This window comes from Ruditapes philippinarum, unplaced genomic scaffold, assembly GCF_026571515.1.
Source record: "Ruditapes philippinarum isolate M1 unplaced genomic scaffold, ASM2657151v2 ctg10759_1_1_1_1, whole genome shotgun sequence".
NCBI classification, from domain to species: Eukaryota; Metazoa; Mollusca; class Bivalvia; order Venerida; family Veneridae; genus Ruditapes; species Ruditapes philippinarum.
In genome coordinates, this window is record NW_026861678.1 from 11,715 (window position 1) to 83,803 (window position 72,089).

The window sequence follows — 72,089 nt, forward strand, 5'->3', positions numbered from 1 at the left end:
GTTGTGATTTATCATTAAAGTCAGTTGTCCACAAACGCTCAATTTGTTGCTGTAACAACATGTCACGTGACTCAAAGAAATTTATGTTAATATCGTTGGATTCTTGTGTAGTTGGAACTGGACCGCGTATAGCCCATCCAAGACGAGTGCGTATCGCGTACGGTTCATCGCTATTTCCGAATTTCACTTCTAGCGGTATATGTGCAATAGGTGAATCCGTCCCTATTAACATCATAACGTCATTAGTGTCTATATCTGGAATATTTATACCGGATAAGTACGGTAAGTTTCGGATATCTGCATATTTAGCTGCAGATCGAGTTGATATCGGTAATGACTTTACTGACCAGACTTTTCTTAGGGTAATACTTTCATTTCCATCGATAGGTTGAATATCTAAGTCGGCCTCCTGACCATGTATAATACCTTCACGTGAGTTTGCCGTAGACATCCGGAATGTGACGGGCTTACCGGTTATATTCAGGCTCCGTAACAATCTTTCATCACATAAGGTTTTATCGGCTCCATCATCTAGCAGGGCATATGTCTGACAAGAACTACCGTCCCCACCCCTAACTATTACAGGAATAATACCCAGACAATTTTTTACAGTAGAACCTTCTGTTGCTGCACAGTTACACGACGACTGCACTGCTGTGTGGCCATTATCGGGTTTTACCCAACTATGTAACAAAATGTGGTGTTTTACATTACAATTAGTAACATTACATATTTTTGGTTTTCTACACTTGTTTGTAAAATGTTTACCTTTTAAACAATTGTAACACAATTTAAGTGATCTTACCAGTTTATAACGATCATTGAGACTCATTGACTTGAACTTGTTACACAGTGATAACTCTGCACAGTTACCTGAACAACAATAGCATTTACTACTTTCATGACCGTTTTCTTCAGTATGTGTACTCAGAGTAGTAACCTTTGGTCTATCATTACTGTAATATTTGCCAGAACTGTTTCTGGTTTCTTTCTTGATAAAATCATTGTTTTTACAAAGATCATAGCTATACATGGAGTTAGCGATACGTGATTTTTCGTCTACAAATTTAGACAAATCTGAAAAGCGCGGCACTCTACCTGACTCATTTATATAATGTGCTACTTCTACCCATTTTACCCTTATATGTGTTGGGAGCCGCCTAACAATGCATCTTAAATTTTCTGTATTATCAATATCAGAGGAAAATCCTAACTGAGAAAGTGTGATTTCACATTTCTGCATCTCTAAAGATAATTTAGATAGCCCTTCAACATCGGACGCTTTAATCTGAGCACCATTTACCAAGTTATCAATGTAAGACCTTGCAATTAAATGTGGTCTGCCAAATCTAGACAATAATATTGACCTAGCACGTTTATAACCTTCTTCCGGTTCTAACAAAACACAATCTTCTATACTAGATTTTGCCTTACCTGTACAATACTGAATGAGATAACTTAGCTTTAAATTATTGTCACTTATTCTGCTTTCAATGTTTGTTTCAAAGTTTTTGATAAATTTGCAGTATCCTTCAGGCTTCCCATCAAATGTCAATAGTTCTGGCTTCGGTAAGTTGAATCCTTCATGGAGTGCTGACGCCAATCTTTGAAATGATCTGTCAATGCTCGATGTCTCACTGTCAACTTCCGGTATACACGGTCTGTTCATTTCCGGTCTGGGCTGTGTCAAAGTTATATTTCTCACAGAATCTGTACGGTTGTTCACCTGAATATGATTAGTCATATTATTTTTTACGTCAGGCTGAGCATTTTGATTGTTAGATATGACCCCGGTTTCTTCCTGTGTTGTTTCTAACCACGCCATTTCTTCTATCTCTGCTTCTTCTAATTCCGACTGCTGATCTAACAACTGTTGTTTCATTTCAAGATCCTGGCGAGCTCGTTCAAGTTCTTGTTTCTTTTTAAGTTGTTTTAATTTGTGTTCTGCAATTAAACGCTTTGCTTTAGCACTTTGTAATTTCCGGCGCGACGAGACTGAAGTACGTGAACTTCCATGGCTGACATTTGACTCTGCGTCATTTTCTACAGGAATATTTTCTCCATCATGCGGTCCAATAGCTCCCGCGATCCACTGAGAAAATCTTTCCCTGAATTCTTCAAAGTTCTTTAAACAGCTCTCAAAGTTCGCTTCCAAGTCTGCAACAACTTCCGGTTGCGCGCACAAATCTAAACATTGTAAATGCACTGATTTGAAATGTTCAAAGCGTTCACATAATTTATTGTTCAGTAGTTTTACCTCTTCTATATTATTGTAGGACATCATGCTCTTTTCAAGTTCATTGTATAGTTTCGTCAGTTGAGCGCCATTTGCACTTCTTGATCTCTTCAAACTGACAAACTCCTGATTACAAGTTTCCGCACTATTTGTTGACGGCATTTTCGTCACAGCAAATCGAGAATTGTAAATCGAGAATTGTAGATGTTTTCCGTTAAAAATAGTCAAGAATGCGCAGATTTCAACACTTTTCTTTATTCTCATTCATGGAATAATATATCAATGTGATACAACAATGCGATTCTCTGAAAATAATAAATAAACAAACTAAATACTGATTACAACGCATTTAAATAAAATACAATAAATTCTCTAAAATAATAATGCTAATACAAATCATAAATATACGATATCACCTTTACAATTATAGACTTAAATCTATTAAAATAATATTGTTATTTTATATTTCCGCGAATAATTCCGTTTATAATTTAATTCACGGCATAATATTGTAAAGTTCATCATCATTTAAACAATATTGAATTTACTATTAAATTCATACATAATTAATAACTTGCTTACCGATTATGATCTACTTTCCATTGGAAAACATCAATAAACAAAACACATCAACAATTTAAGCACTTCCGCCCAAGGCAAAACAACATATCAAAGTAACGGTTAATGACGTCACCGTAAAACAATTTAATGACGTCTTTTTACGGGAAACAAAATAAGACGTTACGTTTGGCGGAAATAGTGAAGCTATGTTAAATTGAAAGAGTCAAACAATGTTTTTAATAGTAAATACTATCGAAAAAATCAAACTATGAAAATTATGTGATTATAATAAATAAATTTACAATTAAGAACTATAATTCTTACAGATATTATTTAACTTTAAAATGATACAGTCAAACCTTCAAATGACTTGTCTTATCCTTAAACAGGGTTCCCACGGTCAGGGAAAAGTCAGGGAAAAAGGATTTTTATGCTCCCCGAAAAATTTCGGGGGAGCATTTAGTCGGGGCCTTGTCCGTCTGTCCGTCCGTTGTCTTGTCCGGAGCATAACTTGAAAACCCTTGGAGATAATTTGTTGAAACATAAAAGCTTGTAACATACTTTTGTACTATTACCTATTTTAAAAAAAAAAAAAAAAAAAAAAAAAAAGAATTTCATCTTTGGAAGAAATTTAATTTTGGAAGCTTTTATCTATTAATTAATCTTTTGGCGGCTCACATACACTTCATAAAATGTATGTGTCTTTGGAAAATGTTTTGTATTAGGTGCCTTAGTATAAAAAAGTCAGTAATGTAGTCTTGTAGTGTAATAATAGTTTAGTTCAACTTGTTGGTACTTCTGTCATAACAGTAAAAGCCTAATAAATATCAAAATACAAAAAAATACTATAAAATAATTAACATTTTATCACAGGGATTAAATACTCCTTTAATAAAATCTCTTATATTATTATACCCCCAAAAACGAAGTTTGGGGGGGTATATAGGAGTCACCCGGTGGTCGGTCGGTCGGTCCAGACGTCCGTTGCATTTTCCTTGTCCGGACCATAACTTGAAGACTAATGGTTGGAATTCAATATAACTACATACAATGGTCAAGCACATTGAGAGGAAGTGCAGTGCACAAGAACCATAACTCTATCTTGACTAATTACAGAGTTATTGCCCTTTGTTACTTTTCCTTGTCCGGGGCATAACTTGAAAACTACTAGTTGGAATTCAAAACAACTTCATACAATTGTCAAACACAATAAGGGGAAGTGCAGTGCACAAGAACCATAACTCTATCTAAAGTAATTACAGAGTTATTGCCCTTTGTTACTTTTCCATTGCTTTCTTTTGTCCGGACCATAACTTGAAGACTAATGGTTGGAATTCAATATAACTACATACAATGGTCAAGCACATTGAGAGGAAGTGCAGTGCACAAGAACCATAACTCTTTCTTGACTAATAACAGAGTTACTGCCCTTTGTTACTTTTCCTTGTCCGGGGCATAACTTGAACACCACTGGTTGGAATTCAAAACAACTTCATACAATTGTCAAACACAATAAGGGGAAGTGCAGTGCACAAGAACCATAACTCTATCTAAAGTAATTACAGAGTTATTGCCCTTTGTTACTTTTCCATTGCTTTCTTTTGTCCGGACCATAACTTGAAGACTAATGGTTGGAATTCAATATAACTACATACAATGGTCAAGCACATTGAGAGGAAGTGCAGTGCACAAGAACCATAACTCCATCTTGACTAATTACAGAGTTACTGCCCTTTGTTACTTTTCCATTGCTTTTTTTTGTCCGGAGCACAACTTGAAGACTAATGGTTGGAATTCAATATAACTTAATACAATGGTCAAGCACATTGAGAGGAAGTGCAGTGCACAAGAACCATAACTCCATCTTGACAAATTATAGAGTTATTGCCTTTGTTACTTTTCCTTGTCCAGAGCATAACTTGAAAACTACTGTTTGGAATTCAATACAACTTCATACAGTTGTCAAGGACATTAAAAGGAAGTGCAGTGCATAAGAGCCATAACTCCATTTTGACAAAATACAGAGTTACTGCCCTTTGATACTTTTCCTTGTCTGGAGCATAACTTAAAACGTACTGGTTGAAATTCAAAACAACTTCATACAATGGTCAAGCACAAAAAGAGGAAGTGCAGTGCACAAGAACTATAACTCCATCTTCAGTATTTATAGAGTTATTGCCCTTTGTTCCTTTTCTTTGTCTTTCTGGACTTATTACAGAGTAATTCAATAAAACTTCATCAATGGCCAACCACATTGAAAGGAAATGCAATATACAAGAACCACAACTATCTTTAATTGCCCACAACCATAACTCTATATTTCAATTCTTTTACAAGATATTCTGTTACTAGTAACATCCTCATTTCCGAAGCAGTCTTGTGGGGGTATTAATCACATTTAGTGATAGTTCTAGTTTAAATATTCTAGTCCGTGTATAAAATTGTTCCATTTATTTAAAATTAAACTTTTTTTAAAATAAAAACAAAACATTTTACAATTGCAGTGTACTTGCAGTAACAATTGTATTTTGTTTAGACTTTTCTCGGGTTTTTAAATGCAGTTATCTAAAAAAGATTGAAAATTAAAGTAATTTTCCGCAACTATTTAAACCAGGTATTATAGTGTGGTACAATTAAATCTTTGTTGTTGTAAATTTTACAGTACTGGTTTAGCCAAAAAAGTACATAAAACATTGTGCTCTAGTTTAAATTAAATCAAGTAATTATTAAAAACATTTGGGTATAGCAGTCATATGGAAGTAGTGTGTGCTTATATTGTCTTCATTGTTATTTAAATTTCCCTTGTAAATTGTTTGGTAGGTAAAATCCATTCAATTTTATTACAAGTTAAAATACAGTACTAAACTTAATATTTATATATTGTATACTTTCTCACATTAAAAAACTATAAAAGTTAGTACAGTGTAAAAAAATTACCAGCATTAAATATTGGTTTAGGTAATTGCATTTACAAACATTTAATTGGTGCACATAAAAGCTGCAAATTTAAAAGTTTATTTATGTGTTATTTATTTTGTTTGTAAAAAATTTTCTATGGTGTACAATATGGAACATCATTTTTGCGTGTTTTAATTATTCATTTACTAAAGGCCTAAATTGTCTTTGGTAAATAAAATTCATCTGGTGTGTAAATTCTTTTAAATATACATATTACCATTACAAATTTCAGTTGCCATGTTTGTGTATGGTGTACAATGTATGCCATCTTGTAAACAAAAATTTATTTTTGTGTATTACTTTAAGTTTAACTATTTTCATTTAAAAGTTTTTATTTAAAATAATATTTCAAGTAAAAAGTGCCCTTCATTTTATTTTTTTTGTCAGTGTGGGTTGTTGTTGTTAATTTGTTAACACGTTATGTCAGTAATTATCAATATAAATAATAACAATACCACACCTAAAGGAAAAAATAGTTGTAATAAGTTAAATCTTAAGTATTGTTTGCAACGTGTTTTAAGTTCTGGTTATACTGTTAATACAGTGCAACCTAAAACTAATAAACATTCACTCTCCACTAATGCTAATCCTAATACACATACACCTATTAGGAAGTACCAACATAAACATCGTAATCGTTCTCCTCCTGTGTTATCTCCTCATAGGTTGCATTCTATTCATAAAAGTGCCTCGTCACCCTTTGTTAAAAAACGTCAAAGTCGTGTTTCTTTTCATCCTAATTTCAATTCCACCCCTCTTGGCTCAAGTTTGCCCAAAAAATCTAATTATTATTCTAGGCCTAAGTTTAAAAAATTATCACAGTCCTTTCCCAAATCTGCTTCTCTCCCACAGCATAATTCTTATAGCAGCCCTTACAATTTTCCACCACAAAAACTTCCTAAATTACCTCAGTTTTCAAAAAAATTTAAAAAAAAAATGTAAAATTTGTCGTTTAAAAGTATAAAGTCAACTGTATTCTCAAAAGCGGTATGTATTCTAAACATTCCATTTTGAAGTCAATTCGGCGTAGTCTGCGTGGAAAGGCCAAATCAGTTTTGTTACATCTTGGGGAGACTGGGCAACTGTGAATAAAATCATTCAAAAAATGAATGCAACTTATGGTAATGTTTGTTCAATCCCTGACATGATATAGTGAAACCTATAACCGATACTGTGAAATCCTTAAAATGATATAGTTGAACCTTTAAATGATACAGTGTCCAATTCCTTAATAAGACCCTGTCCACTCCTTAAAATGATAAAGCTGAACTTTGAATTGATATTGTAGAATCTTTTAAGTGATAAAGTCTTACCTTAAAATGATTGTTCAACCTTAAAATGATAATGTCCACTCCTTAACATGATATAATCAAACCTTAAAATGATACTGTCCAATCCTAAAAATGATTTAGTTAAACCTTAAAATGATAAAGTAGAATCTTAAAATGATACTGTCCAATCCTCAGGATGATAATATTTAGTGGAACCTTAAAATGATACTGTCCAATCCTTAAGATGATATAGTCCAGCCTTAAATTGATATTGTCCGATCCTTACAATGATAAAGTCAAACATTAAAATGATCAAGTCCAATCTTTAAATGATACTTTCCAGTCCTTAAAATGATAGTGTCCAAGTATTAAAATGATATAGTCAAATCTTAAAATGATACAATCAAACCTTCAAATGATCCTGTCCAATCCTTAAAATGATATAGTAGTACCATCAAATGATGTAGAACCCTTAAAATGATAGTCCCAAATTTTTGAAAAAATATAGTCAAACCTTAAGGTGACAACAGACACTTTCCGTGGTACTCACATAAATGTCATTTAAACTAAGTTATTTTAGTAATAATTGTTATTTATTTAATCTTTGTGCATTAAATATCATTGATCATCATGAAAAATAACATATTTGAAAAAAAATGCCTTTGTAAATGATTGTTAATTGCTTGATTATTAAAAAAGTTATGCCGATTCAAAGTTAGTCCGACCCTCATCAAACAAAGTGTCATAAATCGGCTGTTCTCTCTCGGACCCCTACGTTTCACGCTAAATAATTGCATAATACACGAATATTGCACCAGAGAAGGTCACAAGTTGCGGTAACATACTCTAACAACATTTTATGACCCAGTGACATCTGACCAATTAAAAAGCTGCTGATTAATATCAGTTTATAACCGAAATTTCTTCAATTCTTAACGTGATTTACTGTCCGTCTGGTATCTGTCGCACATGTCACGTGACTATCGGTAAAATTTGAGGTACTCAGTGTGGGGAAATGGAACGCAGTGCCCTCCGCTAGCGTGGTATTTAATTGTTTCCATTTTGAAGTTTATTATTATTATCATCAGCATTATTATTGTATTATACCAGTGTCACTCTGCCTGTGTATTCGTGTATGAAATTCCGTTAAAATATAAAATAAAATAACAAAAAACTGAGCTTCTGACAGTCTTTTAAAGTCCATGGTAGATGCAGGCTGTCCAGCGTCCCTAAAATTCCTAAAAAATCCTAATTTTTTTCAGTTTGGCTAAAATTCCTAAAAAAATTAAAAATACAAGGGGAATTCCTAAAATTTCCCTATTTGTGCCCCCACGTTAGTGGCGGTCATTTAGATTTACCCTTGTCCGTCCTTCCGTCCGTCCGTCCGTTCACTTTTGTGTCGCACGTAACTCAAAAAGTATTTGACCTAGAGTCATGAAACTTTACAGGAATGTTGATCAGCATGTGTAGTTGTGCACCTGGGTATTTTCGTCTGGATATTTTTAGTATTTTCAGAGTTATTGCCCTTGACTTAGTAAAATTTTGCAATTTTCAACTTGTGTCGCATGTAACTCAAAAAGTATTTGACCTAGAGTCATGAAACTTTACAGGAATGTTGATCAGCATGTGTAGTTGTGCACCTGGGTATTTTCATGTGGATATTTTTAGTATTTTCAGAGTTATTGCCCTTGACTTAGTAAAATTTTGCAATTTTCAACTTGTGTCGCATGTAACTCAAAAAGTATTTGACCTAGTGTCATGAAACTTTACAGGAATGTTTATCAGCATGTGTAGTTGTGCACCTTGGTTTTTTCGTCTGGATATTTTTAGTATTTTCGGAGTTATTGCCCTTGACTTAGTAAAATTTTGCAATTTTCAACTTGTGTCGCACGTAACTCAAAAAGTATTTGACCTAGAGTCATGAAACTTTACAGGAATGTTGATCAGCATGTGTTGTTGTGCACCTGGGTATTTTCGTGTGGATATTTTTAGTATTTTCAGAGTTATTGCCCTTGACTTAGTAAAATTTTGCAATTTTCAACTTGTGTCGCACGTAACTCAAAAAGTATTTGACCTAGACTCATGAAAATTAACAGGAATGTTTATCAGCATGTGTAGTTGTGCACCTTGGTATTTTCGTCTGGATAATTTTAGTATTTTCGGAGTTATTGCCCTTGACTTAGTAAAAATTTGCAATTTTCAACTTGTGTCGCACGTAACTCAAAAAGTATTTGACCTAGAGTCATGAAACTTTACAGGAATGTTGATCAGCATGTGTTTTTGTGCACCTGGGTATTTTCGTGTGGATATTTTTAGTATTTTCAGAGTTATTGCCCTTGACTTAGTAAAACTTTGCAATTTTCAACTTGTGTCGCATGTAACTCGAAAAGTATTTGACCTAGAGTCATGAAACTTTACAGGAATGTTGATCAGCATGTTTAGTTGTGCACCTGGGTATTTTCGTCTGGATATTTTTAGTATTTTCAGAGTTATTGCCCTTGACTTAGTAAAATTTTGCTATTTTCAATTTGTGTCGCACGTAACTCAAAAAGTATTTGACCTAGACTCATGAAACTTAACATGAATGTTGATCAGCATGTGTAGTTGTGCACCTGGGTATTTTCATGTGGATATTTTTAGTATTTTCGGAGTTATTGCCCTTGACTTAGTAAAATTTTGCAATTTTCAACATGTGTCGCACGTAACTCAAAAAGTATTTTACCTAGAGTCATGAAACTTTACAGGAATATTGATCAGCATGTGCAGTTCTGCACCAGGTATTTTCGTCGTGATTTATTTAGTATTTTTAGAGTTATTGCCCTTCACTTAGAAATTTTTTGCAATTTTCAACTTGTGTCTCAAGTTACTCAAAAAAGGATTTTACATAGTCATTAAACCTTATGGGCAGGTTGCTCAGCATATTTAGATTTGCACCTGGGGTTTCGCTTGTGGATTTATCCAGTATTTGTAGAGTTATTTCCCTTGACTTAGTAAAAAGATTGACAGAACAGTGGCGCGGTGGGGGCACCCGTGTCCTATGGACACATTTCTAGTTTTTCACTGAAATTCCTATTTTTTTTATATTTTATTATAACATCTCCCGAAACAACCATTTTTCAATCACAATCTAAATTTGAAGACGGTCAGTGGTGCTGATTTCATGTCTGACTAAATTGCATAAAGTGACATGTTGTATTAACTTCAACTGCCTAGTCAAAATATATTGACGTGCCAAAGCTTGATTCTGAGATATTTTTGTTCTGGGGCAGAATCTCGCTTTAACGTCAAAACCAAAAGGAGACCTTTCTGTGGTGAAACGTGGATTTCGATGTAAATGTGAAAATGCAGACAATTTAAACTAAGAATTTATTCAACAATACAATTTTAAGGAAAGTGCCAGACTATCAACTTAGAATAAAGTAAACCACGTTAGTTTCATTTCACCGTCTCATTTGTGTAACAACGCCGCCATATTGTGATGTTGTTACAGTACTGTAACATGTAAGCTAAAAATCGATATTGTTCGGTACGATGTTGTCATTTTTTTTGCGTGGCTAAAAATATATGTAAAACTATCAAAAAGTGGAAATTTTTCTTAAATGATGTTATTATTAATTATATTTATTGCTACAATAAAATAAATCGCCAGGAAATTATCTTTAAATACTTTTGTAATTCATGATAGCATGGAGTTGAATAGACGTGTGTATGTATATCTGTGATGATAGAAATCTTTAAAATGATGCGGGGTAACTTTTAATTTAGTCCTCTTTTTTGTAAATATATATATTAAAGGTTAAGGATTAACAAAATACTGCATTTCATTAAAATGTATATTTTCATCAATCTGTAGTATTATCTATGTTAGTATAGTTATGTTGATCACAACTTGCTGTGTATTTTAGCAACTCCTTGCCTATAGGAAAGTTTTGTTTTTCAAACGTGCATTACGCTATGAACGAATTCAAATGGTAAAATTCTTGCGTTAATTTTTCATTCCTCAACTGTTTTCAGAAAATAAAACTTGTTACTCCGAGCATCCATTTTTTTGTTTGTCTGTATCTGAAAGAACCTGTGTACATGTACCATTTGTCCGTGTAATAAAAGACTGTTATCATAGCATGCCGTAATGGCTTTAAGCGATGTTCAAGAAAAGTTTTGCACAAAAGTTTTGTCCCGGTATAGAAAATATTTTCAACCTAATATTTATTTTTAAAATGTGTCAACTACAATCATGTATTCCACAACGCCGACACCCGTATGCTGGCCAATATACACTTCAGAAATGTTGACACTATTAATAATTGATGCGCAGTCCTGTTTCTTCCTTACTTAATTTCTTTGTGTCAACTATAAATTTATAAGATTAAGTTTTAAATAAATAAATTTGGTTTTTTAAATTCGAGCCATGATTCCTTTTCGGAATCAGTTAAACAATTTTATTAAGAAGTTATTTTTAGATTGTATTACATGTATTTATTTTTCAATTTATAATTATAAATATACTTGATGATTTATTTTAAAGACGATAATTTTATGCTTAAATTTCTTTCTATAATACATTTATGAAAGTTGTTTAAACGATGTTAAGAATTTAAATGTGCAACGGTCCCGAGTTTCCTCTGTACATTTTCCCGGCTTACCAATACGCTTTGAATTTACGCAAGATATGCCAACTTTTTAAGTTTTGAGTTTTTGCATTTAATTATTAGGAACTTTTTTTCTGTTTTTCTTTCTAAATTGAGTGGAAGGTTAAAATCTTAATTTTCGTTCTTTATCAAAAACTCAAAAAAATATAGAAAAAAGAACTGAGGAGGCGCCGTGATTTATTACCGATTTTATAAGTTCGTTTTCCAAAGCAAGACCTTTTATATTTAGGGTAGTAACAATCTGTATCATATTATTGTTTAAAATGAGTAATAAATTAATAATAGTGTTGAATAACCCTTAAATCTTATAAGATTGGACAAGAATCAAAGAAATCACAGACACTTGGGGTATAAAGCTCAAAACGCCTTAAAAATCCAAATAAAATGTATATGGAGCCACGTTTGAATTTGTCGAAAGATTTTGTAAATGGAGTAAAACGGCGATAATCTCGATGTTTATTTTGCCAGTTGCATTGTTTATATTACCGTTGAAGTTTAAAATTGACCATCATCTTGAAGATTTATATCTTTTGTGTTGATGGACCAAAGGATTTTGTGAAAATATTGGAAACAGAATAAAATACATGGTGTTTTTGACGGCAGGTCTGTGTGCGGATTTTTTCCGGCGAACATGTTTATCTTGTGTATTATATTAGACTTTGAAATATATATTTTTTTTTCAAAATTGGCTTATACTTAGTTTTATATACATATATGATCATTACATGTGCTGGTATTGACAAATATACATTTTATTAACCAGGTTTTCCGAAGGAAAAAACTGGTTATTAGATTGAGGTATGTCGGCGGGCGGACGGGCGGGCGGGCGTAAACAATTTCTTCTGTGCGCAACTCCTCCTACATTTCTCAACGGATTTTGACCAAACTTTCACAGAAGCTTTGTATTCAAGTGCCCTGGCGCATATTGTCGGGGTTTTGCCATTGGATAATATTTGACCTAATTACGGCCCTTTGTTGTTTTTTCTTATATAGAATATATAGTGAACAATTTCTTCTGTGCGCAACTCCTCCTACATTTATCAACAGATTTTGACCAAACTTTTACAGAAGCTTTGTCATCAAGTGCCCTGGCACATATTATCGGGGTTTTGCGATTGGATAATATTTGACCTAATTATGGCCCTTTGTTTTTTTTCCTTATATAGAATATATAGTGAACAATTTCTGCTGTGCGCAACTCCTCCTACATTTCTCAATGGATTTTGACCAAACTTTCACAGAAGCTTTGTCATCAAGTGCTCTGGCACAGATTGTCCGGGTTTTGCGATTGGATAATATTTGACCTAATTATGGCCCTTTGTTTTTTTTCCTGATAAAGAATATATAGTGAACAATTTCTTCTGTGCGCGACTCCTCTTACATTTTTCAACGGATTTTGACCAAACTTTCTCAGAAGCTTTGTTATCAAGTGCCCTGGAACATATTATCGGGGTTTTGTGATTGGATAATATTTGACCTAATTATGACCCTTTGTTTTTTTTCCTTATACAGAATATATAGTGAACAATTTCTACAGTGCGCAACTTCTCCTACATTTCTCAACAGATTTTGATCAAACTTTCACAGAAGCTTTGTTATCAAGTGCCCTGGCGCATATTGTCGGGGTTTTGTGATTTGATAATATTTGACCTAATTATGCCCCTTTGTTTTTTTTTCCTCAATATATAATGATCAAATTCTTCTGTGCTGAACTAGTCCTACATTTATCAACAGATTTTGTTCAAACTTTCACAGAAGCTTTGTCATCAAGTGCCCTGGCACATATTGTAGAGGTTTTGTGATTGGATAATTTTTGACCTAATTACGGCCCTTTGTTTTTTTTTGTTTTTTTTTCCTTATACAGAATATATTTTTTCCTTATACAGAATATATAGTGAACACTTCTTCTGTGGCAATTCCTCCTACATTATTCATGTTTTACATTGCACATAGTTACATTGTTTATTGCTTGTATTTGTATTTCAAATACAACATATTTATCTACAATGGAGATAATTGAAAACCTGGTTTCGTGGCATTGCCATGTTTCTTGTTTGGATTTTAAAGCTCCAAAGTGTCTGTGAAAGAAATTAGCGGCGCAGCGTTTTGTTTACATAACATTGTAAAATAACCGCGTTGATTCTTCAAATCTCACCTCGCCATGCATGTATTTTATAAAAGAAAATAATTTCTTAGCATAAAAGTCAATTGTATGGGATAAATATTTACTGTATACCAACATTATGAAAGTCTTTTGCAAAACAAAACAAAAAACAATAACAACAGCAAAATAAGGCGGGGCACCTGTTTCATGAAATAAATTTCCGAGTATTTTTTCTCTGCTACCCCGGTCATTTTAAAACAATTTTCACATCTTCGTTTGTGTGTGTCTTTTTCTTTCTAAAAAATATCTTCAGAAAGCTTTTTGGAGAAAACTATCCAGAATTATGGGCCTGCGTGAATAGATTTAAAAAAAAGAAATTTACATGGAATTTTGTTTTCGCACATTTAATGTCGAGGCACCGCGTTTGACGTTTATTCGTTTTATTATTGAAAAAAAATTATTTTGAACATTGAAAGTATCGTTTAATAGTTAATCAACCTGATTATAAATAATAGACTGTTAAATTCCTTAGAATGGTGTTTTCTCGTAGTCGCAAAGGCACTAGGAATCTGTACGTTGCTCTTTAAACATATAAACCTCATGTTTCTGCTCTTATCCATCATAACCACGGAAATTTTTTTTATAGATACCAGTAGGTCCCATGTCTTATATTTCCTTGGAAAGCTGACCAAAATATTTTTTTTATAAACAAGAAACGGTTTAGTGAGGAGTCCATTTACAGCATGTAGCTTTTCTATAAACGATAATAATGATTCTGATATTTCTAAGAACGCTCTGACAATAACGAATAAGTTGTGCATCTGCTCCAATAAAATAATATTTTCATGGGTGCAAGTTTTCCGGCATGTGCCGGAAGTTCCGGTTTTTCACGTGTCGGAGAGATCCTTTTTGCAAATCACGTAAATCCGTTGAGATATTTGGAGGGGTATGGTGCGGGTCTACTCTTTCGAACTGAGAAGTACCACCGATTAGAAGTTCATAATCGAGAACGCTATATAACATACGGATGCTCACGGTTGTTCTCGAAGCGTCAATAGTAAACTTTCGCGGAAACTGCCGATAGTTTCCGAAGATATACGAGATGTTTACGAAAACATGTATTATTAATCCCAGCATGCAATTTTATCCGTGAATTTATTACAACGATTTAGATTGGCGCGCTAATTATAATCATCCAATGAAAAAGCGGCTTCGTTACCGATTCGGCTACAGAGTAATATGTAAACAGAAAGTAATTGTACAATTTGTAAGTCAAAAAGAAGTTTCTACACGAAGGATTTAATACAAAAGATATCGAGAAGACCTCAAAAAATAAATGAAGATGGGAATGGTTGTCTGTATGTGATCGAAACGGGGATAACTACGGAAACTGTTTAACTGGCTGGAAAAGCCAGACGTTCCCGGCGTAGCTTTCTGCACTGTATGCATATGTAGAAAATCCATCAAGTATGGATCCAGCGGGAAAAAAGAATTAAATGCACGCAGACGATCCAAATCATATGAAAAACAAACTTACTGTGAAACATAACCAGGCTTGTTTTAATTATCTTTTTTGAAAACAATTTATTGTTTGTATGGAATCAGGGTCAGCTCAGCCCTAATTAAAACGTAAACTCGGTACAAATCAACTCAATTTTGAAAATTTATTTATATATTGGTTTGTTTTATCACTCTTTACTGTTGGAACCACAATATTAAATAGTGGAAACAATATATGAATGCACATTTCTTTTTGTGTTGAAATGTTTTTGTTTATATAATTAAGAAAAAGAGAGAGAAAAGAACAAACAAATAGTTCAGGTTTTTCAGAATTTTTAACTTGCACCCATGTATTTTCATCCTATCATAAAAATTAATTTTTGCATAAATAAATGTCTTAAATATAACATAAAACAAGAGTGTTTTGTCGTTTCTCAGTAACTCAGTACCGCATACACACCAGTGTAGTTATCAACAGTGTATTTGTCACGTGACATTAGCGGCGATGTCTTTATTTTGATGGTGCATGTGTTTACTTTTCTATAAAAATCTTTATGTTAGGAAGATTTTCACAAATAAAACATGAAATTGATGTAGAAATGAATAATCTTTAAAGGTATCGTAACAAATTTATTCAAATATGAATTCTAATACGATTTTACAAGGTCCAAAGCTTGCGCTCAAAATCCCGGCGCAAATTTCACCACAGAAAAGGTACTTTTTATGTTGTACGTAGAGACGAGATATTGCCCAGACACGAAAATAGCACAATATCTCATCTCGCACTTGTTTAAAATAGAGATAAAAAAAAATTCCAAGTATTTTAAATTTTTCATTGGCTACAGAGTTTCACCATATACCTCAGTCTTAGGTGTATTTAAAGCAACTATTTATATGATGCACCACTAAATTTCATTAAACTTTATGTAGGGGTCCTTTTTAATAAAATCTTAATTTGTAATAAAGTTATTTTCAAGATGACTGTAGAATAGATCTTTTGTAAGTGATACCAACTGGCAGATCTAGACAAGTTTTCATATTTGGAAATATTATAAAGTGGGTAAGGTAAGCTGACTGTAATGATTGGATGCTTTTACCATTTTGCACCCCAATGAGCATACTATAATAAAAGCCATCAGCTGCCCTTTTTGTACACATTAACATTAGTCATACCAATGCAATGTACTACTGTACAATTATGTTATAATATTTAGTGTAAATTTTTTAAAATCTGGAAAAAAAAATGTAAAAAATTGTAAATAGACTGACACTGTTGTGAAATTTTCTACAATTTTAGGAGCCCTGATTTATCTTGAACAAATTCTTAAGTGGTGAATACCCTGCTGTTTGAATTTAGGTATTAATATATTCCTGGGAATGACCTGAGAAGGTCATTCCATTTTTATTGTTTTTTAAGAAAGAAAATGTACCAACCTTAAAATGAATAAATGTTGATAAATGCATTTATAGCTAAAAGAAATATAAAGCATAATTTCCCCTTCCATTTACAATTGGCTAATAACAGCTTAACTTATTGAATATTGGTTGTTCCAGGATACTTGTAACTTTGAAAATGTTTTCATTCTACTTATGTTTTAATGTAGTTTTTCAACTCGTATTCAGAGAAGACAGTAAAAGGCAGTTAACCAGTTAATCCATTTATTCACGGGTGACTATGGAACACTGGTTCACACCTTTGCTATAACTGAACTAGAGCATTATTTGTGAGTTACTTTTGTGTCAAAAATGCAAAGTTGAGTCCATATCATGGTCTTTTAGGGCCATAATTTAGTTATTAAATTCCAAATTTTAGCCCTAAAATTTCTTTAACTTCCCCTAAAATTCCTAATTTTACCCCTAAAATTTCTTTAAAATTGCCCTAAAATTTGCCCTAATTTTTTGTCAGAAGGTGCTGGACAGCCTGTAGATGTACAAATAAGAACGGGATATTATATATTTTCTTTTTCACCAAATTGATAATGCTTCACATATTTTAATAGAAATAAAAGGTATTACTCGATCATTATGATATGGCCTTCTTGACTTCTATTACCGTGAATATAATCTATGCATGGCATACAGATCCAGTTTCTACCGGGATAGACAATAAATTTCATACTTTGTCCCAGATTTATTAGTACTGTGTCCGATTTACTGGCGAACAATTTATTTTCACTGAAAATATATTTTAATATCTTTTTTTTATTCATAGAGAAATAATCATCCTTAGACAATCTAAAATGGTTTAGAAATTTGTCAGGTACACCTTACCACAAGTCATATAGGCGTTTACATAAAAACATTGTCTGTTTTTGTTGTTAATTGTTTTACTTGACATTGTTATCAAAAACAAGGTTGAATGTAAAGTAAACCCTTGAATCCGTACAAAAGTCTATCAACTCAATGTAATATCTATCAGATTAACGGGACAGACAAATTATTCTCACACATTATGGATATTTTAGCAACTACATTTTTAATCAACCCCGTGGTCGTGCGATTTGCCGCTATGCTTAATTATTTATGTTTCATACATTATGTTACGTACATTGGCCGACAATTTTTTAATTTATAAAAAAATGCTAAATGTTAAGATATTCATAAAAGATGTACGGTAGTTGTATGAGACGTGCATTACGAGTAGTATGGACCAGTATGGACCTGTAATTCACGCATATATGGAACTACCGATTTCCCTCATTGATGCCTCAACAGGGGGCGGAGCGTTATTGATAATCGACAGGTTACGCGAATAGCAGATACAAATAGTATAGGTACAGTTTTAAAACGTTTAAAAACACATTTTTTGGACTAACTGCTTCCAAAATTATATCACGGATGTGTTCAGAAAAGGTTGATAAATCTACTTAACAAAAAATCTCATTTTAGGTATTTTCAGTGACAATTGACTCATTTGTCACCTTAAAATGATACTGTCCAATCCTAAACCTGATAATTAAACCTAAAATTGATAGAGTCAAACCTTAAAATGAACCTGTCCTATGCTTAACATGATATAGTTGAACTGTAAAATGATTCTGACCAATCATTAATATAATACAATTTGCCATTAAAATGATACTGTCCAAACCTTAAAATCATTTAGTCAAACCATAAAATGATACAGTCAAATCTTAAAATGATACTTTCCATCCCATGAAATGATACAGTGAAACCTTAAAATGATTCTGTGTTATCCTAAAAGTGATACAGTTGAACTTAAAAATGATATTGTCCAATCCTTAACATGATATAGTCAAACCTTAAAATGATACTGTCCAATCCTTAAAATGATATAATTGAACCTTAAAATGACCATGTAACCTTAAAATGATATAATTGAACCTTAAAATGACCATGTCCACTCATTAAAATGATGTAGTCCAACCTTTGATTGATACTGTCCAATTCTTTACATGATAATAGTCTCACCTTTGTATTATATATTCAATCCTTAAAATGATATAGTCCAACCTAAAAATGATATATTTGAAATTTGTAATAATACTGTTGATTCCTTAAAATGATATTATCAAACCTTAAAATGATAAAATCGAATCTAAAAGTGATACTGTCCAATCCTTAAAATGATACTGTCCAATCCTTAACATGATATTTGAACCTAAAAATGATACAGTCAAAACTTAAAATGAACCTGTCCAATGCTTAACATGATATAGTTGAACCGTAAAATGATTCTGTCCAATCATTAATATAATATAGTTTACCGTAAAAATGATACTGTCCAATCCCTAAAATGATTTAGTCGAACCATAAAATGATACAGTCGAAACTTAAAATGATACTTTCCAACCCATGGAATGATACAGTCAAACCTTAAAATGATTCGTAGTTATTCTTAAATGTCATACAGTCAAACTTAAAATTGATATAGACGAAATTTATAATAATACTGTCGAATCTTTAAAATGATATTTTCCAACCTTAAATGATAAAGTCGAATCTTAAAATGATACTGTCCAATCCTTAAAATGATGCTTTCCAATCCTTTACATGATATTTGAACCTGAAAATGATACTGTCAAAACTTAAAATTCACCTGTCCAATGCTTAACATGATATAGTTGAACCGTAAAATGATTCTGTCCATAATCATTAATATAATATAGTTTACCGTAAAAATGATACTGTCCAATCCTTAAAATGATTTAGTCGAAGCATAAAATGATACAGTCAAAACTTAAAATGATACTTTCCAATCTATAAAATGATACAGTCAAAATTTAAAATGATTTGTTGTTATCCTTAAATGATACAGTTGAACTTTATAATGATACACATGAAGTGGAAATTAATAATAATACTGTCGAATCCTTCAAATGATATTATCAAACCTTAAAATGGTAAAAAGGAATCTTAAAATGATACTGTCCAATCCTTAAAATGATACTGTCCAATCCTTAACATGATATTAAAACCTAAAAATGATACAGTCAAACCTTAAAATGATTTGGTGTTATCCTTAAATGATACAGTTGAACTTTAAAATGATATACATGTAGTCGAAATTTATAATAATACTGTTGAATCCTTAAAATGATATTATCCAACCTTAAAATGATAAAGTCGAATCTTAAAATGATACTGTCCAATCTTTAAAATGATACTGTCCAATCCATAACATGATATTTGAACCTAAAAATGATACAGTCAAAACTTAAAATGAACCTGTCCAATGCTTAACATGATATAGTTGAACCGTTAAATGATTCTGTCCAATCATTAATATAATATAGTTTACTGTTAAAATGATACTGTCCAATCCCTAAAATGATTTAGTCGAACCATAAAATGATACAGTCGAAACTTAAAATGATACTTTCCAACCCATGGAATGATACAGTCAAACCTTAAAATGATTCGTAGTTATTCTTAAATGTCATACAGTCAAACTTAAAATTGATATAGACGAAATTTATAATAATACTGTCGAATCTTTAAAATGATATTTTCCAACCTTAAAATGATAAAGTCGAATCTTAAAATGATACTGTCCAATCCTTAAAATGATGCTTTCCAATCCTTAAAATGATAAAGTCGAATCTTAAAATGATACTGTCCAATCTTTAAAATGATACTGTCCAATCCATAACATGATATTTGAACCTAAAAATGATACAGTCAAAACTTAAAATGAACCTGTCCAATGCTTAACATGATATAGTTGAACCGTTAAATGATTCTGTCCAATCATTAATATAATATAGTTTACTGTTAAAATGATACTGTCCAATCCCTAAATTGATTTAGTCGAACCATAAAATGATACAGTCGAAACTTAAAATGATACTTTCCAACCCATGGAATGATACAGTCAAACCTTAAAATGATTCGTAGTTATTCTTAAATGTCATACAGTCAAACTTAAAATTGATATAGACGAAATTTATAATAATACTGTCGAATCTTTAAAATGATATTTTCCAACCTTAAAATGATAAAGTCGAATCTTAAAATGATACTGTCCAATCCTTAAAATGATGCTTTCCAATCCTTTACATGATATTTGAACCTGAAAATGATACTGTCAAAACTTAAAATTCACCTGTCCAATGCTTAACATGATATAGTTGAACCGTAAAATGATTCTGTCCAATCATTAATATAATATAGTTTACTGTTAAAATGATACTGTACAATCCTAAAAATGATTAAGTCAAACCATAAAATGATACTGTCAAAACTGTCAATTACATAATTATATACACTAGCACGAAATTATGGTGCTAAACTATGACACAACTAATTTAACCCTATATTTATAACTCTGAAACTGCAATAAAAACACACATAATCAGTTCAATGAAAAAAACAACGCTTTTCATAAATTAGCTTTTGACGTTAAGTCTTTTTCAGAAAATATTGGCATTTATAAAATAACAAATGATGCAGCGTCTGTTTAACTATAAGCTAAACAGAATGTGATGTTAACACGGAAATAAAAACTTTGTTTAATTAATAAAGAATCTTTCATGAACATGAATACAGCAATATTGTGACAATATAATATGGAACTGCACATGTGATACAAAAATTGTCATAATTAATAATAATAAAAAACTTTGAATTATAAGAAAAAACATAGTATATGTATACCATCCGAATGATATGCTTGAAAGATGACATTTTGAGTTACGTATACATTGTACAAAACTTTTGCATTCATACCATTAGGAGATCCAGTATGATTCTTGTAATTTTGTAAAATTAATGAAATTTTCTTGCTTTTTTCCCTGTAACTGGCTATAACTTTGTTATCTATAAATGGATTAACTTAATTTTAACCTTCAAGTTTACATCAAACTAAAAATGCCCTTGACACATATATGACCTTGACTTTCAAGGTCAATTTATTATTTTTTCACTGATTATCGCTTTATTTTGCGGTAACTTGTAATTTATTTACAGATTTGATTCATATTTGGACATTGTGCATTTTGTTTAAGCTTGATATGTTCACTTCTAAGATCTACATGTAAGTTCTGCATCTAACACTTGGTCCTATGGTACTGCTTTCAGGATTGGGTGTTTTTGCTGAAGAGGACATAAAAAGGGACATTTTGTTTGTTTCTATGAGGGGTTTTGGTCTTTTCCGGTGAACAGAGATTGAAGAGGTTCAGTAGTGAGCATTAAATTGTTAGTAGGGAGTTTCCTGTTTTTCTCACGACACAAGGGATAAGAATTTAGGTAAGTTTCTGCCATTTACATACCCGTAGATCCTGTGTCCTATGACAAAGCATTTTTTCCTTCTATAACAATGGCCAATGTTTGGCCCCTTCACAAATCAAAATTGCACTTTTTTCACAAAGCGGTAAAAAAAAAATCACAATTTTAAAAGAGATTTCACAAAATATCTGGACTTTGTCTTCTAAAGTTATCATTGTTTACCTTCATGTAAAATTTGATTTTTGCCATTTGCAAACAGGTAAATTAGTTTAATTGAATTAAATGGTATTTGCGCTGGATTACTGCCTAACTGTTAAAGTATCAACTCCAAGCAGATTTTACACAGGCCAGAAATTACAATCAAACATTCATTGCACTCTGTTTCTGGTTTCAAAATGTCATGAAATGGCAAATATTATGTCATGTGTTCACAATTTTATGACATATTGAGCTTTTTTTATATAATGAACAGGTCCCTTCATAAGTTTGACAAAAAATGCCCTCTATGGACACATTTCCAGTTTTATAACACAATTAAGCCTAACCAAATTATAATGGTCCTGGGACAAAATACCCACCCTAATACAAATATGCTGAAAAATCACAAAAGGTCAGCCATGTAAAGGTAGTCATCAGTCTATATAAATGAAAATAGTACAAATAGTAGAAAATAGACATTCATGTTTTATACCTGTAGAAACTTTAAAATTTATTATACATTATAATTTTGATCTCTTTACCAGGCCTGCAGAACATGTATTTTACTTAGAAATTGTTTTTATACCCCCAAAAACTAAGTTGGGGGGGGGGGGTATATAGGAGTCACTTGGTGGTCGGTTGGTCGGTAGGTCCAGACGTCCGTTGTATTTTCCTTGTTCGGAGCAAAACTTGAAGACTTATGGTTGGAATTCAATATAACTACATACAATGGTCAAGCACATTGAGAGAAATTGCAGTGCACAAGAACCATAACTTTATCTAAAGTAATTACAGAGTTATTGCCCTTTGTTACTTTTCCATTGCTTTCTTTTGTCCGGACCATAACTTGAAGACTAATTGTTGGAATCCATTATTACTTCATACAATGGTCAAGCACATTGAGAGGATTAGTGCAGTGCACAAGAACCATAACTCTATTTTTGACTACTGTAAAACACTTATTATTCGTGAGAAATTTATTTTCGCTAATATTCGCGAGTTTTCTAAGACGCGAATTCATATTTCTCGCGAATATTTCACTTTGTCTATACACTTGTCCGAAAATGAACACTATCCGAAAATGCGTACACATGCATGGATATATATATCTGCGGGAAAGTATCGCAACCAGTTCTAGTTACATCATGTAGCTATTCAAGTGTTGCAGCATATACATATTGTACAGATTACTAGTATGAAATATTTACCTGTAACAATTTGGCATTTTTTGCGTCCGCGCCGAAGCGCGGCGCCCCTTTATGGAATGAAATCAGATTTTGTGAAAGGACGACAGCAACTTCTCGAGCCTTTTTGTCGGTCATAATAAAAGCCGATCATTCCGAACGGTATGAAGGTGCTTGATTATTAATTAATCCGTGGTACAATGAATAGCGAACTTGCAAACATTTTCAAATGAAATAACCTTTTCCGTCAATAAATCGCGCTCTTCGTTTTCTTTATTTACACAGTGGGTTAAAATGGTTGGCGTCCGCGCCAAAGCGCGGCGCCCCTTTATGGAATGAAATCAGATCTTGTGACAGGGAGACAGCAACTTCTCAAGCCTTTTAGTCAGTCATAATAAAAGCTGATCATTCCGATCAGTATGAGATAAATTAAAAATGAAATGTCGCGATATGTACAATGAATAGCGAACTGGAGGATTTCGCAATACAAACATTTTCAAATGCATCTCTTCGATTTTTTTTTTATTTATCAATTAGTAGTACACAGTGTGTTATCATGGTATGTTAAAATAGTATGATGAGTTGATGACCTAAATATTCCGAAAATCTATTTATAGAGGGATGTACTCCTATCGGTAATTCCGGTCTCTTCCGGTTTATTTTGACCGGGATACTTGTGACTGGAGAATAGTATCACACGTTTATTGTCCGGTCTCTCCCAGTTTTGGAGTAGATGTTTGATATCGTTACAGAACAGAACAAATATTTTACAGATAAATAAGCTTATTTCCAAAATGAATGTTTGTCACTTAGTTTGGTTACAATAATTAATAAACATAGATCAACTCTCAAATTTATTGATTATTATTATACATAAACATACAATTCGAAAAAAAACAACAACAACAATAGCATGTTTCATTTTATCTATATGAGATAAAAACAATAAATATGTAAAACAATTGTGAAAAAAGGTACATTTTTATGGTTTTAATATGACACTATCAACTTTGAAACATTTTATTTAATTTTTCATTAGTGTTTTAGTAAAGATGCCGATGAATTATTCAAAGTTAAAAATTAGATTTTATTAATTATTTAATTGATTGATAATTTTAAAAAATGATAAAAAAAATACAAATGTACATGGTTTAAGAATAAACAATATGATAATTATATTGAAAGAGTAACCATAATTTACTGACTTTTTCCAGTTAAGTTATGACTTATAATCGTCGGTCAATATGACATTTTTTATTGAAAGAGTAGTAAACGTAAAAAACTCAGTATTAAGATAGCACATAAAAACACAAAAAAAAGAGAGGAAAACAATATTCATAAAATCTGTATTTTTGTTGTTAAAATAGATATTACAGTTATTGTATAATAAACAATAATGCTCAACATGACATGGTAATATAACCAGTGTCATATTTTTACTAAGTGTGAACAGATACCTTAAGAGGGGGTCTTCGCTAATAGCGATTACATAATAAGGGACAATTCCACAAGTGTGGTGTTGATCATGCATTACACATATGGATTATAAATGATTGTATACATGTATATCCGTTGCTATTAATAATCACGATCATAGAGGAATAACAAGTAATATTCTAATCTCTAGCATGCCGATCAAAGTTCATAATGAACAATGTCTTCCGTCTGTTCATTTTGGTAAAAACCAATTAACCATTGAAAACTTTATAAGAATATCTTGTCATTATATGTCTACTAGTTCATCTTCACTTTCTGCATTTCTTGCTTGGACGCCCTTTGATGCTTTGCATCAATGCTTTTCTTGTATCCTATTGTATTGTACTACAGTTTAAGCAGGAGAATCGTTTACTACAGGTTAAGCAAATTACAGTACCGTTTATTTGATTTTCGTTTATTTGATTTTTGTCTGCTTGCCTTTGAATGGCTAATCAGTGAAACTTTAACACTTTGAGAAACACAGTGAACACATATCAAATAATTATCAAACTTTATTGACATATTTTTAGACAGACGGTTTCACTTAACAAGAAGATTAGCAAGCTATCAGAAAAAACGATACAGATATAAATGCATGTGTGGCACAATAAACAACGCAAAGTTAGTGAATGGACAGGACAGAAAATATCAGAATGACATCGGGTTTCCGGTTTCACATTTTTCGGGAAGACGCGAATTCATGTTGGCGCGAAATAATAATTTTGCACATTTTGCCTCAAATTCGCGAAATAAGGTTCTCGCGAAAAATAAGTGTTTTACAGTATTTACAGAGTTATTGCCCTTTGTTACTTTTCCTTGTCCGGGGCATAACTTGAAAACTACTGGTTGAAATTAAAAACAACTTCATACAATTGTCAAACACAATAAGGGGAGTGCAGTGCACAAGAACCATAACTCTATCTAAAGTAATTACAGAGTTATTGCTCTTTATTATTTTCCCATTGCTTTCTTTTGTCTGGACCATAACTTGAATTGTTGGAAATTATTCATTATAACTTCATACAATGGTCAAGCACATTGTGAGGAAGTGCAGTACTTAAGAACCATAACTCCATCTTGACTTATTACAGAGTTACTGCCATTGGTTACTTTGCCTTGTCCAGAATATGACATGAAAACTACTTGTTGGAATTCAAAACAACTTCATACAATGGTCAAACACAATAAGAGGAAGTGCAGTGCACAAGAACCATAACTCCATCTTGACTAATTACAGATTATTGCCCTTTCTTACTTTTCCATTGCTATTTTTGTCCGAAGCATAACTTGAAAACTAATGGTTGGAATTCAATATAACTTTATACAATGGTCAAGCACATTGAGAGGAAGTGCAGTGCATAAGAACCATAGCTCTGTGTTGACAAATTACAGAGTTATTGCCCTTTGTCACTTTTCCTTGTCCGGGGCATAACTTGAAAACTACTGTTTGGAATTCAATACAACTTCATACAGTTGTCAAGGACAATAAAAGGAAGTGCAGTGTACAAGAGCCTGAACTCCATTTTGACAAAATACAGAGTTACTGCCCTTTGATACTTTTCCATGTCCGGAGCATAACTTAAAACGTACTGGTTGGAATTCAAATCAACTTCATTATGGTCAAGCACAATAAGAGGAAGTGCAGTGCACAATAACTATAACTCCATCTTCAGTATTTATAGAGTTATTGCCCTTTGTTTCTTTTCCTTGTCTTTCTGGACTTATTACAGAGTAATTCAATAAAACTTCATTAATGGCCAACCACATTGAAAGGAAATGCAACATACAAGAACTACAACTACCTTTAATTGCCCACAACCATAACTCTATATTTCAATTCTTTTACAAGGTATTCTGTTACTAGTAACATCCTCATTTCTGAAGCAGTCTTTAGGGGTATTAATCACATTTAGTGATAGTTCTAGTTAATAAAATTGATGCACCATTGTTCTTTAATTAATTAATTCTAACTACAGTTCAATAAATGTTTCACAACTAAATAATCAACTCTTCGGCTCTTTAAAACTGCTACATTAATGTGTTTGCTTTAAATCATTTCACAATATTTTCCATTCACTGCTAAATTTGGCTGATATCTTAATACAAGAATTACAAGGTCATAAAAACAAGAAATCCCACCCTAAGAAATACCATGCCAACGCTGTCACCAACTGGTTTTCTTTTCTTCTTGCAGTATTGATGCACAATTGAGTATAATAACAATTGAGTCACAGCAAGTACCAATTCTCCCAAGAGGAACTGTAAGGTGGTGGTTGAGCAGAAAGAAGAAATAAAGCTGGCTTTTTATACCATAAAAAATATCTAAAAGAGCCAGGAACTAAGATTGGATTATAATAACAAATCTGTACATAGTCGCAAAGTAAGTATTGAAAATTATATAGTATTTTCATATAATTGGTGAAGGCAATTATTAAAGATACATTGTAGGGGTTTTTTTTTTTTGGGGGGGGGGGGGTGCTTATTCTATGGCTGGTATTAGGTCATATTGATAATCCCAATCCAGAGGAAAAAAATCCTATTTGAAAGTTACAAAATTAAATTATTGAATAAAAAAATGTAAGATAGACAATAATTGAAATACACATTGTTAAGAATTAAGAATGTATTTTTGCTTGAAAGGTTCAAATGTACCCAAATACTTAGTATCTATAGTATATAATTGAAATGTAAGATTAATAAACTGAATGGACTCAATACAAGCATCACTGTAGAACAACTTGAATTTCACGCACTAATTGAAGATGGAAATTTGTAGCAACAAAATCATTGAGTCTACGCTTCTCAAGTAGGTCAAGTCACACTTTGGGAATGATTCAGTGACTACCAAAACCTGTTGTCTGGCAGACTAGTAACAGTCCAAACATGCAACGTGAGGATTCCAGATATATGTTGAAGAACAAATATTTTTTCTAGTGATGTATGCAATGTCTGGAGTAAAGTGCTAAAAATTCAAGTGTTTGTAATTGGGCCACTTGTCCTTTAATAATCATAGCAATGCCCCTGGGAAGTCAATTATGATAACACAATACATCAAAAATGTTCTAGGTCACATCATTTCTGTCTGTTGGGAAGGTGAAACAAACATAATTTTATTTTTGGTCCCATTTTCATTGCATTTATTAGTCAAATTTTTGTCAAGATTTGAAAAAAAATCTAATTATAGCTTAATTAGGTTTCTAGGTCAGATTGGAAAATATAGGACCATTTTTGTCATCTTGTATAAGAGAAAATGATATGTATCCAAGTTGTATATAAGTAAGACAGATATTTCAATACGTATAGCCAGGATTTAGGGGTGAGGATCAAGGGTTTTAAGTGACGATCTTATCCGATCGAGATTCAGTTCTTGCAATTCACAAATCGAACTATGAATCTTGTTATCAAGACACCCATAAAAACATAAACAGTAGTTCTGAAAACATGTTTATTTTTCTGTAAACAATACTAAACATTAATTTCATTAAAAGTTGAAAACAAGTCACGCCAATATGAAATTCCTCAAGCAAAAATTTCCTTCCAATGTGAGGAAAATACTTTGGTATTTCAATTAAAAATGAGGGAAAAGCAGTTTGTAAACTGAATTATAAGGGTGGTACAACAAACTTGTCTTATCACGTTTCGAAACATAGGTGGTGGAATGTTATTTTGGCGCAACTCCTTTTCAGCCATTGTTGCAGAGACAGAATGTGTGACATAACACTCATGTATTAAATAAAACGGTCTTCGATACATGTCAGTGATGTAGCGCTCATATAAATCTATACATTATAGTGACTAAAATAATTTGTTAATTTTCATGTACAGAAAACATAGTGTTCAATGGAGATAAAATGATTCCTTTTTCGAAACCAATGACTTCATAGCTCAGTATCAGTGTATATGTTTGTTTACTTACTGTCTTTATTCAGCAAATTTTATTTAAGTAAACGTCACATAATTCATGCTCAATTTTGATGCCACCACAGCATCTGCGATGCGGTGGCATATAGCAATTCATCTGTGTGTGTGTGTTTGTTTGTGTGTATGTTATAAAGGTTATATAGTGAACTTGAAAAATCTTGTAAAAAAAACACTTGTCCAATTTCAACCAAACTTGGCAGGGTTGATCCTTTGGTGAAAGGCTTCCAAAGTTGTTCAAAGATTTTCATTCAACCAAAAGGAATTATAAGAAAAAATTGAAAAAATCTTCTTGTAAAGACCCAAAAGACCTAGAGCTAAGATATTTTGCATAAGGCATTGTCTGGTAGACTTCTACCATGATTGTTCAAATAACAGCCCTGGGGTCAAAATTGGCCCCGCCCAGGGGCGGGGGGGGAGGGGCATTGATTTTCACTATATGTATATATAGTAAAAACTAAATGAACTATTTGTCTGAAGGTACAAGGCACAGAGCTTTGATGTTTGCTATATAATATCATCTATAGGTCTTCTACCAAAGTTTTTCAAACTTTTTCCCTGGTGTCAAAATTTGCCCTGCCCGAGGGCATTGATTCTCATTCCAGGGTTCCCACGGTCAGGGAAAAGTCAGGGAAAAATGAGTTTTTTTTAAGGTCAGGGAAAAGTCAGGGAATTTTGAAATTGGTCAGGGAAATTTGAAAAATAAGCAAAAGTCAGGGAATTTTGTAGAAAATAATGTTTGTCAAACAGCAACAAGCAAAATCAGTAAAAGCTAAGGCAGTTTCTTCCATTATTTTGGGTATCTTTATTGTTATTTTTGATTATGAGCATCTGTTTTATTTTTATATTCTGATTATGCTTCTGCCTGAAGATTTTGTCATTAACAGTAACTATCTTTTTAAGAAAGAAGCTAAAAGGAGTTTAAGCATCCCTTGCCTCCTGGGCTGTTTATGGTTTGTTCTTGTGAAAGAGGCTGATAATCTGCTCAAGAGGCTGGAAAAAGATGAAAATGGACTTGCTTGTGAAGTCAAATGCCAAGTGCAATGCCTTCAGGGTCAAGGTCAAAGAAAAGTAATAAAAGAATCCAGTAAAAAGATATTGAGAAACTTGAGAAAACACTAAGTGGACTTCAATTAAGTACCAATCATTTTAGTGCCATGTTGTGTTTTTGCACACATGCATTAAACCATAACTTTGAGATACTAACTGCCATAGCTAGTTTATTAGTAGTATTATTAGCTTTTACTGCATTTTGCTTTTTCTGTAGCCACTTCATTACCTGTCTTATTGTTTCTTGTTTAACACCAGTTTCTATTGATTACTATCATATATTTTATTAAAATGCAGGCCTGTTTTAGTCAATCCTCCATTGATAACACTGCTTTGTATTTTTAAGAGAATGAAACATCTTTTAGCATGACATGTACTATCAAATACTTTACATTTAGGATAAATGTACTCATACTTGTTGAAAGTAAACAAGTAGCTTATGACAATTGCTCGCTAATATTCATGTATTTTTTATCTTGAATAATTTAAAATAAAGAACTGGAGAAAATAGGTTGGCTGTTTGGGGAGGAGGAGGTCGAAATACATGTATAAAAAAATACATTAAATGCTCTAAGATTGTGCAAACTTTACGCTGTTATTGGTCAGGGAAAAATGGTTTTGGTCAGGGAAAAGTTATGGAAAAGTCAGGGAATTTTGATTTCTCTTCTTTGTGGGAACCCTGCATTCTGTACACAACTTAAATGTTTTTTATCATAGATATTTGACATGAAACATTGTTTGGTGGACCTGTATCTAGATAGATTTAAATTATACCCTTGGGTCAAAATTTTGCCTTTCTCAAGGGGACAGTGACCTACTTTCTTGTCCTTTGATGTACTGCAATGAAATTTTGACCATGTGCACAATTTTAGTTGTAAAATTGAACTTTGATATCAGGTGACCTAGATTTTGATGTTGTGACCTACTTTCTTGTCCTTTAATGTGCAGCTATGAAATTTGAACAATGTGCACAGATTAAGATGTAAAGTGAACTTTGATAGCAGCTGGCATAGATTTTGACAACGTGTCTTACTGTGTTGTCCTTTGATGCACAGTCATGGAATTTTGGCCATTGTGAAATATGACCTCCACCACCAAATTCACTAGACTCAACTGCATTGGTAGATTCCTACTCTGATCTTTACCTTTTAACCACTAATCTGATAGTAAGAATTAGATAGGACAGTGATGTATTCAGATTGTATAGAAACAAAAAAAAAATCCGTTCCTACATTACTATTTAGTGTTTTATTATTGCGGTGGCATAGTGTTTTTAGCTCACCTGTCACAAAGTGACAGGGTGAGCTTTTGTGATCGCTTTTCTTCCGTCATCCGTCCGTAAACTTTTACTTTAAATGACATCTCCTCATAAACCACTAAGCCAATTTCATCCAAACTTCACAGGATTGTCCTATTGGTGGTCACCTTTAAAAATTGTTCAAAGAATTCCATGCAGAACTCTGGTTGCCATGGCAACCGATAGAAAAAACTTAAACTATCTTAATTTAAAAAAGTCAAAGAGGTTAAGCTTAGATATTTGGCATGAAACATCTTCTAGTGAGTGTCTATCAAGTTTGTTCAAATAAAAGCCCTGGGGTCAAAATTGGCCCGGCCCCAGGGGGTCATTGATTTTCCCTAAAAACTTTTTAAAAAAAACTTCTTTTAAAAAACCTAAAAAGCTAGAGCTAAGATATTTATTATGAAACATGTTCAAATGGGTGTCTACTAAATTTGTTCAAATAAGAGCCCTGGGGTCAAAATTGGCCTTACCCCAATTACTCATTGATTTTCCTTATACATGTATGTGTATAGCAAAGACTTAAAAATCTTCATTGAAAAAAAACCAAATAGCTAGTGTTTAGATACTCTAATGCATGAAACATCTTCAAGTGAGTGTCTACAAAGTTTGTTCAAATAAAAGACCTGGGGTCAAAATTGGCCCTGCCCCGGGGGTCATTGATTTTATTTATGTTTATAGTAAATAACTTAAAAAAGCTTCTTTGAAGAAACCCAAATGGCTATAGTTAAGATATAAAATATGAAACATCTTCTAGTGAGTGTCTACAAAGTTTGTTCAAATAAAAACCCTGGGATCAAAATTGGCCCTGCCCCGAGGGACATTGATTTTCCTTACATGTGTATAGCAAAAACTTAAAAATCTTCATTGAAAAAACCCAAACAACTAGAGTTTAAATATTAAGCATGAAACATCTTCTAGTGACTGTATACAAATTTTGTTCTTATAAAAGCCCTGTGGTCAAAATTGGCCCCGTCCCAGGGGTGTCATTGCTTTTAATTATATGTGTATAGTAAAAACTTAAAAAAACTTCTTTTAAAAAACTCAACGAGCTAGACCTTAGATGTTTAGCATGAAGCATCTTCTAATGGGTGTCTACCAAGTTTGTTCAAATAAAAGCCCTGAGGTTATAAACTGGGCCCGCTCTGGGGGCCTATATACAGGTGAGCGACTGGAGGGCCATCATGGCCCTCTTGTTTTTTACTTTTGAAGTGTGAGAAACAACAAATGTGTAATGAATAAGATCCATGATCTTGCGATTGACAAATATTCATACTAGATTTTTCATTTTGATTTGTGATTTGAGTACTCGGATAATCGCCCCAGTCCTACCAGGATTTAGATATAAGTACAATGTATTTGTTGGGTCATGACCCAATACATGTATATATTTATGCTAACGGTGATCCAGATTGTGTCCAGGCCAGTAAGTCACAGATAAACGGGAGATAAATTCAATATGCCCATCGGACCAAAACATTACTGTACCAAGAAATTTTTGTAGTACAAAGTCATTTTTTCATTGAATATTTTGATCTCTGACGATCACTGATGCATTGCATACCAGCAGAAAATGTAAATGAGCTAACCCAGCCACAAATACAGTACGTTTTAGGTACAATAGAAGTACCTATAAAGCCCCACAATGTAGTATCAATATGGTATCACTTAAGTACCTGCTTCTAGTGTACTTTATTTTATGGAGCAAAATTTAACATTCACTTGAACAGGGGGAAGTACACTTAAAGCTCTGTCTAAAATATTTAAATTATGCTTCAAAGATACTTCTTTTAAGAAAGCATATATAAAGCATCAGTCAGGTAGTACCTACAAGCTCAGCATGGTAGGCTCAGGGAATTACACTTTAAGTATCAATTTAGGAAGTACCTTTAAAGCTTTACCAGAAGTACAATAGAAGCATCACTTGGAGCCCTTTTAAACATCAGCTTGAAATTAATAATGAAGTACATTTGAAGCACAACATAAAGAATTTCATTTAAAGCATGATCATTTATTGAAGTATATTTAAAGCATCAAACACTATATATCTTAAGAAGTTCAATTTAAGCATCAAGTTGAAGTTCATTCAAAGCATCATTGAAGAAGTACATTTAAAGCATCATTGAAGAAGTACATTTAAAGCATCATAAATTATATATATAAAGTTTTAAATGGTAAAGGGTATAAATCTATATCTTACGAAATATTTTAATAAACTCAATCAACGGTAAAATAATATTGGTTCCATTTTAAGCTCACCTGACCACGAAATGGTCATGGTGAGGTATAGTGATGGGGCTATGTCCGGCGTCCGTCGTCGTACGTTGTGCGTCGTTCGTCGTCAACAATTGGGTTGTTAACAGTCTAGCAGTCACAGTTTTGATTGGATCATCATCAAACTTTGTCAGAATGTTTGTCTCAATGAAATACAGATCAAGTTCGAAGATGGGTTATCTTGGGTCAAAAACTAGGTCACAGGAGCTCAAAATAGAAAAAGCTTGTTAACACTCTAGAGGCTGCAGTTTTCATCCAAATATTCTGGAAATTTGTCAGGAAGGTTGTTTTGATGATATCTAGGTCAAGTTTGAAGATGGGTCATCTTTGGTCAAAAACTAGGTCACAGGAGCTAAAAATAGAAAAAGCTTGTTAACACTCTAACAATTGGGTTGTTAACAGTCTAGCAGTCACAGTTTTGATTGGATCATCATCAAACTTTGACAGAATGTTGGTCTCAATGAAATACAGATTGAGTTCGAAGATGGGTTATCTCGGGTCAAAAACTAGGTCACAGGAGCTAAAAATAGAAAAAGCTTGTTAACACTCTAGAGGCTGCAGTTTTCATCCAAATATTCTGGAAATTTGTCAGGAAGGTTGTTTTGATGATATCTAGGTCAAGTTCGAAGATGGGTCATCTCTGGTCAAAAACTAGGTCACGAGCTAAAAATAGAAAAAGCTTGTTAACACTCTAATAATTGGGTTGTTAACAGTCTAGCAGTTACAGTTTTGATTGGATCATCATCAAACTTTGTCAGAATGTTTGTCTCAATGAAATACAGATCAAGTTCAAAGATGGGTTATCTCGGGTCAAAAACTAGGTCACAGGAGCTAAAAATAGAAAGAGCTTGTTAACACTCTAGAGGCTGCAGTTTTCATCCAAATATTCTGGAAATTTGTCAGGATGGTTGTTTTAATAATATCTAGGTCAAGTTCGAAGATGGGTCATCTCAGGTCAAAAACTAGGTCACAGGAGCTCAAAATAGAAAAAGCTTGTTAACACTCTAGTGGCTGCAGTTTTCATCCAAATATTTTGGAAATATGTCAGGAAGGTTGTTTTGATGATATCTAGGTCAAGTTCGAAGATGGGTCATCTCCGGTCAAAAACTAGGTCACAGGAGCTAAAATTATAAAAAGCTTGTTAACACTCTAGTGGCTGCAGTTTTCATCCAAATATTCTGGAAAATATGTCGGGAAAGTTGTTTTGATGTTTTCTAGGTCAAGTTCAAAGATGGGTCATCTCCGGTCAAAAACTAGGTCACATGAGCTAAAAATAGAAATAGCTTGTTAACACTCTATAGGCTGCAGTTTTCATCCAAATATTCTGGAAATTTGTCAGGAAGGTTGTTTAGATGATATCTAGGTCAAGTTTGAAGATGGATCATGTCTGGTCAAAACTAGGTCACAGGAGCTAAAAATAGAAAAAGCTTGTTAACACTCTAGTGGCTGCAGTTTTCATCCAAATATTTTTGAAATTTGTCAGGAAGGTTGTTTTGATGATATCTAGGTCAAGTTCGAAGATGGATCATGTCTGGTCAAAAACTAGGTCACAGGAGCTAAAAATAGAAAAAGCTTGTTAACACTCTATATGCTGCAGTTTTCATCCAAATATTCTGGAAATTTGTCAGGAAGGTTGTTTAGATGATATCTAGGTCAAGTTTGAAGATGGATCATGTCTGGTCAAAAACTAGGTCACAGGAGCTAAAAATAGAAAAAGCTTGTTAACACTCTAGTGGCTGCAGTTTTCATCCAAATATTCTGGAAATTGTTCAGGAAGGTTGCTTAGATAATATCTAGGTCAAGTTCGAAGATGGGTCATCTCCGGTCAAAAACTAGGTCACAGGAGCTAAAAATAGAAAAAGCTTGTTAACACTCTATAGGCTGCAGTTTTCATCCAAATATTCTGGAAATTTGTCAGGAAGGTTGTTTTGATGATTTCTAGGTCAAGTTCAAAGATGGGTCATCTCAGGTCAAAAACTAGGTCACAGGAGCTAAAAATAGAAAAAGCTTGTTAACACTCTAATGGCTGCAGTGTTCATCTAAATATTCTGGAAATTTGTCAAGAAGGTTGTTTTGATGATATCTAAGTCAAGTTGGAAGATGGGTTATCTCCGGTCAAAAACTAGGTCACAGGAGCTAAACATAGAAAAAGCTTGTTAACACTCTAGTGGCTGCAGTATTGATTCAAATATTCTGGAAATTTGTCAGGAAGGTTGTTTTGATGATTTCTAGGTCAAGTTTGAAGATGGGTCATCTCAGGTCAAAAACTAGGTCACAGGAGTTAAAAATAGAAAAAGCTTGTTTACACTCTAGTGGCTGCAGTTTTTATTCAAATATTCTGGAAATTTGTCAAGAATGTTGTTTTGATGTTTTCTGGGTCAAGTGCTAAGATTGGTCATGTTCGGTCAAAATCTAGGTCACAGGAGCTAAAAACAGAAAAATCTTTTTAACACTCTAGTGGCTGCAGTTTTGATCCAAATTTCCTGGAAATTGGTCAGGAAGGTTGTTTTGATGATTTCTAGGTCAAGTTTGAATATGGGTCGTGTCCAGTCAAAAATTAGGTCACATTGCCCAAATATGGAAAAATCTTTATAACACACTAGAGGTCACATGTTTGACTCAGTGGCATCAACCTTGGTCATGATGCTTGTTTAAGACATTGCTTGGATGCGGTTGTGTCAGGTGAGCAATCGAGGGCCATCATGGCCCTCTTGTTATATGATTGATTGTACTGTTAATATAACCCTTGCCCTCAGAATGTAAATGTTATGAAAAATCATGACCTGCACAGGCATGTAATTTACTGGTTCATAATGTAAAGAAAAAGGGCAGATTTAAAATTTCCCCCTCAATAACACTCAGTGAAAAAGATTTAAATTAGGACATATGTAAAATTTATGAAGAGAAACAAAAACTTATCTTATACTAAGTGTTAATTTAAGGTAAATTTGAAAAGGCTGATGTAACAAAATAGTCTAAATAGCTTACCATTATTCCATTGAACAATAGTAAATTTCCATTTCCATCTGATTGAAGAACTCATTTAATGTCCCATTATAATTTCATTAAAGTTCACATTATAAAGTTGTTTCATATACATATATGTAAATGACACTTTAGGCACATGTTTAACTTTAGTCCTAAGCATCTTTATAAATTATAAGCACTGAGGTCCAAAGAAACTTCCTGAGTATTATTTGAATTTTCTGAGAGCCAGATTTGTTCAGGATATTAGATTACATGTTGTAAACCCCACTTATCTAACACTTTCTTTTATATAAGATAGGCGAGTTTAACACAGGCTATTATGAAAACAGCAAGGAGAAACTCTTGACCCCTCACTGACCAATTACACATGGTTTATATTATGTTACAATCACTTGTGTTTGTGAGTTAAATTTTACTCAATTCTCAAAAGTACATATGAAGTCCCTAGAAATATGCTTTATATTTTCATATAAGTGTTTTAAGGCATCATTGAAGCCCCATTACTGTTCTTATCTATTTATTAATGTTTACAAAGCATCAACAAAGTCCCTGGCACTTCCAGCAGAAGTTCCCTGGGCTTCTACTGAAGCAGGTATGTGTTAGGAAGAGTATACTTGAAGTTCCAGGGGCTTCATTTGAAGTATGGTTGTTGTGTATCATTGAAGTCTGTAGGACTTCAGATGAAGCAGGTCTTATAATCTGTAAGTATATCTGAAGTACATTTCAGGTATACTTAAAGCTGGGGGACTTACCTGAAGCATGTGCTTCATTTGTGGCTGGGAAGAATTGTAAAAAAATAATAAATCCCAAGCAAATGTTATTCCGTAATCACTCATATATGGGATGTAGAATGTCATTATTTAATCAACATCCCTCTCATAAAATTATAAGCGCTTGATCAATTGACTGTCTACGGTATAGTGGAAAAAAATTTGTTTGTCAAATCATTCTTTATTCACTGATTATTGCTATAATTGGCTGGGGATGTGGAATTTTAGTTTTTTTTCACTTGCAATTATTCAAATAAAAGTGTGTATGACATATCGACCCCTAGGACATATTGACTCATGATACTAAGACACTTAGACCCCTTAAATTTTTTGGACATTTCGACCCATTATTCTTTTATGTACTTGAAGACGTTAACTTAGAAAAAATAATGTGCATTAAGACATAAATATAGTAAAAAAAGTAATTTTGATTACAAGTTTGATTTTTATATATATAATCTAATAGATAAACTGAATAATAAGTAAAATCATATTAAACCGCTATTTGTTATACAGAATAATCCACCAAGTCAAGTATTTTATGTAAAGAATAGAAACACACGCACTGCATTTAAACAGAAAGTATATATAGTTACATGTATTATGTATGTATGTATACATAATATCATAATTACAGTAATTGCAATAGAAAAAGTAAACGTTATTTGTTATGATATAAATATCTATCAGTCTATTGGTAATTATCATTTTTTTTCTAAGCAAATATTGTCATTATTTTCATGTCAATTAATATTTATCATGTAACATCATCTGTACATACATTTAAAATAGTAAATTTGTCGGAAGATGTCGTTTTAAGCTATGTTCATTATATATCTTACAAAATTTATAAAATTTTATTTTATTCACTCGTGCAAGAAATAATTCAGTCTTGTATTTATATCTTACAAAATTTATACACTCATTCAATATCCTCTATATAATGGTGTCTTAATAATGATAACTAATTTATATCAGGTACTACTTCACTAGCTTATTTCATGCTTATTGAAAAACTAACAGCGTTAGTCTTTTTTATATAATCTTTATCTTGTAACACTATTTGAAGCACAATTATTTGAAGCATTCACCGCCTCCGTGGTCGAGGGGTTAGAGTTGATGACTTCTAATCCAGTTACCTCTCTGGCGTGGGTTCGATCCCCGGGAGATGCTTTGGTAGTTTAGCGCGGAGGAAGGTAGTCTAGTACTGGTGTAACTCTCCAGGAACGATGGTTAGGAAACTACCCGCCTATATGACTGAAATACTGTTGAAAAAGGCGTAAAATGAAACAAACAAACAAACATTTGAAGCATTCCTTAATCTTTGGAATACAAAAAGCCTCTATCAAATGTTTCATATATAATCTTTGAAAAGGCTTTCTGCTCTGCAAGATTTTTCTGTCCTCATTATTGAATGTAAATTGTTAGATATGTTCTATAATAATTGAGAGGTATGCAAATAAAAAAAAAACATCACTAATACATATAAATGAACAGAAAAATGTCACATAAATTTGAATCCAGCAATATTAACATCAGATTGAGTAAATGATATATATTCAAGATCAAATAACAATGTAAATATTGGTCAAATATATACCGTGTGTTAAATGAATTGAAAATTCTGTTTTTACCAACATGCAGGGGCTGTAGATATCTATAGATAAATATTTCAGATCAAGTAAGTTTGTAAAATTGGTAAGGTATATGATTTGAATTAGAAAAATTGTCAAAATTCTGTTTTAACTAACATATAGGTATGGTCGCTATACGTTTCTGTAGAAAATCTAAGGCTGTTTGGTTCTTTAAATACTATATTTTAGTGAAAACATGTACGTGTGTTGTTTACATGAAATAAAAATATTTTTCGAGGACATTAGTAAGGAATTGAATAAATATCAACGACTTCTTAATCATTAATAAAGCGTAATAAATTACGAAAAGTAACAAAAAACTTCCAAAAAAAATTTTATTAAAATTTTTAAAAAGATCTTATCTGGCACTGAAGTCACAAGCAAAGTCATAAAATCACTAATACCAGTACAGTATTAATGTACCAACAATTAAATTTTCATATGACATTTGTGTTAGATAATTTTAATATAATGGTATTACATACATGTTATCAATGTATCAATGCTCATGCTCTTATCATGTCTGTATGCCTATGAATATGTTTATATATTTTAATAAAATAATTAAACTGAATGTTACATATAACTATGAGAAAAGAAAATGTGTATATGGAATGTGAGATGTAATAAACATTGGGAAATTACCATAATTTTTTATCTAAAAAAGAATATAAGAAATCGATGCGACTATTTTCATTTTTATTTCGACTTTTCTTTTTTTGAAAAAAAAAGTAGAGGTATTGTTATTATAGTCGGGTCGCCGTTGCCGTCCACAAACTTGTACCTGGATCATAACTTTTTTATTTATTGGTGTATTGTCTTCATACTTGGCCACAACAACCCTTGGGACAAGACCTTTCAGTAGACCACACTTACCTTGACCTTCATCCATAAATAACCTTGACCTTCAAGGTTAATAGTCCAAATTTTGCTTGTTCATGCTGTTATTGGCTGTAACTTTGTTATTTTTGAATGGATTGTCTTCAAACTTTAACATAATAATCTTCAAGGATAACCCTTAAAAATAACCCGACAGACCTTGACCTTCACTCATGAATGACCTTGACTTTGTTTTGGCTGTAACTGGCTGTTACTTTGCTATTATTGAAGGGATCAACTTCATATTATAACAGAACCTACTTAAAGACAAGACCTTGTTGTTTATCGTGACTTCACCACGTGACCTCACAACGTGACTCCACCATGTGACTCCACCATGTGATTTCACCACGTGACTACACCACATGACTACACCACGAGACACCACAACGTGACACCACTACATGACTCCACCACGAGACTACACCACGTGACTCCACTACGTGAATACCATGTGACTCCACCACGTGACTCCACCACTGGACTCCACCACGCGACACTACCACGTGACTTCCACGTAAAACCAACACGTGACTCCACCATGTGACTTCACAACGCAACTCCACCACGTGACTCCACCACATGACTCCACCACGAGACTCCACCACGTGACACCACCATGTGACTTCGAATTGGGTGTCTCAATTTATATATATATAAATTAGTAAATTTATATAGATAAAATATATAAACAAAACTAATGTGACAAAACAGAATGATTAATTTTATAAAAAAGGAAACGTTAATATTTTGTCCAATATCTTTGTTTGCTTTAGAGAAAGTAAAAAGTCAAACGTTGCCCCGGCCCGGCGGTGGCTCTTGTTTGTCAATGTAACTACAATTCTACATATCATAATTGACATTATAGTAACTGTTGTAAGTTATTATATATTACATGTAATTCTCGAAATACATTAAAATTTAAATTAATTGAATTTTTTCAATCACAACCATTTATTGATTGATTTGTATTTTGCTTTTGAATTCATAATGTAAATACCATAAAAAATGAGATCATCGCTACTTTGACCAGTTAATTCAATATATAATATAAATTAAGTAGACATGTAAAATAATTCATTGCCAATATAACATGCATGTGTTTTTCATAGAAAAATAAACTAAATCTTTACAAACTTGTAGATATGAATTAATACGCAATAAACAGATTGCGCATTTTCATCATTATAATTATCATAATTCCTTCACTTTAAGTCTGGGGGTCTTATTCGATAATTCATGCCTATCTGTTATTCTATAGTGCAAAAATTGAGATAGGGGTCTAAGTGTCAAGGGGTCTAGAAGTCATCTTAATATTGTAGGGTCGAGAAGTCAAGTGATTTAAATGTTTTACCAAATATATAGGCTATTCAGATTTTATTCCACTTGCAATTATTCAAATATATAGGTTATTCTTATTTTATACAATAGTATCTTGCTTGAGACCCAACAGTGCATAGCCATTATATAGATTTCTTGCTAAATCATCCCAGATTTTGGGTCATCCAAATTGTCTGTATCCCAGACTGTAAAAGATGGATATAAATGACCAAACATTGTATTCTAAATATACATTTATATATGGCACATTAATTTTGGATCATACATTTATTTCATTATACAAAGTTAGATCCCATTGAAGCAGCATCTGAGACTGGGGAGGTAGTAGACCAAAACAAGATAGAGACTTGCAACAAAGATGTTGGGAACAAAACTGATCCTGCAGCATCCAGTGGTAAATGATTTTAATAATTACTTAATGCAGACTCAATTTGTAAATAAGGTTTGTGATTTATATGTTTACATTTGAAATAACAAAACTCCTACTCTAAATTTTGCCACCAAATTATGAAGATGTTTTTTTAATGAGATTCATGTTTGATTAGTATATGGTCATGATCCGCAGATGCCACCAATCTAGTTGTCGTCAGAAGTTGAGAATGTTGGTCTAAGAGCTTGAATTTTAAATTATTTCCTAATGGCATCTGAAGACAGATTTTCTATAACACTTGCCCATTTGAATTTTGCTTACGAATATGGTTTTCTCCAGAACATGAGAACAGAATATTTGATAACGAATCTCTTTGTCTGGCTTGTCCAAGCATATCTTTGTTGTGTCTTTTTAATGACAAAGAAATTATATTGACATTTATGACATGACACATATTTGTCTTACGAAATATTAAACACATAAATAGTTACATACTCATTTTTCACTGTCAAAATGTGTTAACACCAATAGGGTTCCCATGCAACTTGGAAATCATGAAAGTACTGTAATTTGGGAAAAAACACATCCTCAGTAGGGAAAAGATTTTGAATTTGACTGAAATGTTAAAAAACAAATGCGAGAAAAAGTTGGGAAAATTACTAGTTGTTCAGATATGAGCCGCGTCACGACAAAACCAACATAATGGGTTTTAGACCAGCATGGATCCAGACCAGCCTGAGCATCTGCGCAGTCTGATCTGGATCCATGCTGTTAGTTTACCAACCTAATTATAAGAAGAGAAACTGATAGCAAACAGCATGGTTCCTGATCAAACTGTGCTGATGCTCAGGCTGGTCTGGATCCATGCTGGTCGCAAACGCATGTTTGTTTTGTCACGACGCAGCTCATATATTTACATATCAATGAAGCACATGATTTTCAGTAGGTGAGGAAGACAAATATAAACACAGCTTTACAAGTATATATATTGGTACCCTGCACAAAATAATGCAAAATCTTATACACATGAAAAGAAAACACAGTTGATTTTGTACACAATGCGACAAAACATTGTGTGAAAAAATAATTTGAATACAGAATGATTAATTGTTTTATATGGAGGGCGTTCGTTGCCAAAATTCCAGACATGTAAAGTGTTCCTTTTTAAAATGACTTTTGAAAATGCGAACTTGTATGCCTACCATTTTTATTGTATGCCTCTTAATTCAATATCTTTTATTTGAAGGGTTACCGCCTTTTTTATATAACAAGTTTACATATATATCGTAACAAACCGTGACCTAACATCTAAAACGACAACAAATTTACAAGTTCGTATCTTCCATTGCATGCAATACATACGCATGTTTGCACACTTATAGATCTGTAATATACAAATGAAATCTAAAACTCGAATACGGAAAATAGAGTTTAAGAAAACGTGTTACCAGTTGTAGAACTACAAGAGTACGTTTACACAGTAACATGTTTAAAATGACAAAAGTAGATTCACAAAGTTAAACGATTTTAAGTCAAGCATAACGCCCCGCCCCTCTCGGAGTATTTACGACCTTCTATTTGCGGACAGGTATAAAACGGCGCCTCTCCCATATTTTTAAATAAAACTGAAGGACAACATACGGCATTTTTCATAACATGTAATATGTTGCATTTGTTATAAAAGTTTTGTCACTAGCAACATCACTTGAAAATTACTGATTTTACCATTTATGATGAAGAGTAACTTGTGGCATTACCTTATTATTTAACATTTCGTGTTCTTATCAGTTACAAATTATTTATCATTTTTAGTGATTAGCCTGTCCGTGCTATGCCTAGTGCCCTGGCCATGTGTTGTTTGGGGACCGCCTGGGCTTCTTGCCACTTGTTCTTGTTGCTGGGTCATGTAGGGTTGCGACCATTGAAGGCGCCGCCTTTCCTTGTTGATCTTGTTTATCATATATTCCTGAGAAACATCGGCGATTTGGAAATTTTTAGGGGAAAAACAATGACCAACTTCAAGGGAGTAGTTTTATTGATAATGTAAAAACATTCCTATACTCTTATTGGTAATCAATTGAAAAATGTCATTGGCACAAATTTCACTTTCAACAAAAACTATGCAAGTATTTGCAAAAATAGGGATTTTAAAGCAGGCCACCGAGATTTCCTTTCCGAAATCAAGATAATACTTATCCGTAGCACATATGTACAATCTTTAATACGGTATTTTCAGTATGAATAAAAACTTTTTGCACTTGTTCATTATCCCTCATGTACAGACTCAATCAAACCAGAGTCTGCAATTCTTATGTAATTTTGTAGTGATTAATGCTTCCGAGGGATCATTTTGTTTCCAGATTTTTAATACTTCACAACAGCAGGTGCAAGTGCCGTGTGGCAGTTGTTAAATAGTTTGCCCCGTTACTTCACTTCAGTGTTTTTTCTGGTCATTCGGGGATCATTGATGCCAGCGCTATTAAGTGTTTAGAATTGAGTACCGTTCAACCAGTGCTAGGGGGCGTGTCACTTACGTGTCACATTGAAGGTTCCATGATAATCGTCACTTGTTCATTATCCCTCATGTGCAGGGGACTCAATCAAACCGAATCTGCAATTCTTATGTTATTTTCCGCCGCCTTTCCTTGATGATCTTGTTTATTTATCAAAATTGATCCAAGAAATAAAAAAGTAAGTAGGGGGCGCCATGTTTTTTTCTTACTGAAATGTTCAGAGTGTGTGTGTTTTTTTTTTACTTGGGGATCATATGCCGTTTTTTCATGGTATGGCACTTATAATACGTGTCACATTGAAGGTTCCATGAATAATCGCCATAATTAACACATCTGCGGATGTTTTTCAAAATTGTTACCAGTTTATGTTGAATTTTTTGCTTAAAGCCGGTGCTAGGGGGCGGTGGACGATTAACTTGCTCTTTCCAATTACCGTCCATGAGCAGGCTCGAAATCAAACCGGGCCTGCAACATTCTCAATTTTTGTCCGTTTTGAGCGTTCTTTAGGGATTCTTATTTTCTCTATTTTACAAAAAGTAACATGATAAAACTTTTAAAACGAAAGTTAATTCAGTTGATTTAATTCATTTTTATTTTTAGGGCATTATAATAATTATATATCATAAATCGTTTATGAAAGCACACTTTTATTTTCAATCCAAAAATTATCAAAAATATATTCGAACTTTAAAACAAAGGGCCAATGATGGCCCTGAGGTCGCTCACCTGTATATATAGGCCCCCCCCCCCCCCCCCAAACGTTGCAGGGCCAAAATTTAACCAAAGGGGCTTTTATTTGCAACAAACTGGTAGACACCCATAAGAATATGTTTCATGCTTAACATCTAAGCTCTAGCTCATTGGGCTATTTAAAAGAAGATTTTTTTAAGTTTTCACTATAACACATATAGTTAAAAACAATGACACCCCTGGGGCCGGGCCAGTTTATGACCCCAGGGTTTTTATTTGAACAAACTTTGTAGACACTTACTAGAATATGTCTCATGCTTAATATCTAAACTCTAGCTATTTGGGTTTTTTCAAAGAAGATTTAAAGTTTTTGCTATACACATATAAGGGAAAATCAATGACCCCGGGGCGGGGCCAATTTTGACCCCAGGTCTTTTATTTGAACAAACTTTGTAGACACTCACTAAAAGATGTTTTCATGCTTAATATCTTAACTCTAGCTATTTGGGTTTTTTCAAAAAAGATTTTTTAAGTTTTTGCTATAACACATATAAGGAAAATCAATGACCCCCCCGGGGCGGGGCCAATTTTGACCCCAGGGCTTTTATTTGAACAAACTTGGTAGACACCTATTAGAACATGTTTGATGCTAAATATCTTAACCATAAGCTCTTTGAGTTCTTTAAAAGAAGATTTTTTAAGTTTTTACTATATGCATATATAGGGAAATCAATGACCCCCGAGGCAGGGTCAATTTTGAACCCAAGGGCTTTTATTTGAAAACATACTTGGTAGACACTTATAAGAACATGTTTAATGCTAAATATCTTAGCTCTAACTCTTTTGGTTCTTTAAAGAAGATTTTTTAAGTTTTTTACTATATGCATATAGGGAAAATCATGACCCCCCTGGGGGCAGGGCCAATTTTGACCCAGGGCTTTTCTTTGAACAAACTTGGTAGACACCTATTAGAACATGTTTGATGCTCAATATCTTAGCCATAGCTCTTTGAGTTCTTTAAAAGAAGATTTTTTAAGTTTTTACTATATGCATATAGGGAAAATCAATGACCCCCCGGGGCGGGGCCAATTTGACCGCCCAGGTCTTTTATTTGAACAAACTTGGTAGACACTCACTAGAAGATGTTTCATGCCAAATATCTAAGCTCTAGCTCTTATGGTTTTTTTTAAAGAAGATATTTAAAGTTTTTTCTTTCGGTTGCCATGGCAACCAGTGTTCTGCATGGAATTAAATTCTTTGAACAATTTTTAAAGGTGACCACCAAAGGAACATTCCTGTGAAGTTTGGATGAAATTGGCCTTGTGGTTTATGAGGAGATGTCATTTAAAGTAAAAGTTTACGGACGACGGACGGACGTCGGACGACGGACGCCGGACGAAAAGCGATCACGAAAGCTCACCCTGTCACTTTGTGACAGGTGAGCTAAAAAAGTTTGGAGGGAACGCCGTGTTTTTCTTACCAATTCGAGAGTGTTATTTTCAGAGTAAAAAAAAACCTAAAAATTCCATACATCTTTTTAATTCATTTTTATTTCCGAGGCACTCATAGAAAGCTTATGGAGTAATCTTTCATTTGATACCAATAATATTAGACTTTTTATAGAAATAAAAAAGTTAGAATGGACGCCGTGTTTTCCTTCACTTTATTGAGAAATAGGAGTGAGGCGACGGGTATTATACCTGTCCGTACATTTCCGTGATAGAAGATCGCAAATACTCAGAGAAAGGCGGGGCGTCATGCATGACTTAAAATCGTCTAACTTTGTGAATCTACTTTTGTCATTTCAAACATGTAACTGCGTAAACGTACTGTTGTAGTTCTACGACTGGAACACGTTTTATTAAATTATATTTTCTGCATTCGAGTTTTACATTTCATTTGTGTTTTTCAGGTACATATATCTACAAGTGTGTGAACATGCTTATGTATTATATGCAATGGTAGATACGAACTTGTAAATGTGTTGTTGTTCTCCATGTTAGGTCAGTTGTTAAGATTTACATGTAAACGTGTTATTTAAAAGCGGGTGCCTTCAATTAAAAGATTGGATTAAGAGGCATATCATTTGCTGTGCACGAATGCAATAAAAAATGCTAGACATACATGTTCGCATTTTCAAAAGTAGTTTTCAAAAGGAACACATTACATGTCTGGAATTTTGGCAACGATCGCCCTCCATAGTTTTACAGTTTCTATAATAAAATCTGCTGACTTTTGTTGTTGTATATTATGTAGAGAAACACTTAACTTTTCAGGTACCAGTAAATGTGGCAGGAAGGTCCAGAGAGTAAGATTGAAGAGGCTTTCATGAGGAAATCATTGAAATATCATATAAATGGAAGTAAATCAAGTGTTCCTTAATAAACTTTGACATCATAACAGCACAAAACACCTGTAGTGAGTTAAGAACAAAAAATTTTCCTCAAATAAGATCTAAGTTAAAAAACATGAAATTAGGTAAATTTAAGTAACATTTTACCATTTCATCATAGACAAATTTATGGTGAACAAATATATTTACTGTTTGAAGATTTTACACATTCCTGTGGACATATGCTTGAAATGGCTGGGTGAATGAGGATCAAAATTGACCTCTTTTATAAATTTTTGTCGGCATTGAGTATGCATAATTTATTCAGCCTGAAATGTGTTTGACATTTGATAATGCAGCTGCATGAAATAAGTGCTAGAAAATTATATAATGAAGTCTGGAAGATTTCTAAAATAATACTTGTATTGTTTTCATCTATGTAAGTTAACGTAAAGCAAACAAATGTACCTCAAACAAAAAGAAACAGGGTAAACAACATTAATTTTCCTAATATGTACAAAGTAAAAACTTAAAAAAATCTTATTTTAAAAAAATCAAATAGCTAGACCCTTTTTTAGATATTAAGCATGAAACATCTTCTAGTGAGTGTCTACCAAGATTGATTTCTAAAAAAAAGCCCTCAAGTCAAAATTGGCCACGGCCCACAGGGTCATTGATTTTCCTTCTTTGTATGTAGTAAAAACGTAAAGAATCTTTTAAAACACTCATATGGCTAGAGCTTTTTTAGATGTTAAGCATGAAACATTTTCTAGTGAGTGTCTTCCAAGTTTATTCAAATAAAAGCCCTGTGGTCAAAATTGGCCCTGAACACTGGGGTCATTGATTTCCCTTATAATTTGTTTGGTTTTATTAACCTGTGAATTCTGTACTGATTATATGGTCAATATTCAGAATATATTAATATTCTATAAATGTTCGGTAAATTCTGTGAGATGTACTCAGTAAGATGATATTTAATTATGTCTCCCCCACCTCGGGGGGAGACATATTGTTTTTGCCCTGTCCGTCCGTCAGTCCGTCCGTCCGTCAGTCCGTCCGTCCATTCTTCGTTTCCGGACGATAACTAGAGTTCCTTTTGACCTACAGCTCTCAAACTTCATAGGATGAATGGTCTTATTGAGCAGATGATCCCTATTGTTTTTGGGGTCAGTAGTTCAAAGGTCAAGGTCACAGTGACCGTTGGTCAATTTCTCGTTTCCGGATGATAACTAGAGTTCCTTTTGACCTACAGCCCTCAAACTTCATAGGATGATTGGTCTTATAGAGCTGATGATCCCTATTGTTTTTGGGGTCAGTAGGTCAAAGGTCAAGGTCACACTGACCGTTGGTCAATTTCTCGTTTCCGGATGATAACTAGAGTTCCTTTAGACCTACAGACCTCAAACTTCATAGGATGATTGGTCTTATTGAGCAGATGATCCCTATTGTTTTTGGGGTCAGTAGTTCAAAGGTCAAGGTCACAGTGACCGTTGGTCAATTTCTCGTTTCCGGATGATAACTAGAGTTCCTTTTGACCTACAGCCCTCAAACTTCATAGGATGATTGGTCTGATAGAGCAGATGATCCCTATTGTTTTTGGGGTCAGTAGGTCAAAGGTCAAGGTCACAGTGACCGTTGGTCAATTTCTCCATTTCCATTCCTGTTTCCATTCACAGTTATTCTCAGCAGTGGGGGAGACATGCGCTTTTTTACAAAAGCATCCTCTAGTTCATCTTGTTTCTATGAATTAGTTAAACTGACCGTTATAGCCCAGTAGGGTAAAGTACAGGTTTATAATACATGTTGTAAGATCGAGACAGTGTATGCCTAGGTTTTTTTTATTCATAACTAATTTTAACGTTGTTGAACTTATGGTTGTTCTTTCTGTTTTTAACATGGTTTGCATTTTTTTGTAAATACTATACTTTTGTTACGTAAAAAACATAGTTTAAGAGTTAATATTTAAAATTCATTCAGATTAAAATCAATTAATGTCAGATCAGTGTCGTAGAATACAATACATAACGTGACAAGGCAGTGTTTCTTAGTTTTTCATATCCTTGTAGACAATTTTGATTTGATCATTGATTTTCCTTATATGCATATTGTAAAAAATAAAAATCTCCTTTTAAAAAACCCAACAAAACAAGTATTCTGACTCAGGTGAGCAATTTAGGGCAATCATGGCCCTCTTGTTGGTCTTCTTACTGTGTTTTTGTTGATTTTAATTTTATTACTGTATTGTTTTGCATCTATCTAACAGACTTGCTAGTATAATTGTATTATTGTGCTGACGTAATATGTTACCTTTTTCAAATGCCTTGCTGAACAGGACTGTTGCTGTGTAAAATGTTGTTTTTTTATTTGTATGAATTGCATAACATTTATGTTGTTTCATTTTCTTTTTGTGCCCCCACGTTAGTGGCGGGCATTTAGATTTACCCTTGTCCGTCCTTACGTCCGTCCGTCTGTCCGTTCATTATTGTGTCGCACGTAACTCAAAAAGTATTTGACCTAGAGTCATGAAACTTTACAGGAATGTTGATCAGCATGTGTAGTTGTGCACCTGGGTATTTTCGTCTGGATACTTTTAGTATTTTCAGAATTATTGCCCTTGACTTAGTAAAATTTTGCAATTTTCAACTTGTGTCACATATAACTCAAAAAGTATTTGACCTAGAGTCATGAAACTTTACAGGAATGTTGATCAGCATGTGTTGTTGTGCACCTGGGTATTTTCGTGTGGATACTTTTAGTATTTTCAGAGTTATTGCCCTTGACTTAGTAAAATTTTGCAATTTTCAACATGTGTCGCATGTAACTCAAAAAGTATTTGACTAGAGTCATGTAACTTTACAGGAATATTGATCAGAATGTGCAGTTGTGCACCAGGTATTTTCGTCTGGATTTATTTAGTATTTTTAGAGTTATTGCCCTTCACTTAGAAAATTTTTGCAATTTTCAACTTGTGTCTCAAGTTACTGAAAATGGATTTGACATAGTCATTAAACCTTATGGGCAGGTTGCTCAGCATATTTAGATTTGAACCAGGGGTTTCACTTGTGGATTTATCCAGTATTTGTAGAGTTATTTCCCTTGACTTAGTAAGAAGATTGACAGAACAGTATCGCGGTGGGGGCACCCGTGTCCTATGGACACATTTCTAGTTTACCATATATTGACTGTATAACATGATCATATGTTCATTTGCTGTGTACAAGTTTTTTAAGTTATGATCCCCTAATCCGCTTTGATCGGCATAATTATTGTCCACTCCAAAGAAACTGAGGGGCATAAGTTCAAACCCCAGAAGAGTCAACTATTTTTCTTTTTATATTTTTTCAGTATGTCTCAGATCCCTCGTGGAAAGTAAAAAAGTATTTAATTTTAATAATGGAATATGATAGGTATTTATTGACTAAAATGCCAAATTAAAGAACAAACATGCTAATCAAAACTACACGGTTAAAAGTATTTTATATTTGACCATATACTTCGTAAAAATTAAGACAATTAAAGCAAAGTTTGAAAACAGCCCCTGACTTTGGTAATTTTAAGGGATATTTTGAATAAGTAGGAAAAAGGTCAAACAAGTGATTAAAATGGGTTGGCTGGGGTAACAATTTTGTACATATTTCAAACATTTTGCACATAAACAATAATTTTGCTTGTGTGATTTGTTAGCTGAATGCTATTAGTTGTTTCTTAATAAAAAATAAATAAGGAAACATTTTTCATAATGTTGCTGTTAGAAATTATTAAGAGTTTCCTCATCCCTGAAAAAGAGTCTTTCTAATAGCTAATAGCTAATAAGAAAAATGTTCTTACTTGTATACCGTATATCAAATTTTGCATACATGTGTCCTTTAAAGCATATTTAAAATGACCTTTGTCAAAAAATTTACAGTTTTAAATAGTGCCCATTAGATGGGTCATACTTTAACAAATCAGATATGGACAAGGCATTTTTGTTTTGTAAATTAAGATAATTGCTTATTTGTTTGAAGAAAGCTCCTAACTTGGTTTTCTGTCCATTGTGTAACAGTTTTCTGTCTTTTTTCTGTCTTGCATTATGAAGCTGGTAAAATTATTGTCTTTTACAGCCCATATTTAGAGCTCTAATTTAAGTTCAAATGACTCTGCTCAAAATTAGTAGAAATTTTAACCTCTCTAGATTGTATTTTTAACTTTGAGGGATAATTATTGATGTTGTTTTGAACAAAAGTTGATTGTCTGTCTTGAAGGTAAAGCAGCTACAGATGTAACAGGTGCATTAGTAGATTCTCTGTCCCACTAACATTATGTTAAAGGCCCATTATGCCTCAGAAATGAGTATGTTTTCCTTCTCTAAGAAGGGCAAACATGAGTTCTATAACATTTAAAAAAACAGGTTTAAAGAATGTTAAATGTTTGTCACCTGAGTAAAGTAGTGCTGAAAGTGAAATTATTTGTCATAAAAGTAAAGAAAATGTAAACAAAGTTGTATTTTGACTTCCATACAAGATATGAAATAAATATAAATGTGCTCATTGCTTAAATGCAAAAAGAGTCGAAAGATGTCTCAGTTATATTGGCAATAAGTAACATTTTGGAAACTATACCAGGACACCAAAAATAAGAAACTTTTGAAAAATAAAAATATCATTTCTGAGTTTTAATAGGCCTTTACTTGTTACAATTTCTGAATAATCTTAAGTGTAAATATTTCTACACACTGAAAACTTTGAGAAATATTACACTGGACATTTAAGAAACTGGTTCTACATAATGTTATGTTTAGGGAACTTCTGTAAGGCTTCAGTGAATTTTCAAGTTTTGAAGTACATGCCAACATGCAAATACACATGGAATGTTGATTGAAAGAAGATGACTGCAAAATGTAGCGATAAACTTCCTGATATATGAACTTCATCTGGTCACAGGCATCAGTATATGTGATAAAGAAAGACTTGATGGGTATTCTTATGTGCAGACCCAATTAACTTTAGCAGCAATATATATAAGATTAAAACAGGCCCTGATTTTCGACTTGTTATATATTGCTTGCAAAATTATATTTTAATATGTTGGGTCAAATTGTGTCACAAACCCAAATTACTACTTTATATATAAATTTCAAAATTATGTATGCATATGTTGGGTCAGAATTTGTCACAGACCCAATATTTAACTTTCAAAAATAAATAAACATGCATATATATTGGATTTGATATGCTTTATGTACCCACTGTCAACTCTTGAGCTTCAAATATATATTCAATCTTTTTGTGTCACATACCAAATACTTTCTAATGTTGCCGTATATAACATTCATAGTTAAATATGCACATGGGTTTACTTTTGTCTTTCATCCTATAAAGGACTCAGGCCCAATTAGGGAATTTAGTGAATAACGTTCCATAGGTACGCTAGGTATAGGCCATAAGCTTTTGGATTACTCGGACTTAACCGCCCATTTCTCACTTGTTTTCATTCAGAAACGTGAAATAAATAAGGAGGTGCCTCGGGTTTGAAGGGGATTTCTAGAAATATAACAGGACCATTAATGAATGAAAGACTAATTCAAAGTGAACAATATATGATCCGCGTCACGACAAAACCAACATAGTGCGTTTGCGACCAGCATGGATCCAGACCAGCCTGCGCATCCGCGCAGTCTGATCAGGATACATGCAGTTCACTTTCAAACCCTATTACAAGTAGAGAAACTGATAGCGGATGCGCAGACTGGTCTGGATCCATGCTGGTCGCAAACCCATTATGTTGGTTTTGTCATGACGCGGCTCATATTTTATCGCACGCTGCTATTTTACGCCAGGCACGCGATTTTTATAAATAATTCACATCAAATATGACAACAACAAAATCCCTTGCTTAATTTTATTTAGTTCGTTTAATATACTCTATGAAAGTATGGAATAAGCAACCAATCTGAAATCTGTCAAGTATTTATGATATAATCCGTCAAGTATTTATGAAGTTTTGGACATTACTGTATAGCGAATGAAACAAATTCATAAAATGTCATTAACATCATGCGACCGTATAAAAGCATACATTTTGCTTGGAATCAATATACTGCCTGTCAACTGATTCCTTAATATTATTTTTTTCCTACATTTTGGAATGAAATCCTTTTTTTTCTAATTCCCTATATTTCCTATATATTCTTAAAGGGATATTCAGGCAAAATAATGAAAAAAAAAATATTAAAATGATCTTATACAACAACAGGTGTCAAGTGCTGTGTGGCAGCTGTAAAAAGTTGCCCCGTACTTCACTTCAGTGTTGTTATATTTTTCTGGTCCTTCGAGATCATTGATGCAAGCACTATTAAGTGTTGAGAATTGAGTACCTCTCAAGCAAGTGCTAGGGGGCGTGAGGGATGTTGCACATTTTCATTATCCCTCATGTACAGACTCAATCAAACCGAGTCTGCAATTCTCTTGTAATTTTGTTGTTATTAATGCTTCCGAGGGATCACTTTGTTTCCGGATTTTTATGTACTCAAATCACGCTAAAATGACGTTTCTTATAATTTCAGCATGAATTTCTGTTTAAATTCTATATATTTTGGGTTTGAAGCGTAAATATACATGTATCTATATAATTATGTTGAACAAAATATAGACGCCAAAAGAATCACTGAATACTTTTAAAACAAGTCATGTGACGTGATGTTACAATAACAGATATAGTGGATATTGTACGATTGAAACAAGTCTAAGTCATTCATTGGATCAGTCCACTATGACAGCTATTGTGAAATCCTAGCGCTTTAACCTGACCCACGTCGGTCAAGTTAGGAAACCACCATTTTATTCTTTATATTGAGAAAATTTTTGTTCCTTTGACTGTCTAATGTATACATTTTGCAGGCATTTACAGAAAAATGAATGAAAAATTCAAAACTAAGATGAAAATTTTGCCTGTGTCTCCCTTTAAAGTTGAAACAAAATTCGGCATTTAGAAGAAAAAAGGGTCATTGATAAATTAGCGAGCAGCTAATGTTTCCTTATTTTGCTTCTTTGAAAAACTTCAGTCGATTCAAATATGATCAAGAACTAATTCTAAACGTACATAACAAAAGCCACGTTCGAAAGTACAATACCAGGAAAACAGGAAATTGAATATTATCTGGCGCAATAGCGTGCTTGTTTTGCATGCGGAAGGTCGGAAGTTTAAATCCAACAAGGACGTCAAGGAGGTTATACTTTTATTAGGCCTTTTGTATTTTATTATTTATTTATTCATCTTCTATTGTATTTATTTTCTATTTACATTTTTTATACATGTATATACGTTTCCCTTGCTTTTATTCACAAGAATGCTAAAGCATATATAGTAAGTATATATATATTAAGTTAAAATTCTATTTAATTAATCAATCAAACAATGCCTTTAAAATTTAAACTCTGTGGCACTCAAGTTGCGCTGGTACTGGCATGTTCGTCTCCGGTGCCAAGAGAGTACCTCAATAGGTGATTACCACGGACAAAGAATGACAAAGTGTTCACCAAGTACAAAAGTGATGACGTCCTTTTAACAGCGCCACAATATGCACCTCAACCAAACAGCCCAGGACTCGTGTACTCAAAATAAACAGGTGATTTTCGTTGCAGGCCAGTATGTCACGCGTAGCACAAAAGCTTAATTGAATACCTGTACATTGAAAAAAAAAGTTCAACAAACAAAACAAATACTGGGATTTGAACCGACACCTGTATAGGTGATAGACCAGCACGCTACCACTACATTACTATATCTCGCTGATAGAAGTGTGGCAAATAGGTATCATTCTCTAATTCGCTTTGTTTCACCGAAAATAAATTATTTATCACCAAATAAAGGTTATGAAACCTTCAGTCTTGGACAGAATAAAAAACAACACTAAAGTAGGATAAAGGCCTTCGTAAATTGTTTCAAAATCGCTGTATACAAATCAATAAAAAAATCATAACTGGTATTTCTGTGAATTTAATTAATTCATGTTTTATGGTCTCTGGACAGGCAATATTGAAAGCTCATAACCTGCGGAATAAACTATTATATCGATTATTTACAAGTTAATTCAAACAAAACAAACACTGTTTCGCTAACATGCGAAATTATGGCTTAATCAAAGCATTGCTTATTGGTGGGCGGGTAGGATACGATGTGTTCACTACAATGCTGTTTGTTTGTTTCATTTGACGCCTTTTTCAACAGTATTTCAGTCATATAGGCGGGTAGTTACCTAACCATCGTTCCTGGAGAGTTACACCAGTACTAGACTACCTTCCTCCGCGCTAAACTACCAAAGCATCTCCCGGGGATCGAACCCACGCCAGAGAGGTAACTCGATTACAAGTCATCGACTCTAACCCCTCGACCATGGAGGCGGTCATCACTACAATGCTAAGTCCTCCAATTCTTTTAATTATGTATCCATAGCGCTAACTATGTTATACCTCACTTATAATAAATACATTTACAATACATTACTTACCTTCTCTGAAGTGTATTGATCCATGCTATTTTTACAAGGGTTCCGAAATAAATAAACTTCAACAGTAAACTATTGTTATGAGGCCTCCGTGGCCGAGTGGTTAAAAGCGCTGACTTGAGATCACAGGTCCCACACCGCTGTAGGTTCGATCCTCACTCGGGTCGAAATCTTTCATGTGAGAAAGCCATCCAGCTGGCTTACGGAAGGTCGGTGCCAGGTGCCCGCTCGTGCCTGATACAATGCCCGGAGAGGCACCTAGGGTCATATATATATATATATTTTATATATAATTATATATATATATTATATATATATATAAATGTAAATATATCAAAACGCTTGTTAGGCCACAGGCCCAATTACAAATTGGGTCTGTCAGACCCAAAGTTGCAGAATATTCAGATCCCGCTTTGTCTGCATGAAATGCTGAGATATATATAGGTATACATATTATACTGAAGATAAACAAATACTTTTTGTGCTCATTTAGTAGTCCAGTTAAAGTGAAAAAGAAACGTTAAGATTTGTTCAAACGTTTCTTTGTTTGCTTTTAAAGTAAAAATGTCGAGCGTTGCCCCCGCCCGGCGGTGGCTCTTGTTATCTATAGAGCGCACGTGTTAGTATCATGAGCGCACGAGCAAAGTTCTCTGTGTGCATTCGTTATATGTTGCAGTGCAGTAAAACATACGTAAAGAAAATACCATACTTTGTAAAAACATTGTTACAATGCGACTTCATTTCAAAATGTAGATATCGGGCATTTGGCCCAGTTAAACCAAAATTTATATATCAACTGTGTATAATATCTTCATGGTTTCAGAGGGGTCGGAGATCGTTTATTTCACTTGAAATATATCTAAAAATAACTAATTTAAAAGATGTACGTACTGTTTTTAAAATAGTTTTTTGTTGTGCGCAAGTATAAAAAACGAAAACGCAAAATTGATTTCCAATACGTTTTGGTATTTTCTGATCGCAAGATCAGTAAATACATAGCTAACATCCACGGTCTAACACAAAATTTCCTAATAGACCTTACAACGCAAAGTAGTTCTCACTCAAAACTGCTTAGGTAGCACTCCACACTTAATTTCAAGTTTCTGCCGTCAATGTCCTAATAGCAATATGTCTGATAAATCTGATCCCAAACTACACCACCTGGAAAAAGAAAACACATTTTGTTAAGAACATATATCTCATAACATTGCAAATCTGTAATGAAACCATACCATGTGCAACAGTCAGGCAGTTAAAAAAAATCCAATTCATTCCGTAAAAGCCAAAAATCTATAGTGGTCCGAGACCCAAAACAACATTTTTCGTCCCTCCAGCAAAAAAATACCTGCAAATATACGGTCTGCAGAAACTCTGTCACTGCTTTAGCAACTCCCTATGCATGCAAAATATCATAAAGAAATAGGTGCTTGGCCTTGTAGTTTTTTTTTGCTATTGCTGAAAGTTTGTACCCCCCTGTTAAATTACTTGTTTTCACCAAACATGCTGTTTAAAAGCAATGTTTACAAACAATGGCGACCTTGACATCAATAATTATCAGCTTGTGATTTCTAACCATGTTTTCGAATTTGCCAATGATCATATTACATGTCACAAAAACAAATTTCATGCTGAAAATGCATTTTAAAGACAACCAGTCATTTAAATCCACAATAGTCACTATATCCATGAAATCCTCCCTGGCCATTCGAAGCTGTGGCTTCATTTAGTGTGGTGTGCTGCCTTAAAAACCAGCAATTTAAAAGACAGAATAATTTTTAATGTAGGCATTTAACGAATTACAGTGCATTGAAAGTTCAGATTAGTCAATAGAATATGAAGTTACAATCACAAATTTCGCGGATGAATATCATTTTAATCAATGAAAATGCTATTTTTAGCTATGTCGATTACTGAATACTCCAGGGCGTAGTACACAAATAAATCTGACTGCCTAGTAGTGGAATATATACATGTTGGAATGTTTATCGTGAACAAAATACCTCGAAATTGATAGGATTACAAACACGAAATGGAAATTCTCATTTTAGAATTAAAATGTATTTGTTTTTATTCAGGCTACATATTACGTAATATGAAATTAGGCAAAGCCTATAAACGGGGAAGCTTTCATTCTTTCCGTTTTAAAGGTGTCATTTGGTATTATATGCACCGCTTCCGTTTTCACTCGGAACACTCGGCTTTTATCATTTATCCGAAAAGTTGAGATTTGTTCCGTCATCGGAATACCCCGCCTATTATCATTGAGTTACATTGTAAATGGCGGCGCCCGACTAGAACTGACACTGAAAATTTCATTGGTAGGTATAGAATTCTATATATTTTTCAATTCTTTTTTTATTTGATTTCTTTTAAATATACACGTGTAGTCTATAGCCGGGCAAGGCAAAGCCCGGACCCGCTTCGCGGGCCCGGTCTTTGACTTCCCCGTAATATGAAATTAGGCAAAGCCTGTGAACGGGGAAGTCGGTAAAAAAATCCTTTCATTTTTTTTCCGTTTTAAAGATGTCATTCGGTATTTTATACACCACTTCCGTTTTCACTCGGAACACTCGACGTTTATTATTTATCCGAAAAGTTGAGATTTGTACCGTTATCGGAATACACCGTCTTTTATCATTGAGTTACATTGTAAATGGCGGCGCCTAAATAGAAATGACACTGAAAATTTTATTGATAGATATAGAATTCTATATATTTTCTAATTGTTTTTTATTTGACTTTCTTTAAAATATTCACGTGTAGTCCATAGCCGGGCAAGGCAAAGCCCGGACCCGCTTCGCGGGCCCGGTCTTTGACTTCCCCGTTTTACTTCACCGTGGTGCAGGGGTATCGCGCTCGTTTAGGGTGTGAGAGGCCTAAGGTTCAAATCCTAATCGAGGCAACATTTTTTTTTTTGAAGTATCTTTTTTAAGGAAGTAGCCACGATATGCAAGGATAAAGTGTGGCTGTCATAAAAAATGATTTTTAATGCAACTCTAGTCATGCAAATTCCATATGTATCAATCTCAAACTGTTATAGAAAAAAATCTTAACGCAGTCGTTGCGTAAGATGCATTATAGTATCTAAAAATAAACTTTTATAGGAAAATACATACCGATAGTCAGTTTGATTTAGATTGCAAATATCAGAAAATACCACAGAGCTTGCAGCCCTTTGATTTTATTTAAATTTGGATAGTTAATATTACCTTACGGAATTGACAGTCAAGAACTTACTAGAACAGGACAGAACAAGACATAAAATATGGTTAAATGTGTACCATTTTATTAATAATTATTTAACGGCGTATATTCGGCTATCCCTTATTCAAATTATAGCACACTTTTCAGGAAGGAAAGGAATGGTTATAGGTACATGTAACGTTACATTTTATGGTATAAATTTGCATGTAGGTATTTTTTATATTTCGAATCTTATTGGATATTAAGGAATAACGTAAGGTTTTCATTTATAAAAAATTCCCGCGGCCTATTACATCTAGGACCAAAAATATACATTTTGGTCGCAGCATCGTGCATTCTACATCATATAATTTTATGATATTTGCATTGTAAATTGTGTAGTAATGTATCGAGAGTGTACCCTGTATTTTGATAGTCTTTAATAGACACAGCATACACGTACCGACACGTGTAGGCAGCTCATTCTTCATTTTCCATTAAAATATTAAACATTTAAGATTGAATAATGGCAGCTGCACATGTTAGAAGGCATTTATTTTTCCAACATAGTCACTTTTAAAAAGGAACAAATGCTTATAAATGCAACATATATTTTATTTATGGTTGGCATAAAATTTCCGTCATGACTGGTATTGTATAACATAAAATTAATAGAGTTTGAACATTTTATATAAAATACAATATTATAAAATAGGTTTTGCTTCGTCGTCGATTGTTTATGTTAGATTTTCGCCTTATCCATGGTTGAATAAGAGCATTAAATATTCCAGACAATTTGTAATAAAATAATATTAACAACTACATGCATGTATATCAATTAAAATATTAAATTACTAATGCTCATATCCGAAAAGTCGGAAGTGATATTTTATAAATTGCTCCGGATATCGGAAGCTTAATATGTTTATTTTCAGATATAATCAATTAAAATTATGTTTCGAAAAAGAGACAACGTGCTGACAAATGCCAGATATGATAAACACTTGATATCGGTGTCAAGATATGTACGTTAGCGCTCTTATGCACGTGACGTCTACCGCTATGTAATAGTTATAGTATATGAAACGAGTTAGTTACGAGGGTATATATATATACTCTTTATTTCCGCTTTTCAGCGATTACAACATATACAACATGAAATATATATACAAACATATGATACATGATTATGACAAATGTACATTTATATATTATTAAAGAGAGATAATAATTAAGTTCAAGTTAAATGGTTTCATATACTTGTATAAGCTTCTATATGATTATATTTCTATATGATTATATTAGCATTATATCAAAGGTTATCTTAGAGCAATAAGTATTTAAGCGTAACAATAAAAAACACATTTATATAATTGTTTTATACATATTTCATATTTAAATTTCATTTGAGTTATCATACTGATAATGCAATGTAATTATATATGGTTAAAATGCCTCAGTATTCAACCTAGTATCACACATCTTACCGAAACGAAATATAAGCTATGTAAGTTAGGTAATACCGCTTAAATATTTCTGTCATTTGAAGTACTTGTATTTATTTAAATAAAACGTTTAGTTATTAAAAACTAAACAATCGTATATAAACTTACAAGCACTTTGTATGAAGTCTTTTTGGAGAAGTTCAACTATGTCATATATATCCAAGGCACGAGGATTTAAAATAGTTCTTAAAAACGTCTCGCTGTTACATCCTTTCAGGAAGTTACTGAGTTCACAACTATATTGTTTTTCAACACTATTAAGGAAAGTTGTTCGAGTCTTTTTAAGTGAAATACATTTTGATATTACATGGAGATTTAGGTCACTTGTTTGATAACCACACTTCTTGCATGTTTTTACATCACTTTGCTTTGCCTCAACAAGAACTTTAGCAGTACATAATGCATGTTTTATTGAGTTTAAAGAGTCGGAATTTCTCCATAATATTGATGGGCTTATATCGGTATGTAAAGTTTTAAAGCGTACAAAATCATCATCGCTATTCATTCTTTCTGACCAATGCTGTGTATGATATTTGCGTATAGCGTTAAAAACTGTTCGTTTCCATTGTAACTTGTCAGGAAAGATTGCTGTTTGTAAGTAGGATTCAATCATATGGAAAAGGTTATATTTTCTTAGAATTCTACAGACATCAGGTATATATCCTCTTTGTCCATTAAACTGTCTGTTTGCATATAGGTGTAATCTGAAATTAAATATTTTTCTTGTCAATAAATTTGAAGGCATTGTGCACAGTTTCTGCAGGAAATTAAGCTTTCGTTTGTCAATTTCTGCTATAGCAGGTAACCATCCCAGCATACTTAGAGCCATATCAGTTCGAGTTCTTCTAGGAAAGTGTTGAATGCATTTGGCAGCTAACCGGAATAATCTTTCCATCTTAAGGATATCAGTGTCTGTCAAATCATTCCATAATTCCGCTCCGTAAAAGGCAGTTGGAAATGTAACTTTTTTCACTAAAGAGGCCAAAACTAAGGGATTCACGTCGCCAGGAGTCTCGTCGATAGATAGAATAGAAAATAGAGATGAGCGGCCTTTTCGGATACGCGCTTCTACAGCACTTGAACATTTTTGCGAATTGTGTAATTCAATGCCGGCGTGAGTAACCGAGTCCACCGGACGTAGGGAAGCACTTCCGAAATTAATATTTATATCTTTAAACGCATGTCTGCCAGAATTACCAAAGTGCATTAATTTGCATTTACTGTCATTGAATTCATATCCCCATCTGAATGCATATTTGTTCGCTATATTCAACTGGTGTTCAAGAGATTTAATGTTTGGCGACAGAATAACGATATCGTCCGCTAGCGTTGGGTTACCACTTCTTATAGATTCAATAACCGTTCCATGACCACTTAGCTGTAATGACTGAAGAAGTTCGTCTATAAAAAGGAGATACAGCCATGTTGACAAAATTCCTCCTTGACGAATACTTTGTTGTATTTTAAAGCTTTCAGACAAGATTCCGTTGACTAAGATGTGTCCGGTTAAGCCAGTGTAACTATTTATGAGCATTCTTAAAAATATTCCATGAATTCCAAAGTTTTTCAATTTTATGAATAGCCCATTATGTCTAACATTATCAAAGGCACCAGCTGTGTCAAGAAACATAGCAAAGGTATTCGAATTTAGTTCACACTGATGAGCAATCGTTTCTTGAAGATTAAATGAAACCGTTAAGGGACCTAAGTATTTTTGGTAAGCATTTTGCTGCTCGTTTGGAAAATTCTTTCTATTGGCTTGGGTCCATTTATCTAATCGTTCGTGCAGTATCTTTTCAAATGTTTTGTATACTACGGGTAATAGGCTAATTGGTCTATAGCTTTTTGGCGCATCTTTCGGTTTTCCATCTTTGTATATAGGGATAACTATACCAATTTTACAGTTACAAGGTATATATGATGTTTGAATCATAGCAGAAAACAGTTTTTGAAGATATTTATTTAAAACATCACCACCGAATAGTAAATGCTCGTTTACGACTTTGTCAATACCCGGTGCTTTGCGCTTTTTAAGCGACTTCAGGGCACTTTCGATTTCAGATAATTTCACCGCTTCAGATAAAATTTCATCGTCTTTATAGTCATCTGATTCTAAGAACTTTTTCACTTCAATGTCTAATTGATCTAAGAATTTAGAGTCAAATTTTTCATTATTTTTTGGCGAAAATACCTGTTCAAAATAATTCCTGAAAATTTCAGCAATTTCATATGGGTCACGCGTGAGAATGTCATTGTCTTTTAGATCTGTTACGTCTGAAGCTGATTTGCCATTTTTTCTGCGAAATAAGCTCCAGAAAAGGCGCATGTCACATTCTGCCGTTGTATTGAGTTCTTCATAATATTTATCACGAAACATATGTATTTCCTCTTTTTGTGTATTTATAAAATGTCGCTTGGCAGATTTATACAGAATATAATTATTATCAGTCTGATCACGTGATCTCCCATTTAAAATCCATTGTATTCTTGCATTTCTTTGTTCAATATGGGCAGAATTTAGTTTTGGCGACCAGTAGGGCTTTGCATGTTCATTATAAGTGCTTTTTGGTAAGGCGTTTTTTGAGGCAAATTGAATTGCTGACACTATATGAGAATACAGAATTTCGATGCCATGAGGACTAGGAACAAAATCACTTAAATCAAATTCTAATAATTTTGTTTCTAGATAATATGAGTACATTTGAAGATCATTGTCTGTACATTTATTCCATGCTATATGATCAGTTTTCGAGATATACGCCATAATAGATCCACTTATCACAGTGCATATCGGTTGATGATCCGAAACTGAGCAACAATCGTCATCTATAATGTTACATTTAGTAATTAAGTCATTTCTCGATTTAGAAATCACAACCCCGTCTAGCATTTTACGTGTTGGCTTAAAGGTATAATCAAGTCCATTCGTTCGTGTTACTCTCAAATTGTTTTGATTAAGGAACTGTATCAGAGCTGTTGTCCTTTTGTCAAAAGATTCTGTAAAATGTAAATTTACGTTCCAATCAGCACAAAAAAGAACGGTTCCCAAGGGTGAGTAGGTATCGTAAAGACTCTGTAAGTTGTCTAAGCATTCTTTGTATTCTTCCTCGGTATAATTCACAGATGGCATATAAATGCTGAAGATATATACTGGAAGCATATTTTCACAATAAAGTTGAATGCCAACAATTCTATGAGAGTTTGTGTTTAATATTGATAAGTCTTTGACTTCCCCGTAATATGAAATTAGGCAAAGCCTGTGAACGGGGAAGTCGGTAAAAAAATCCTTTCATTTTTTTTCCGTTTTAAAGATGTCATTCGGTATTTTATACACCACTTCCGTTTTCACTCGGAACACTCGACGTTTATTATTTATCCGAAAAGTTGAGATTTGTACCGTTATCGGAATACACCGTCTTTTATTAGTCGCCGGTAGAAACCGGCGACTATATTTGTAACAGTTTAATATTATACCTATGGTAGGAGAAGGCATTAATTTCTGTAAATAAAAGCATAACAATTACTGAACAATTAAAGACTACAATTGTTTTCAGTAATCTCAAAAATTCAAACATACAATAATGTTGCCAAATGAAATGAAATAGTCAAATACTGACATCGTAAAAAGCAACATTACAATATTTATAAAATGAATTAATGACGTATCCCTATGGACCAGTCATTGAATTTAGGGATGCTTTTACTTTTTTAAAGTGTCAAGCGTTGCTATTTTATGATAAATAAATCATGCATGATATTTGAAATGACACTTTTAAATTATCTGGTTGTTTGTATCTTATGAGACCTTTTCTATTTTTTTTTCTTATTTATTATAAACAGTTTCTCCCAGAATCACGTGACTACTAGTACACGTTGTATGTTATTGTTATGGAATCTATTAATAGTAACAATTAAATGGCTGATAAGATAGATATATTGTTTGGTTTTATTAACCTGTCAATTCCATACTAATTACACGGTCAATGCACACAATATATTAATCTTCGAAAGATTTTCGGTAATTTCCGTGAGATGTACTCAGTGAGATTTGATTAAATATAATTTGTGCCAATGAAGCAATTATACTGTGCGGTATAGCGAAATAGGGTAAGCTACAGGTTAATGATTTCTAGGTGTCCTACGTGTTGTGAGATCGAGACCGCGTACCTCCAATGTTTTTTTTTCTTCTTCTTATAACTATTTTCAACATTATCGGAACTATAATTGCTTGTTATGTTGTTCGTTTTGATTTAATATGTTTAGCAATTAAACTCCTTTTAAATAACATGCTTTCATAATTAAAATTTATAATGAATTTGGATTAAAATTAGAAAATGTCGTTTCAATGGCGTTAAACACAATACAAATTGAGACAATATTTCTTAGTTGATTTATATATGTGTAGACAATATTGGAAGCACTCGGCCATTTTCATGAAAATATACTACAAAAATAAAAAAAGAGTAGGTCTTAAAACAACGGCAAAAGTAGGGATCGAACTACAGACCCCCAGTATTTTAGACAATCACTCTACCGTCTGTGCTATAGCGGATTTGACAATGCCTATGCATTAAGCTGGTGTGACTTTTCAAAACATTAATTTTTTACTCCATATTAATTCTCGTAAACTACACGGACAGAACCGAAGTGAAATCGAATATTTAAATGAGTGCTATAATGTATTCAAAATTGACAGGTCAATAAAATCAGACTATACAGGTAACATGTGAATGGTAAAGTGCAAATCAAATTAATTTTGTATGAAAAATCTCGGTATGACGGTAGGGGTCGGAATCGAAGAAAACGAATAAACTATCTTTGTGTTGATAGTTTATCGCACTGAAAGGCAATTATTTAAACATTAACTTTATCGTATGTAACGACAGGAATATTGATTTCAGCTAAATGATATATTTTTTCGATAGTGCATAAGAATAATTTGTTTATGCAGACACCACTTTTACAGTAGAATTGCATTGTTTTATGCAATAATTAAGCATATATATTTTCATAGTCACTTTGCAAATATTCGATGATCGGTAATAATTTGTCGGTAATTATCGGATGCTGAAGAAAACCATACGTACAACGGTATATGTATAAAGTAGAATTACAAATAGAATCATAATCATATCACTTGCTTTACAAGCCTCGATGACAAGGTGTTAGATTTAAAGTTAGTTTCAAATTGAAGACTGTAGGTTCGATAAAGTGATTTTTTATGTTTTCTTTTATAATACTTTTTGTATTTTGCAAAACTTGACCGTTTATCAAAATTATGAAATAAAAAAGTGCTAGAAATGAAACACAAGATTTATCAACTTATGTTTCAAAAGTTAAAAGATATAATAAAAATCAATTTATGAAAACTACACACAGGATTTGTCCGAGATTCGAACTTGCGCCTACTACATGTAGGTTACAACTTTGTCACACTTACCACTAGGCCATCGAGCAGTATTAATTGATATAATTATACATGTAATTATACTTACGATAAAATCGTTAACATTAATCATAATAAGTTATAAGTTATGTAAGCAAACGAAACAGCTCCCGAAAATTATTGAGTCTCGGGTAAAATATTGCCAAACAATACTTGCTTATTTAATAATGATAACAGTTTCTTGACAAAATTGCTAAGCAAGTTTGATTCAAATATGATATTTTATTATAACATAAGATATTTTTTTTTGCATAAAACTCTCAGCAAGAAAGATATAATTGTGGCATGTAAATAAAAACGTGTTAATGAATAAACATTACTCAACTTATTGTTCCTCTTTTCTTTATACTCGAACCATTAAACTGATATTAACTTATATTTATGATAATACAATCATATTTCTATCCGGCGACTTGATGCTTTAGCATCAAAATCTCTACTTGTCATTGAGTTACATTGTAAATGGCGGCGCCTAAATAGAAATGACACTGAAAATTTTATTGATAGATATAGAATTCTATATATTTTCTAATTGTTTTTTTATTTGACTTTCTTTAAAATATTCACGTGTAGTCCATAGCCGGGCAAGGCAAAGCCCGGACCCGCTTCGCGGGCCCGGTCTTTGACTTCCCCGTTTTACTTCACCGTGGTGCAGGGGTATCGCGCTCGTTTAGAGTGTGAGAGGCCTAAGGTTCAAATCCTAATCGAGGCAACATTTTTTTTTTGAAGTATCTTTTTTAAGGAAGTAGCCACGATATGCAAGGATAAAGTGTGGCTGTCATAAAAAATGATTTTTAATGCAACTCTAGTCATGCAAATTCCATATGTATCAATCTCAAACTGTTATAGAAAAAAATCTTAACGCAGTCGTTGCGTAAGATGCATTATAGTATCTAAAAATAAACTTTTATAGGAAAATACATACCGATAGTCAGTTTGATTTAGATTGCAAATATCAGAAAATACCACAGAGCTTGCAGCCCTTTGATTTTATTTAAATTTGGATAGTTAATATTACCTTACGGAATTGACAGTCAAGAACTTACTAGAACAGGACAGAACAAGACATAAAATATGGTTAAATGTGTACCATTTTATTAATAATTATTTAACGGCGTATATTCGGCTATCCCTTATTCAAATTATAGCACACTTTTCAGGAAGGAAAGGAATGGTTATAGGTACATGTAACGTTACATTTTATGGTATAAATTTGCATGTAGGTATTTTTTATATTTCGAATCTTATTGGATATTAAGGAATAACGTAAGGTTTTCATTTATAAAAAATTCCCGCGGCCTATTACATCTAGGACCAAAAATATACATTTTGGTCGCAGCATCGTGCATTCTACATCATATAATTTTATGATATTTGCATTGTAAATTGTGTAGTAATGTATCGAGAGTGTACCCTGTATTTTGATAGTCTTTAATAGACACAGCATACACGTACCGACACGTGTAGGCAGCTCATTCTTCATTTTCCATTAAAATATTAAACATTTAAGATTGAATAATGGCAGCTGCACATGTTAGAAGGCATTTATTTTTCCAACATAGTCACTTTTAAAAAGGAACAAATGCTTATAAATGCAACATATATTTTATTTATGGTTGGCATAAAATTTCCGTCATGACTGGTATTGTATAACATAAAATTAATAGAGTTTGAACATTTTATATAAAATACAATATTATAAAATAGGTTTTGCTTCGTCGTCGATTGTTTATGTTAGATTTTCGCCTTATCCATGGTTGAATAAGAGCATTAAATATTCCAGACAATTTGTAATAAAATAATATTAACAACTACATGCATGTATATCAATTAAAATATTAAATTACTAATGCTCATATCCGAAAAGTCGGAAGTGATATTTTATAAATTGCTCCGGATATCGGAAGCTTAATATGTTTATTTTCAGATATAATCAATTAAAATTATGTTTCGAAAAAGAGACAACGTGCTGACAAATGCCAGATATGATAAACACTTGATATCGGTGTCAAGATATGTACGTTAGCGCTCTTATGCACGTGACGTCTACCGCTATGTAATAGTTATAGTATATGAAACGAGTTAGTTACGAGGGTATAACACTGGCTTAGTTTAATAATATTTTATTGCATATTTTGTACATGATTAATTTACACAATCTAACATCAATATCTTAAGCATGAATATAATGTACATACAAAAGGGTTGGACCAAAAGTTATACCAACATTATCTAGGGTCCTCCCCTGAAGGTCTATCTTGTTGGCTTAATGGTAACATAGTAAGTAAATGTGGTTTTTAGAAATTCTGAGATATTTATTTATATGATAAGCGATATTAATTTCATGTATTTTAACTGGTAGAAAAGAATCGCTTAACCTAAAAAACAAAGAAAATTACAAAATGACTTAATGAGGTAAAATGGAAAAAAAAATGTATGCCATTAACAATTTGCCACTATAATAAACGCACCAAACCTTGATTTGCAGCAGTATTTTAATAAACTTAATATGAAAATAAATATAGTACGTATATGTGTAAACAAAATTAGGTAAATCTTCTACTACTTTATAACACTGGCTGGGGCGACATCAAGGGGTGTTTCTGCTAAAAAATGGCGAGGCCGTTAGGCCGAGACAATTTTTTTTTTGGCAGAAACATCCCGAGATGTCGCCCCAGCCAGTGTTATACCCCCGTCACTAACGAGTTTCATGTAATAGTTATAGTATATGAAACGAGTTAGTTACGAGGGTATAACACTGGCTGGGGCGACATCAAGGGGTGTTTCTGCTTAAAAATGGCGAGGCCGTTAGGCACATGTTTAAGATATGATAAATGACGAAAATGGTTATGATAAAATAAGACAAATAGCATTGCGTTAACAAATAGAGTAGACAAACAGCACTGTACTAGCATTCATCAGTAGCATACAAAAGTAAGATAGCGTACTCGACAGCGAAAGCTGCATTTTGTAGCCTTGCGAGCGGATGGAACCTCCTTAAGGTTAATCGCTTTGTCAGCCAAGTTTGTTGCGGGGGGGGGGGGGGTCCGTACTCGACAGCGAAAGCTGCATTTTGTAGCCTTGCGAGCGGATGGAACCTCCTTAAGGTTAATCGCTTTGTCAGCCAAGTTTGTTGGGGGGGGGGGGTCCGTACTCGACAGCGAAAGCTGCATTTTGTAGCCTTGCGAGCGGATGGAACCTCCTTAAGGTTAATCGCTTTGTCAGCCAAGTTTGTTGAACAAAGTGAGAGTAGGCCAAAATTCATTTACCAACAAAGCTCACATTGTTATATGATGAGCTATTTGCAAGTACACTTCAAATTCTATATTTTAAAGACTATTTTAAACAAAAATAAAAATGATAACAATAAGAATTTTACCTTGAATGGGCTACATTTCTGAAAACCAAAAACATTCTGTTGCAAATATTTATGCACATTTCATGAATGGCAAAATCCAGTTTAAAGTCTTTTTTAGTGCAAACAAATTGTACTTTTTGCAGAAAATACAAACAAAAACTTTTAAAAACATAAATCTTAGGAAAGTAGTTGATCTGACCTTGAAAAAACATGGTCTCCATGGCATGTGTTAAAAAGTGGTACCATGAAAATAAACATCATTTACCTATTTCTTGTGTACATGACAAACAGACTTACTTTACTGTTACACATAAAAAGGTTAGATTTTAAAGTTTGATTGTGTTTTCATTTTAATTGTAGTTCATAAGGCTATAAATGATGATTGTTTTCTTGCACTACTTTTTTACAAAAAATAATGGAGGCCATGTGCTTAGAAGGACGTGAGATACTGATTTATTTGGAGTTAAGTTTTGAAAGATTTTTGTATTTGCTGTAAAAAAAATAGCTTTTGTTGGCACTAAAACAGACTTTTAACAGGATTTTGCAATACATGAAATGTGCATAAAACTTTGCAACAGAATGTTTTTGGTCTTCAGAAATATAGCACATTCAAGGTAAATGTTCTTATTGTTATCATTTTTATTTTTGTTTATAATTGTCCTTAAAATATAAACCTGGAAGTGTATTTTCAAATGGTTCATCATTTTACAATAAGAGCTTTGTTGTTATATGAATTTTGGCCTACTTTCACTTTGGACAGACTTTAGTTAAAACAAACATGACTGACAAAGCGGAATCACCTTAAGCAAAGGCTTTAGATAGATATCATGACAACAACAGAAACATTGATCTGCAGTTTGAACATGAAGTGTATTGTTTTTTTTTATGAATGGTTTTAAAGCAATTCAACATAAAATATATATTATTCTCCCTAAAAATTAATTAACAATAGTTTTTTTTTTATATATTACCAATGTCAAATAGCTTTCATATCTTTGTCTCGCACGAATATGATATAAGTGAATTTCCTCATACCTACCTTAAATTCAGGTAACAGTCTTCTATTATATTGATAAATACTGTATCACCATGTAACGCGTGTATAACAAACAAAAAAATCTTGAATTTGGTCTTTTGGAAATTCATCCCATTTTTTTCATTCCAGAGTGTGTTCTACTTTCAGTATTGAAAGAAACCATTTTTTTAATTTGACATGAAAGATATATATATGTAATATCACTATATTATAATATTAGTCCCTTTTGTTACTTTTTGTATATTTGTTACAATTATAACAGACTTTGATATTTCTATCATCTATCTTCTGTTACTGAAACAGAACACAGTACAGTCATGTCACATAACATTTACAAGTCTTGTAATTCTTGTTTGTATTCAATGGAATTACTTTCCTTACCAGGTAGGCATCAGTGAAAGCATTTTTATATTAAATATTTCCCCCTCTTTTTAACGATGGACAGTTATGGACAGTGCATAAGATAAGTATAATTATGTAAAAAATGGTTTACAAAACATTCGGAAAAAATCTACAATAGTACTTAATCTGAATATAACATGACCTGTGCGTAGGAATAATTTGGTAAGGTATCTGTAATGAGCACATTTTTTGCGCGGAGCTTCTCAATTGCTGCATTGCAGCAACATTTGTACTTGTACATATTAGATTTAATAAAAAAAATCCATTAATGTACATATTAAAGGTTAAGATCACACATCACAGCTTATATAAAACACACAAAGCAGAGGAACATCAGGCATACATACACACAATAAAATGCATAGACAAACCAACTTATAAAAAGAGCAAATTATATATAAATAAATAAAACATGGTAAGGACTAAGCAATAGAATGACAAGGTTAAAATATGCATAATGAACATCTCTCCTGACATTAACATACTAGTGCACACAAACTTTCAAGTTATACATGTATATAAAAGATGATACAAAGCACATAAAAATAGAAATAAATCTATTACAATAAAAGCACACAAAAGCATAGCACATAAAAAAATAGAAATAAATATATCACATTAAAAGCACACAAAAGCAGCTCAAATAAGATAATTAAAACAAGCACAGTGATGAAACAAATGCAAAGCAAAAGTAACTAAAAACTTGAAACATCCAGCATGTCGCTGCCAACATTTTGTTTTTGTTTTTTTCTTTTTTGATGATGTACATGCGTTATGTGATATTACATGAAGTGCAGGAGCAGTTCTCCCCTTGTATTTATCAATGATCTAAAATGGTTAAAAGATGAAGTTTGTCTAAAATTATCTGGAAGTTGATTCCAAAGTTTGGCAGCGGCATGCCGGTAAGATTTCTTACCATATCTGTCAGTTCTTGATAAAGGTACCTCAACAATATTGGTGTGTCTAAATTATGTTTCGAATGTTTAAGATGTAGTAAATCATTTAAATAAACAGGAGACATATCATTTAGAATTTTGTATGTTTCTAAAGCAATTGCTCTTAATCTCCTAACTTTCAAAGAAATAAGGCCGGACTTCTCAAGTAGTTGATCATAGTTACTGTTAAAATCATCATAAATATATCTCAAAGCTCTTTCCTGAATTTTTTCTATTTTCCTAGTGTTTGATTCATTGGTAAAATGCAAAGTAAGAAGTTTGACATGACAAAAGAGTAGTATATTGTGAGTCTGCTTAACCTATTAAGATGTTTACCAAATCTCTTAAGTATTCAACAAAAACAAAACTGGGTAAGTGATATTTTAAAAAGAGACTTATACGTTGATTACATTTTGTCAAGCTTTCCAGTTGAGTCAGATATACTAGTATACTTAACTTATTCCGACATACCCAAGATATAATGTCAGACGGAGGTTTCAACCTTAGATCATGGGCTTCCAATAGCCAAGTTTTGTGATCATTTGCGAACAAGGCATTGACACCGACACAGTCACCAAAGTACTTGGCATGGAACACAGAAACAGATGAATTATCATTCATAGACAAACCCATTCCCGTTACAGCTTACGTCACCAAACCTGAAATACTACAGCAGACGTCCTAGTATATGACCCGCTTGGTATATTGAGTCAGTTACCATTCGTGCAAAGATTATGCTACAAGACCTCCGGAAGTACAAGTATTCCTGAGATACCCCAATACAACATACATAAAATACAACAGTACAACAATTGAACGATACAAATAAGAATTATGTAAAGTAAATGAATAAAATGAA

The 72,089-nt window shown here is 33.0% G+C and overlaps 1 protein-coding gene and 1 long non-coding RNA gene across 3 annotated transcripts in view; one reads left to right on the plus strand and one right to left on the minus strand.

Annotated features, from left to right (window-relative positions):
- LOC132716484 (uncharacterized) overlaps window positions 1–3,125 on the minus strand; it is a 7,197-nt gene extending 4,072 nt beyond the window's left edge. Inside the window, exons 1-3 of one of the 2 annotated variants that reach the window (XR_009623810.1) lie at window positions 2,819–3,125; window positions 1,435–2,541; window positions 1–873 (exon numbers count right to left, since the gene is read on the minus strand). The exon at window positions 1–873 is cut by the window's left edge and continues 1,648 nt beyond it. Coding sequence is in view for 1 of the 2 variants with exons in the window: in XM_060699769.1 (XP_060555752.1) it covers window positions 1–873; window positions 1,435–2,500 (1,939 nt within the window). In the remaining variant the exon portion in view is untranslated. Of the gene's footprint in view, window positions 874–1,434 lie in introns of both variants that reach the window. The other variant, XM_060699769.1, reaches the window with a different exon arrangement.
- Window positions 3,126–21,819: 18,694 nt separating this feature from the next.
- On the plus strand, window positions 21,820–50,620 carry LOC132716485 (uncharacterized). The gene is made up of 4 exons (XR_009623811.1): window positions 21,820–21,987; window positions 27,019–27,204; window positions 41,261–41,369; window positions 46,825–50,620. It is a non-coding gene; the product is annotated as an uncharacterized LOC132716485 (long non-coding RNA).
- The last annotated feature ends 21,469 nt before the right edge of the window (window positions 50,621–72,089 follow it).